Here is a 72,089-nt window from a genome sequence, read left to right as displayed (position 1 = left end):
TTGTACTTACTAATTTAATTAAAGACACGATGAATTAATCAAAATGAAAGTGGATGAAGAAACAAAAAGTGGTTTTCTCATCCACTTTAGTTTTTATTAATTTATCGTTTCTTTAATTCAGTTCGTAAGTACAAGTAATTTCCCCTGGATTGTCCTTGGTGTCTTTGCTTGTTGGCTTCTTCGACGAAGGCACGGAGGTCTTCTGGCGCTCGCCGCCGAAAGTTCGTCAGGAAAGTTCGCGCCATGTGGGTCGGCCTTTCTGACACATTATATATATATATATATATATATATTTATATATAACTTTAGTCAATGTCCTTTCTGGGGCCAAGGGAAGCGGGAGGCCGGGAGACTAGCCCCACTGCAGCCTCCCTCCCACAGGCAGCGGCCAGACCTTGAGTCTTCGCTGAGCAGCATGGCCTCCCACTGCTCGGGCGTGGTGATTCTGAATGTGGGACTGGTGCTGTGTTTGACGGTGTGTGGTGCTGCGGGGCATGCCCAGATAATGTGGTCGAGATCTGCGCGTGGCGCGTGGGATGTTTTCCCGCTCGGTGTGAAGGCATCGAGTTAGATGTGATGATAAAGGGACGGTGTAGTAAAGGTGCTCGTCCGTAAGAGCCGCCACGTCGTAGAATGACGTTTGTTGAGGGAATTGTCGGGAGGCGGGCTTTAGGGTAGTACGCGAAGATCTCGCCATAGGTGATCGTACGCTGGTGCGCGTGGCTGCGGCCTCCTGATCAGGGGCTGGCGGATCGTCAGGCCGGCCGGAAAACTGCTGGCCCGACGTGGAATGACAGGCCCGGTAGGCGCTTGCTCGGGCGGCGTCGTGCGCGGCTTCGTTTCCGGTAAGACCAGCGTGGCTCGGGGCCCAGATCAGGTGGACGCTACGGCGACGGGAGGGGTGTGCGCTTGGGACGAGATGAGTCCTCCGGTGTGGTTACGTAAGGCCGTCTTGGAATCAGTGATGATGCACGATGCAGTAGTCGATGCATAGGCGAGAGCTATACAAGCCTACTGTTTACTAGCAAAAATGAGGGTGAGATCCAAAAACATGATAGTCCTGTAAACGGGTGCTTCAGCTGTTACAACAAGAGGCCTGAGGCATTGTTCTGTTAGTTGTTAGTGTTAGGCCTGAGGCAAATTGTGTTAGTTGCCTCTCTGTCTCCTTATCAGAGAAAGAAATGTTTTTATCGCGTTAAGCGCCTGTGTCAGTTGAACTTGCTGGGTTGATTTGTTTGTGTGCCTTCCTTTTCAGAGAACGAAATGTTTTGTCGCGTTAGCCGCCTGTGTCAGTTGTACTTACTGGGTTGAATTGTTTGTGTGCCTTCCTTTTCAGAGAAAAATGTTTTTTATCACGATAGCCGCCTTTGTCAGTTGAACTTACTCGGTTGAATTGTTTGTGTGCCTTCCTTCTCCCTTCCTTTTGTGCAAAAATGTACATATTTGTTCTCATGCAATAAACAGTTGTTAGTGCTGTGTCCCGTCTGCTTCCTACGCCGTCTGTGTGCCTTTTCTGCTACTGTATAAATACAGTAACAACTAGCCCACCAGTCTCTCCTTTTGAACGCCATAACACACCTGATGAAATGGACGACCCTCTATTATTATCTGAAGCCGTGTACTGAGGGGCATGATTATGATGATGCTTGGGGTTTGAATGACGCAAGAGCCAAATAATTGACAGTCACTTAAGGATACGCCAAAGAAGGTGAAGGTAAAAGCCTGCGCGCTCAAGAGACATTCATGAAATTACTTGACATTCTCATTCGAATGCGTTGTTACTTGTAAGTTGTTTTCTCCCACCAAAGGTCGTGGGTTCGAGTGCCTTAATTAATGTTACCTTCATTAACTGCGCGCCTTAACACCAAAGGTCGACCGTGCCACTCCCACCAAAGGTCATGGGTTCGAGTGCCTTAATTAAATCCATAATAACTTTTATTTGCATGATGAGCGGCATCGGAGCCAGCTGTGGAACACGACAACGAACGCGCGAGCAGTGGCATGAGCGCGTCTCTGCGCTAGGCGAGGCGCATTTTCAAGGCCGTGCACCGTCTGACGAGGCATTTAAGATTTTCGCCTTCATATTGACCAAGGAGCGCGAGGAAATGGTATGAGGTATTCTATGGTGCGTTCAATGACAAATGTTATACAGGGTGTTTCACGTAATTGAACCAACGATTTTTAAAAAGTGGTTAGCCGCAGCTAAATGAAACCAACGAGATATGGTTTGCCATTATGTGACGCTCTTTAGAGTAATTTTTTATATTCCGCTGAATTAATTAATGAACTAAGATCAATTACGCAAACTATTTAATATTCACTTTAGGGCCAAGTGCGTTTCGTTGCGTGTAGAGGGGGTTCAGAAACGACCGATCCAATTTTTTGTAGCAACGTAGATGCTCCGTGGAGATTTTTTGGACGTTTAAAGACAGCCTGCGAAATATGAAATCAAACCACGTGACTGTGCTTGTGCGTTATCGTATTGCAGCGCTCTCAACTGTGCGTCGAGCCTATCGCTTATCAGGGACGACGGCGCTTCTATTCCGTGTGCCACCATAGAGAAATTCAACAAGAGGGGACACTCTGCGAAAACTGGCAACAGGCAATACGCCACGTTAGTAATAATGACGTCCGTTTGCTGCCGCGAGTATCGGAATAAAAAAGAATGTGAAATTAAGTTTATAGACATCGTCTTATTTTTAAAAAGAATATTTCCCGCTAAAAGTAAGAAGCTTTGCGTCTAAATGAACTTAAACTTTGCGACTTACTTTTCTTGTGTTACGTAGCAACAAGCTAACGGCACGCCAGACGCGCCAGATGCATGCATCATGGTTTCTTACGGTGTTCTGCAAATCTGGGTATCATACATGGGGTCCTCAGCCAATAATTAAAAAGCTGGGTAATGAAACTTGAGTAATTTGTGAGTTATGGGGACAACCAAAAATTGTCTGAGTTACTATAGGCTATTGCGAATAGTATGCGTTCGGTTCAATTCGCTTCCGACGCGCCTTTCATATTTAAATTCTTGGCTCAGGTTATGTGGGACACCATGTATATGGCTAGGTGCTGAAAATTCTTGCGTGCGCGTACAGAGCGTGTAGATCGAGAATTTCCCTCCATACGTTCTTTTGACGTAGTCATCGCCCTAGCGACGTTATCAGCAGTTGCACTCTGGACTTGCCATCGGCAGGACGCTGTAGGAGTCGAGGAGGACGTCGGGATGAAAACTTGGGGGGTTTATTTACATTATTTACAGTGAGAGTCAATTAACAGTCGTAGAGTCATTGCGGGCCGGCAGCAACTCGGACGCTGCGGCCCGTCGCAAGAAGCTCGAAAGATATGAATCAAGTAATGCTATAGGAATGCTCTCCTGCTGCTCCCGGTCTCTGTCTTTTAAGCCCTTCGGTGTCTCGAAGACACGTCACGTTCGGCCAATGGGAGAGCCCGCTCAGGTGACGCAATTTTCGGCCAATCGGCGAGCCCGCTCGGGTGTCGTCATTTTCGGCCAATGGTAGGTGCCCGTGCGATGGAGTCACACCCGGCGAAGAGAGTCGCTGCTCGTGTGTTTGTCCGAGGGCTTTCTTCTTCCTGCGGTCTTGCCTTGCTGACTTGCAATGCGCCGTCACAATTGATGGATGGGGGCGACGCCACCAGGTTTTCACGGCGCATTACAGCCGTCTTGCTTCGGGACCCACTTTAACCGCAACAGTGTCAGGCTCTCGCTTCAGTGTCAAGCAGTGAATAGCTCCACCGGCGGCACACGAAGTGGGGTCCGCCAACTTGTTTGCACGTGCCGTGTCTCAGGAATGTGGTATCCGTGCTTCTGCACTCCTTAATTAACTGTGGTGCGATTCGATGTGGTCTGGGGAACTCGAAGTAAGCTCAGGAAACGGTCCCGTATCTAACAACGCGCGTAGTTCGGACGAACGTGCCCTCAAAGAGCGACAACGAGAGCAAAAGCGCGAATGAGCGCGAAAGCGACAAGAAGCCGCTGTCGCCGAACGCGCAGCGGCCGAATGGTCGGGACCATCGAGTAGTTGGTCTCTAACCGACGAAGAATAACAGCGTGCCCGTCCAGAGCCCAATCACTGCACTGATCTGCTCGATGAGTTTAGGCGGCTAGACTCGCACCACCTTCGTACCATAAACAAAGTCTGCACTGACCAATTTAGCCAACCACATTCGTTCGCACTTGCCGCCTTAAACGTGCGTTCATTGAACCTGCACTTCGCCGACATAACGCACGACGCCGTGCTTCAAGACATTCACATCCTCTGTCTGTCGGAGACCTGGACGGACGTCCTCCTACAAGTGGACGGATACACCGGAGGGCAACAAGGGGTTGACTCCCGAGCCGGTGGCGTGGCGATTTACTCAAACAATGGCAACGTGGGCGTCTCGCCCTACGTTCGCAGAGCAAGCCAAGTGTGCAGGAGTATGTACCGTGCAGACGGAAGATGGGGCCGTCATCGCGACGGTCCTCGTCCCTACGGCTACGTCCAAAGGAAGCATTGAGACCTTTCTAATACAGGCTGTCGGAGCTAATGCAAGGAAAACCCAGATCCGGCAGCGTTGGGTTTTGAACTATTCTTTTTATTTTTTATGTCGCACTGCGCCCGGTGCGCGGCAGCGAGCTAACTTCCTCCTCCTTGACCGGCGCTGCACGCGGAGCGAGTTGTAGCCTGCGGCCCGGGCCTGATGCAAGGGGCGCTACAGGGCCCATCCCTCGTAGAGCGGAAGCCAGAGGAGCCGCCCAGTGAACGTGCTTAGATGTGACCGCCTGGAGCGATGAAGGAATGGAGGCTAGGTTAAGGGGAAGGGGGGGGGGGGTCGGGCTCCCTGCATATTCTTGCGTTCCTTCTGCACTTCGACCTGGCACCGCTGCACTATTAGACTACGGCAAGGTGAGAAATTTTGTTTGACAGTCTGCGACGCATTTCAAGCCATTTTAGGCTTACGGCACAGAACCGAGACTTATGACGCAGTTAGCGAAAAACAGTTAAGCTGTCCTGGCGCAGTTAATTTGAGTTAATGAATCGTACTAGGAGATGTTTGCGACGCTTTCTATCGACCCCAACATTATTGTAAATTATTTCGGCATGTTTTGGGCGCGCTCGCCGCACCGGGCTTTGTGACGCAGTTAGCGAAATGCAGCTCGGCCGTGTGGCGCAGTTTCGCGTGTACTGAATCTTACGGGGACAAATTCCTGACACTTTCTGTGACTCCCAATATTATTGGAATTAATTTCGTCACATTTTGGCATACTATTGAGGCACGCTCGCCGCGCCTGGCACTGTGACGCAGTTAGTTTCGCGTCTACTGAATATTACTACGACACGTTCGTGACGCTTTCTCTGACAGCTCCTAGGAAGCTCGGAGGCCTTTGCTCTCTGATAGAAAAAGGAAAGGAAAAAGAAAAAGAGGCTGCGGAACCAAGCATAGGCGACAGTTCATGAAATGTGCCGTAGGAATAGTCTACGAAATTCCCCTCTCCTGTGGTTGTTCCTACATAGGAAAGACTGGGCGCTGTATAAATGAGCAGATCAGGGAACATGAACGAAATGTTGAGCAAAATAAAGAGAGCCCTAATATACCCAAGCACATTAAAAACTGCCCCTCGTGCTTTTGTGAGGCATACTTTTCTGACGTGCGGATCTGGCCGGAAGCAAAACTACGAAAGCTACGGAAATATTGGAAGCATTTTATATCAGTAAGAAAGGTAGCTTGTGTGTAAGTAAAACGTCCTTATCATTGTATAAATCAGAGGGAAAGTTCGTTGAACGTTCGTTAGCTTATCGCATTTGACGCTTGAATGTGCTTCTTGCGCAGGCGCCGGCCGAGCGTATATATGTACGCGTCTTCTGTAAAAATGAGTAGCAGAGAATGGCGCTGTCCCGTTGTCCTCTTGTGTACTGTGTGTTGTTTTTTGGCGCCTTAAAAATAGGTATAATAAATCGATGCTAACTTGCCCGGCAAAATGTTCTCGCGTGTACTGAATCTTACCGGGACAAGTTCGTGATGATTTCTTTGACCGCAGTATAATTGTAATTAATTTCATTACATTTAGGGATACTTTTGCGGCACGCTCGCCGCGCGCTGCGTTGTGATGCAGTTGGAATTCAGCAGCTCGGCCGTGGTGACAAAGTGTGGCGTGTACTGAATTTCAGTGGGACAAGTTTGTGAGGCTTTTTATGGACCCGCAACAACGTATACCTTCTTTCGGTAGTCGCGTTGTGGAAAACGTGACGAGCAGTGGCCAAGAGTGATAACACGGGAGTGTGTTGCTTGCGCCGGCAGAACTCACAAAAGATAACGCCGAGGAGCTCAAATTCCAGGAACGTGTAACTCGAAAATTCTGTCTTCTGGACGACTGAAAACAGGCTTTGCACCCACGCATTTGTCTCAGTGCGGGTAGAAGGCATTCTGCGAGCGTCTAGAATGGTCTGGCTCAGGCACGTACCAAGAATTTTTTTTTTTTCGGAGGGGGGGGGGGGGGCAACCCAAGGTAACTTCTTTATGCAAATGAGGCGAGGGGGTACCTTTACTAGTACGAATGTGAATAATGCCCGTCATTCGCTATAAAGACGTGCAAACCCGCAAAAGAGATATGAAAAATTTGAAGGACGCTTAAGGCTTCGCCTTTAAAAGGAAGCTTTAGCTCGGGTGGTCCTATATAGATACATGTAAAAGGAGAATTCGTTTTGCTCGGCAAGCACACTACCAAATTTGACGAGGTTTGTTGCATTTAAAAGAAAAACTTAGAATCTAGTGAGTGTTGGTTCCGAATTGTTGATTTAGGTCGTCATTTCTTATTAAATATTAGCAAAAATCGCAAATTCTCAGACAACGAGACTCAAGTTTAAAAGTCTGTAACTCAGCAAGGAAAAATGAGAACAATTCTGTGAATTGCAGCTCATAGTACATATAAAGCGGACAAAATGTATGTGTTACACATGAATCTAAAAAAAAAAAAAATATTAGTAATGTGGAAATACAGCTTTTGCAGAACCCATGTAAAGAACGTAACAAATTCAGGTAAGATATAATATGACGTAGGGAATTTGTCCACTTTGCATGATCTAATGAATGCCGTTTACAGGATTGCGATATCTGCTCTTGACGCAGTGCTATGAATTTGTAAACTTCGCGCTTCTATTTTTTTCAAACTTTCGAATTTTTGAAATATTTTTTAACAAAATTCAGGATCTAAATCGAAATTCCGCTTCCAATAGTCCCTAGAATTTACCGTTCTCTGTCAAATGCAATAGATTTCATTAAATTTGGTCCAGGGGTTATCTCAGAAAAGCGTTTCTGCGTTTTACATGTATTTGAATAGGCCGCGTCGGAGTTGGGCCCGAGCTTCATTCAAAGACCGGTGACAGCTTTTCATGTTTCCCGGCAACTGCAGCTTACGTAACCGTAACGTTTACCGGGAAACGCTGGCGGCGAACGCTACGTATGAAGGCAAGCTTTCTGGCAGAAACTCGGCCTCTTGCGTGGGTCGATCTCCTGTTAAGAGGAAGCTTTAGCTCGGGTGCTCCTATCTAAATACATGTAAAAGGAGAATTCGTTTTTCTCGGCAACCACTGCACCAAGTTTGACGAGGTTTGTTGCATTTAAAAGAAAAACTTACAATCTAGTGAGTGTTGGTTTCGAATTCTTGAATTAGGGCGTCATTTCTTATTAAATATTGGCAAAAATCCCAGATTCTCAGAAAACGAAACTGTGAAGTTTACAACTCTGTAGCTGAACAACGAAAAATTATAATACAATTCTGTGAATTGCATCTAATAGTACATATAAAGCGGGCAAAATTCTTGTTACACATGAATCTCAAAAAGATTTGTAATATTTAAATAGCTTTTGCAGAACCCTTGTACACAACGTAACAAATTCACATAAGATATAAAATGGCATACCGAATTTGTCCGTTTTCAATGGTCTGAGAACCGCGATATCTTCTCTTGATGCAGAGCTATGAATTTGTAAACTTCGTGCTTCTATGTTTTTCAAACTTTCGAATTTTTGAAAATTCTTGTAACAATATTCAGGACATAAATCGAAATTCCGCTTCCAACGGTCACTAGAATTTAACTTTATCTCTCAAATGCAACAAATTTCATTAAGATCGTTCCAGGGGTTATCTCAGAAAAACGTTTTTGCGTGTTACATGGATTTGAATAGGCCGCGTCGGATTGGGCCCGAGCTAAAGCTACTTAATGGCTCTTGCTCACTGCCACGGCGGCGTCCGTTCGCAGATCATGTCACACTCCGCTAGGAGGCGCTCGTGACGTCATCCGAGTAAGGTCCCTCTACATCAGAGTGGCACGCGTACTGCGTATGCGCCCAGTAGATGGCGCCGCCCTCCTTCAAAACTGCGTCGGAAGACTTTGGCTAGCCGAGTCAGTCGGATGTCTCCGATGCGCGCTCCCTGTTCTCCAGCAACCAAGCGCGCTCGCGCTGCCGAACGATAGCGCAAGTCGCCGCAGGCTCAGCGACAACATTCGAGTGGAGAGGAACAGCGTCTTCCACAGTCTCCCAACACAAGACGGCTGAAAGCCAATGAACGGATGCGACTGAAGCGACTCAACCGGTCTCCTGGGACGAAGGCTAAAGAGGCCGAACGCAAGCGACAACAACGCCTTCGGAACAAGCTCCAGCAACAGCAGCAACAAGGCACTTCACATGGGGAATGCCAGCTCCCAGGTTCTCCCTACACCAGAAGATTGAAGATCAACTAGAGAAAGCGTCTAAAGCGACTCAACACGTCTCCCGGAATGAGTGCTAAAGAGGCAGAATGCAAGCGACAACAATGGTTGTCAAGAACAAGTACCAGTCGAATCAGCCAATAAATGATTTAATGAACATCACAGTGCATTTCAATCAAACAGAGCAGTTCAGACAACAGCTACAGAGGTAGTCATAGAAAGGCTTTCGCCTACCGCACTTTAGCTCAGCAAAGCGCCCATACATTCTTGTTTCGCGCTTTTAATATTACATTCTGAGAAGACCTAACATAAAAGATATGCGCTGTCGGTCTTTTTTTCTTCTTTCATTAGGTTCTTTTGTGGGCTCGCATTCTCAAAATTCCCAGGAATAACTTTGTAAAGAATGAAAGACAAGGTATGAGCAACTTTAGTGGTAGATGAGTGGTTGGGTATGCGTGGTTCGGAAATCGGCGAGACAAATTTGTTGCAAGAGCGACGCCCGACGCTGGAAGCCGACGTCAGATTTTCTGCGACACGGGGCCCTTATCGCTATCGCGCTAAAACGTCTATGTTACAGGCGTACCTGTGAGATAAACCTCTCCTTTACTTGGCAAACAAGGAACTACATCAAATGGGCTCGCGCAGAAAAGAAGCACTGCCAAGAACAAGTAAACATGCGAAAGTGTAAAATAAAGATTTCTTGTAGCATTTTTCGAACTAGATCTGAAAGAAATATAAGTATATATACATTTACGGAACAATCACAGTTCTTTTCGATCCCTCGTTTACTGCTCTACCAAGTTCAGTGCCAAAACCGACTCGTATTGTTATCTGGGAAGTTGCGAACGATGCATGGCCGCCAGTACCGTACAACCGCGTAGAGCCAAGACCACCTAGAAGACTTAGGTGGTGTTGGTAGAGCGCAGGACGCCGCGGTTCTGTAGACGTACTGCGCCCACCGCGGAAGGTTAAAGAAACACCGACATAAGCACAGCAGGGAAGTTGCTACGTCTTTCGGCTCGACTGATAACTGTAGAAGCGTCATTCAGGACACATGGAATTATTCTGCACTTCCGGCGGCGTAATCTCTACTTCCTTTTTAAATAAAAACATGTTGGTCCATAACAGATTGAAACAACCTACCTTTTTCCCAGTTATCTAATGCTGATTTTTTAGAACATATAAGTCTAACATCACTGGCATTAATGTACTGCGAATTTATAACTACACTTATCTCTTTTCTTGTGTTAGGTTGTCCTGTGTCTCGTTGGCTGCAGTAACGGCCTCTTGAAATGTTTCTTTTTTCTCTTTCTTTTGCGTGTGTATCTGCGTGTGTGACATGCTTTTGACAATTTGGTTGTGTTTCAAGTGCGTAAACAACTTTATATATCATTGTGTTGCTACGCTTCATTGATCTGCAATTGATATTGCTATTTGCTAATATTTGCACAGCTCGTGCCTTTTCCTTTTCATTTTCTGCTTTTACAATTATTACTCCTCTTTGTTGTTAAGTATATGATCTTGTTATATGCTAATATTTGTACGCATTGCTTGGATATATTTTTATGTACTTTTGCCCCTCCTGCTTGGGCCCTCTTTCGGGCCGGCAGTATTGTGTAAATAAAATAAAAACACAGAATCCCTAGCCAATGGCTAGTGTTATGGGTCAAACATTAAACGTAGTAGAACATGAAAAGAGCAATTCAAAACAACGCGGTCGAAGTTACTCAAGTAGACAAAAAAGACCGGGAAAATTTCGCTGACGTAGCATTAACATAGCATGGTCTTTTTTTTTCGTTTTTATTTTTTTAATTGGGGACGCATATATGCCTTTTTCTGTCTGCATGTTCTGGGAAGTAACGCACGACCGTTAACTGATATCGTGAGAAGTCGTCATATAGCAATAATGATGCACTATAGACCTTGTCTTCTCTCGGTGAAACGCCTAAACGCATCTGCGATAAAAGCGCAGTCTTGCAAACGCAACCTCCAACAACCTCATACGCCCCTCCTGCTTGGTCTTCGGACTGCACTATGTACCGAATAAAAATAAAACGAATAAATAAAGTCTGAAGGTGTGACGGCCCGTCCCTTCCTAAAATTAATTTATGTGGGTGCAAGATTTGATTTAAATATTTTCGCAAACTTTCGCGCCTCAAAATAGCGTTCTTTCCTTCTTTGTTTAATACTTTGCAGACTGTTACAAACCGTTGCAACAAAGCTTGATCAACAAAGGATTAAAATATCGGCAAACAAAACACACCACTATATACAGTAGTCATGAGTGCTCCTGCTTGCTCAATGTACTTGGCAATGAGGCGCCGTACTGAATGCGGTGCAAAAGTCGCTTGTGGCTGTGCGACAGCCGCGTATGCAGAACGCGCCACAGACCGCAGGTCAATAGAATCGGAATATACATTGAGGCGCTAAACACGGCAGTGACTGTGGAAGTGCTGTCAAATTCAACCACGCACATTTTGCTTTCTATGCGACAAATAATTTAGTATATGGTACAAAGGCAGTCACAACATCTCAAAAGAATGCTCGGATAATGTAAAAGAATAAATATATAGCATGAAAAAATGAAACAACGTGTTTTCAAGAAAACACCACTGACGGTTCTCGGTTGTCTCTTTTGAAAACGATAAAATCCGAAAACCTAATGTTGCATGTTTTTTCATGATGAGAATCACCTTCACACCCATCAATGAATAAAATTAACAAGAGGCGCGTGCACATTGGAGCTCAACTGTGTTGATGGTGTGCGAATTTAGGGTTAGGTTCAATTTCATAAAAATCTGCAGCTTGTCGACAAATATTCCTTCGATTGTTCGCGGAAGTTACGCAGCAGAGTGAGTCGCTGTACAGGTTTATTTGTTTATTTCTAGGCGAGTAGGCATGTATCGAGAAGAAACCAGGCCTACATCGGCATCGCGCATGTGCAATTTTCCAGCGAAGCCGGCTAAGTGAACAGATAACGATCTGTTACATCATGCACCACGCCACAACTGAATGCAAGAATAAATAAATAAGCAGGCAACTTGGCACGCGCCGTCGCTCATCGGCCGCGCCTGACCCACCGCTATCTACGCAGAAAAGGTGCACGCGCCACCTCTACGTGCATCCCGCGGAGTTTACGAACACCGTCTCTCCCATCCAGTTTCTTTGCGATACTGGAGCCAAGAAAGTGGCGAGCGCGCTCGGTTATAGGCGTCTCACTTGGCACATATTAGCATTCGCTCATCAGACACGCGAAGTGAAGGAAGCCTGGCGGGAACGATGAAGGCTGTACTCCGAAACTCGGTGAGTGCTGTCTTCTCCGTCGTGCTATTGTCCGTCTCGGCCCTGCACACGGTTCCCGAGGGCGCGCCGATCGTGCGCACGGAGTGCGGTCTCGTAGCCGGACAGACGCTGACCGTGAGCGGACAACAAGTGGACGCCTTTTACGGCGTGCCTTACGCAGAGCCACCCGTTGAAGATTTGCGCTTCCGCAAGCCCGTGCCGGCAAGGCCGTGGAACGGAACATTCCGAGCGACGGCCAAGCCCCCGCCGTGCGCCCAGACAAACCACTTCCATACGGACAACGTGACGCTGTACTACGGGTCATTCAACTCGGAAGACTGTCTCTACCTGAACGTGTGGAGGCCGACCGCGTCATGCAAGGGCACCGTTTCCTGCAAGGCGAACCTTCCCGTCGTCATTTTTATCCACGGTGGCGCATTCCAGTGGGGCGACTCTGCCATCTTCCTACACGACGGCGCCAACTTTGTGGCACTCTCCAACATCATCTTCGTGAGCTTCAACTACCGGCTCAACGTCTTCGGATTTCTCTCCGCCGAAACGGAGGATGTTCCAGGCAACTGGGGCCTCTGGGACCAGAATCTGCTCCTCAAGTGGGTCCAGAGCAACATCCGCTTCTTCGGCGGTGATCCGAAACAGGTGACGCTCCTGGGACAGAGCGCCGGCGCCATCTCGGCGGCCATACACACGGTCTCGCCTTATAGCGAAGGGTTGTTCAAGAGAATCATCATGCTCAGTGGAAGCCCGGTAAACGTCGTCTTCACCGTAGCAGCGAAGGGCGTCGACTCTGTCATGAGTCTCGCGCGTCACGTCAAATGCGTCGGCTGGAAGCCCCGCAACCTGACCGACGTCATGGACTGCCTCCGGACCGTGGACAAGCACGACTTCCTCCGGCTGCTGAACGGCGTGGATCCGCGCAAGACAATTTACGCGCCAGTCAGCGGTGACTCCTACGTACCCAAAGACTGCACGTTCCTCAGCACCTGGCGAAACAAGATACGCAGCACAGAGGTGATGATCGGGACGATGAAAGACGAGGGGTCCCTGTTCATGGACATCGCTTTCCGCTTGGCGCCCTTTGTGCGAAGCTACATTGACATCGACCACCGCACCACTGCCACAGCCATCATCAGCGCTCTGTTCAAGGTAAGCGTTCGAAAGTTGCGCTTCGTGTTCCGCAAACAAAAGCAGGTATAGAACGGAGCTGCCGGCGGTCTATTTTTCTGCTATGCAAGTTGAATCGATCGTTATCCAGTCAAATGGCATCTGGCGACGATGTATACAACATGAGGCTATTATGAAGCTTCATTTTAATCTCTTTTTGTAGGTGTATAGCAGTAAAAGAGAAAAAGAAAAAAAACCTGGGCAAAGTTCTTCATTCTTGAGGAGGGTTTTTCAGTTATGGTACAATAAGCATCTTCAATGTAGCACGCGTCCACACGTGCATCGTCCGCGTCTTTTACAGCGAAGCTGTTAGCCTTTCGTTGGTCGGGATTTTTCGTGTCCATGTCCATGAGCAAAAATGTGGGCCGATCCTGGAGGTAGTGTACTACCGGGCCGACCCGTGGCGGAGGTGAAGCATGCTTCAAGCACTCAGCAAAGTGAAGCGAAATGTGCATACTTTCTTTGTAATCTCGCATGCAACATACATAACAGCATTCGTTTCAATAAAGAACAAGCAAAAAACAATCGTGAGAACCAGATAATTGATGATAAGGGGTTCCTGATAATGCGAACCACGTAATGCTCCCCGCATACGTTTCCAGGTAAAGATTGCTGTTGAGCACGCTGCTGCGGCGTCGGCAGCTTGCGACGTAGGGAGTTACGTCACTAGCCTTTCGTATATAAAAGAACCAGCCGGGCAATTGATTTCATTGTTGCAGCACCGCTATGGGTAGGCAACGCGTAGTTAGGACGCCCGAGGAGCAGCGTGAATAAGAGGAGCGGCAAAGGGAAAAATAAACGGCACTACGACCATCGGCGGCGTGCTGTTAAAATTACCATTATTCCAATTGCAACCATTAGTTTAAATTACCATTACTAGCATCAATCTAAAGCGATAAAGCACTGCATACCATTCTCAGCAGTTGTGGTGGTTTTCAACAGCTTCGCTGGACACCCACTTTCGCAGAGCCGATTTTTTTTTTATCTCGACCTACCCTCTTATCACCTGCAGATTCCTGGCGCCTCGGCCAAGCAGGTGACCGAGGCATACTTCCCTGACGAGCATCCTGGAGACAAAGAATCCGTGCTGGGCACCCTGCAGGATGCGGCCGGCGAGGGCCTTTTCGTGTGTGCCTCGAATTTCTTCGCAGAGGTAGCTGCCGACCAGGGCCTGCCCGTTTACCGCTACGTCTTCGCGCACCGGCCCAGCTACAGCCTCTGGCCCCGCTGGTACGGCGCAACCCATGGCGACGACGTGCCCTTCGTGCTCGGGTCACTGCCATTCTATGGGGACCCAAGCCGCTACACGGAGGCCGTGCTCCCGGACCGGGCGCTCTACGACGCCGTCAAATACACGAACCAGGAGGGGCGCCTCATGGCCGACATGGTCGCCGCCATGGCCGCCTTCATCAGAACAGGGTATATAGACAAGCAGAAAGGTTGTGAATGCGGCGGGTTGACAAAGGGAGTGTTGACAATGGTGCGATTTCGAGAATTCTCTTCTCTACCACGAACACCTGGGAGAAGCCGTTATACTGCGGGTTACCTAAAATAATAACTGCCCAGTCAACTTGCATAAAGTTGATACTTATGATGAAACTTATAAATTCATGCCTGCTAAAATTGCATTGTATCACCTCATTTACATACATATGCCGGGATTACGTGATCTACATTTTGATCTTATGCAAAAAGCAGAGAAGCGATGATGAAGCAACTATTGTATACGCAGGGTCTATCGCGATAGCTGCCCAGCTTCAAAATTACCGCTTTATGTCCTCCGTTATACAGAGCAGAAGACATTCATGCCGCCCATCAGTAAATACGCACCTGCAAAGCTGTTGCAAGGTTGCAAAAGGGCCTTGGAAAGGACGCACGGCCGCGTAGTGGAATAAACTACAACTCTTGCGGCGTTATCGCGATGGCCGCGGCATCATCGGCCGCAGCTGGGCAGCGCGCGGAGCGCACGTGAGCGTTGCCTCTGCTGCGACTGCCAGTGCAAAGCACTGAAAGGGAACGTAGTGACCGCTTCAATTCGCAGCGAAGACCAGAAGATTATTTCAATGCGAAGCATTACTAAGGCGGAAGCCTTAAGTGGCTCATATCCCCAATGGTCTAGAAAACGCGGCGTTCGGTACAGAAAGTCATGTGAGCTCGCCTCGCGCAGACACGCGCTCGTGCCGCTGCTACCTTATATTATAGTACACTGTATTACTGCTTGCGCGTTCGCCGTCGTGTTTCACCGGTGGCTCCGATGCCGTTCATATGCCCCTCCCCCCCCTCCCTCCCCTAGAGAAAAAAAATCTCAGTGCCCTTCCACTCTGTGGAGAAGGATGACCAGCGAAGCTGTGTATGTGGGCCCCTCCTTAATGGCGAACGGCACCTTCGCCGCGGGTCGGCCCGGCATTGCACTATCTTCGGTATCGGCTCACGTATGTGGAGTGCTTAACGTCTGCTTCACCTCCGCCGCGCGTAGGCCCGGGATTGCATTATCTCCGGGATCGGCCCACGTATGGGGAGTCTTTTGCTTACGACACGAAAATTTCCTTGGGGGTAGAGGTATACAGCTTCGCTGTAAAGAAAAAAAGTTAAGATAGAGTTTCAGGCATTCGAACCCGCTACCTCCGGTGGGAGCCGAACCATCGACCTTCGGCAGGAGTCGAACCCACTGTATTTGGTGTTAATTATGACGAAGTTAATTAATGTAGCGTCAATTAAGGCACTCGAACCCACGACCTTCGGTGGGTTTTCAGCAACCAGATTTCAACGACTGTTGAAATCTGGTTGCTGTTCTTCGTTTGAAGTATTGCTAATTATCAGAAGAGAAACTACGACAAATGTTTGTGTTTATTTCGACTACGCCCGTTCAAAACATATGCAGCACCCATTAATTTGCATGCATGTCGTAAGCTCGCCCAGAATGGCCGGAGTGAGAAATCATGCCGTCGCCGTAATACGATCGTCGTCACCATTGTCTTGCTGCTGTCGGCACACACGCTTGCGACAGCTGTTCGTCATACAAAAACATGATGTTCCACATAGTAACGCTTTGCGTAATCCGAAACGATGCTAGGTAAACAGCTACCAGCAAGAAGCTCCGCATAACATCGATTCTCACAGTGAGTGAGATGTCCATTTTTTGTCTAGCCTAGACTGAAAAATACAAATGTGAGAAAACAGAAAGAAAGATTTATATTTTTACTACAGAAAATTTTCAACGGGAGAGACAATTTTATTTTTAGAAATGACATTTTACTGTTTATGGTCAAAGACAGACTTTTTCTTCATTTTAACAGAATCGGTTCGCAGATGGTAAAGCGAAATATTTGTCAATCAAAATTCTGAGCGAAATGATATTTATTCATTTATTTCCTACCCTCAATTAACATTTGTGTGAAGCTACACGAGCCGCGCAAATTTATACATATATAGCTCTATTGTACGCGCGAGCCAATTGGTCTTTGTTTCTGAATAAGTTACAGTTGCAATCAGGGCTAGTCATGCCGCCGAGAGCATGGCTATATAAAATGGTGGAGTGGATAGTTGTCCCCTTCTGTCCTTGTTGTTTGCTTTGAGCAACCATATCTTTGTATGGTCTACTAAGCAATATGGAACGACTAGCCCAGCAACATGTACTTCTGTCGCCTACAGCCGGGAGTCTTAACACCAAATGTCTTGTCAGTGGTCACATCTGTTATATTCTACGTAGCGTACTTATCTGTACGATGTATGATCTTTTACAACCGCATCCCAGCATTTGACTATATCGTACATGAAAGCTGTAGTCTTGAGAGGAGTATACAGGGTGACATCAAATCAAATGTGGAACGAGCAGTGCTCTTGAAACTTATGCGTAAGAAGTACCCTAGCGTACTTCTATACCATGTCCAAGGATCTTACGCATAAACAGTGCAAAAATATAAATTTTCAGGTGTTGTTCTAACCAGTGACTTAACTTGGGGCGCACATATATGTGCAATTTGTTAATCCACGGTTCAGAAACTGTGCTTTCTAAAGCTCAAGCTAGAACAGGCCAACAATTGGAGTTAAACTTCAAGCATACAATGTAATTATTACGCCGAAGTTGGACTATACTTCGGTAGTGTGTGACCTAATGGGACCCTTTTGCTAAAGGATACATCTATGCTGCTTAGAAATGGTACAGAGGTGAGCAGTACGGTACATATTTAAGAAATACAAAAGGCTAGACTATCCAACTGAACTGTTCAGAGCAACTAACCGTCCTACAATATACCGTTATGCAGAAAAATAGGTCGTGCGAAATTCTTGCGAAGTATTCTGTGTCAATCAATCTATGAGCACAAGCCTACCCCTGACTCTCAAACCCATGACAACGCGTAAGACTCGTCACTCACAAGCACTCCTGCAGCTATTTTTCTGATTTTTCGAAAGCCACGGCTCACCAACAGAGTTTACCACGTAGTTAGTCTCATACTGGAACTCTCTTCCCGAGCATGTTATTCAGGCGGCTAACTTTGATGAAGCCGTTCAATTGTATTTATCCATCGAAACATGTTTTCTATGTCATATACAGCAGAAGCTGCAGCTGTACATGATTTTGCCGAATTTTCTTGAGCCCTTTTCTTTCTTTCCTCTTCTTACTTTGGAAATGTGCGCACGTTGAGAGTATCGCATATATGTTGTTTGTTGTCCCACTCCTGCTTGGTTCACTAAGACTCACAATTGTGAAATTAATAAAACAGAAAGATTACTGCACTAGTGGAACAAATATCTAACAAGTTGTTGCTTTAAAGCAATGGAGAAATTATTTTAGCGTAATAACAAGCTAACAGAACACATGATAGAGCAGAAAATGTAATTTACGAATTTTGCCATTCTATCCCGTTTTTTTTTTCATAAACATATTTACCAGTCTACGTATATGGCGGGTTTATTTTGGTAACGTCTTCTGGGAATGTATATGAAATGAGCAATTGTTTCTTCTGAGAGAAAGTACTCCATTACGTCGACCTATCTCGCCGCTATTTTGCTGAATGACAAAAAACCAGCTTAATTATTTGCCCGTTTTCGCATAGCGATGATGGGACAGAATTGTTATTCCTAAATAGCTGCCTGCTTCCTGGTGTGCGTAAAGTGAGATCAAATGATGAATGAGTACAACTTATTGAAGCTCGACAAGGGCCTCTATCTAAAGGAGTGCGAGAACTAAGCCGGTAAAAAATGACATTTTAACTAAGCAATTTTCGAAAGCTGGTATGCCCACTGTTCCAGCCATCAGAGAGTATTCCTCAATCGAGAGGACCAGGCGAAAGATATATGAGAATGCACGTCATTCTGCATAGCTTTGGAGAATGTGGTGCACAGAGGCAAGAATGCGTTTCAGATTAAACCCTCAAACCTGAGCTGTCTGTGAGGCGCGTAGATGTCTTGATTAGAAGAGGGGGCAAATTAACGCATTCACAGAGGATAGGTAGGCAGGACAAGCGCTTGTCCTGTCGTTCGTCCTGTCTACTTATACTACATATATGTGTTAAGTTGCGCCCCTCACGTAATAGGTAAGTTTCATCATGCAGCTAGCCCAACAAGAAGTACTTCTACATTTTTTTAATTACTTTGATCACCTGGTGCATTTTGTCACCATATATATGAATGCGGTTACCGACATGATCACTCTACGAAGGACATACCATTCTGTCGTTCCCACAACCACAGTCGCGAGCGTTGTAAGAATGAGCATGCATAGTTGGAGCAGATATTTCGCACCAAGTCGCGGTGAGACCCTCATTCGTGTGTTCTCTCTGGTGCAGGACGCCCACGGTGCCGCTGTCGAACGGCAGCTGGCCGCGCTACACGTCCACCAACCCAGAGTACGTAAGCGTGGAGCTAGACGGCCCAACGAAGCGGCTGGGACCAAGCCGCGAGATCTGCAACGTCTGGAGGCGCTTCCTCATACGAAAGTACGTATATTGGGCAGTTATATAGAACGCCGCGGTTACGAGCCCATCAATATAGGATGGGGAACATTTCGCCATCATCGGAGTATGCCTCCTGCAACTAGTTGAAAGGTGGAATAATCGCGTATTTCGACGGCGGCACGATGATCACAATAGGGACCAGGATCTGTGAAGATGCTGTTCATATATTTAACGGCAACCCCTGCTTCCTGACTGAAATCATCCATACCGAAGCTGCCAAAGATTTGAGCCGCGACCAGTGGGACTCAAGCTGAAAGGTGTGTGGGTCGGATAATTTCGAGGGACACTGTTCTACTACGGCAGCAGCTAAGAATTCAGATGAGTTCGCTTTGTCCGTCCCGTCTCTTCGTCCTTCCCGTTACACTAGCTGACGATGGGGACGGCCGCCGTTTTATTTATTTATTTATTCGGTGTACCTACATCGCCTGTACGGCATTATCGTAGGGGGGTTAAAATACAGGTGGTCACAATGGAAACATATTCAGCAACATCAAAAGAATACATCAGTAAATACGACATAGTTTAAGCACTGAAATTCGCAAAAGCGGAATACAAACTAACAAAGCACAAAACAAAGTGAGTAACAAAGTAACTAACTAACAAAAAAAAGTTGCGTATGTGCAGAGATGAATAACAGAACAATCAAAGAATAAGGCTCACAATAGCATTTTCAGAACTAGAACCTGCCATCACTTCATTAGGGAGCTCATTCCAATCGTTAATCGTGTTAGGAAAAAATGAATACTTAAACACATTGGTAAGGCACTGATAAGCTCTAATTTTGTTAGCGTGGTCTCTCCTAGATGAAACGTAATGCGGCTCCTTGATGAACAGTGTTTTGTCGGTACCAAACATTTGCCATACTCTCGCCATAGGATACGTTTGCCATACTCTCGCCATAGGACGAAGGAAAAAATTGCTTCGCCCAGCTCCGCCACAGTATTGGCGGCGAGCAGTTACGGAGTCGCCATCTATCGGAAGCGCCTCGCAGGCGCAGTATGAGGGATCATGCGGCGCGCTCCTCATAGGTTTTGCTGTCAGCGTTCACTGAAAACACCACGCGCGAGCTCTCCCGGACATTTCTGTAAGTACTTTCGAAACGAGAGAAGTTTTTACTGTCTAAATAATAATCTTGGACAAACTGAAAGCACAGAATCGTTTACAGACGCTATCTCTTTACCGAATACGTACAGTGAACGCCACTGCGCGCGGTCGCCGCGACGAAGACTCCCGAATCGGCTTCTTGCGTGAAAGGTAGCCAAACGCTGAGAGTAAACTATGGCAAATATGTTGTTAGAGTGGGCTATCTGTATAACCAAATGGGGCATAACAGAATGAAGCCTCAATGCAACGATCGCACGGGTTCGCAGCGACCGACTGCGCGTCTGCATGCATGTCCGCGCACAATGTTTTGCTTTCGCTGGGAGCGCGTTTTCGCACCGTGCCATGAGCTTTAGGCCGCAGAATATGAGCATTTAACAGTATACAAGCAACCATTGTTGCGTGGGTGCTATCAGAGCTGTTCAAAATAATTTTATTGTAGAGACTTCGACGCATACGGGGACTGTGATGTGCCGTCGTGACGATTCAATCTTTTTTTTTTTCTTCTAAATTCTTGGACGTTTCCATATTATTTCTTGAGTTGCGTCGCACTGTATGTTTATCGGTGTTCTCAGCATGCGATTTCTGCTGCTTCTTTTTTGTAATCCAGTGCATTAATTCATAACACGTACAAACATGACCATATGCCATGCCTTTCTTTAATGTGCGTCTTACCGCTCCCTTTCCATTCCAGTGAACTTGCCAGTATCTATAGCATCGACAAATTCATAGACCAAACCGTCATGACATTAGTCGGGCAGCGGAGTCGGGCGAGCGTCTCAGCGCGCGTTTTCCGAACATCGCAGAACCGGCGCCGTAGCAGAAATCTTCCTCGCGTCTGTGCTTGCTGCATACCCGAGTTGTAGCCGATGACCTTTTGCCGGTTTTATGTTTCGCGTGCCAAGCTTCATGCAGCTTCTTGTCCTGCGGCTACGTGCGAATAAGGCTGACACCGAGCTCCGTTGCGTACGTCCGACACTGCGGCACCAAGCAGTAGCCTACCATGTTGCACGCCTTCAAAGGCAGCCACAACCTATTCTAGTGCTTTCAAGCGTTGTAAAGGAGACACTCGAAGCGGGAAAATCTCGCCATTAAATGAGGACCGCAGCGTACGAGGGAATTTAAACTCTTGTTTTCAGCTCGCTTCGGCGCTCTCGAAGCAGCCGACGCGGCCGCTATGTCCACGTGATCCCTAATAGCACGTCACGCCGATGGTAGCGCCAGCGTTTCCAGTGGTGGAGCTCGAGGCGAATTGCTCGCGCTACAGAAAATAGAGACGGAAGGAAGGAAGGAAAGGCAGGTAGGTTAACTAGACTTTGTCCAATTCCCGACTCTTCACGTGGGGATGTGTTTGATGAGTGAAAGAGAGAGAGCGAGAGAGAAGACATGGGTCTAAACGACACTCTCGCATGCACTAAGCCAGGTGCAGCGCATCTATAGTCTGGCACTGAAGTCTGTCGCCTGTAGGTAGCACAGAAGAGCCCGTGCAGATTTCCGGGCGCTGCGCCGCGAGGTCAGGCTTCGAAGCTCCAAGGGCTTTGCTTCTACAAAAGGGCGATCGTCCAGTCAATTCAAGGCACACTTGAGGTGCTGTCGTTTATCGAAGCGGGAACAGTGGCACAGGAGATGATTCATGGTCTCTTCACATCTCTTCGCGATATTTATTACACATGGGTGAGTCAGCCATTCCAATGTGATAGTTGTATGAGCAAGTGAAGGCTACTCCAACCCACAGTCGACACTGAGTCGACTGTGGGTTGGAGTAGCCTCCACAGTTTCTCACTGAGTCCTCGTCGGCGTATCTGGGTCCAAACACGGTCTCCGGGATAGTACTCGACGTAGCGTCGTCGGAGGTTGTAGTGTCGGCTGTCGGTACACTGCTGGTTCTTGATACGTATAGGCGGGCGAGCTGTCGGGCTTCTTCGGCGCGCTGGAGATAGGTGGCGACGTCAAGATTCTCTTCATCGGTGACGTGCGGCAGCATGGCGCCGAGAGTCGTCGTCGGGTTCTTGCCGTAAATCAGCTTGAACGGCGTCATCTGTGTTGTTTCTTGCACCGCCGTGTTGTAAGCGAACGTTACGTACGGCAATATACGGTACCCCAGGTCTTGTGTTCGACGTGGACGTACATTGCTAACATGTAGGCGAGGGTCTTATTCGGGGGCTCCGTAAGACCATTCGTCTGTGGGTGGTAGGCAGTTGTCCTCCTGTGCCTTGTATGACTGTACTGCAGAATGGCTTGGGTGAGCTCCGCTGTAAAGGCCGTTCCTCTGTCGGTGTTGAGGACTTCTGGGGCGCCATGACTTCGGGGCGCCATAAACTAATATTGATTGGGCGAACCTGTGCCCACAAAAACAGGCTACACTTAAAGAAACGGCGACAACAGCGAACACAGTCGGCGATCGTCAAAACCTGATCAGCGGGTCAAGCGCGTCGGCTTTTATACATCAGTTGTCGAATGTTCCAGACTAATCGCTAGGACCCGCGTGTCTTTCGCAAAGTTCTACACCATTCGCGTCACGCGATGAAATCAGATAACACAAGGTTCGGTAAAAACAGACAGCGAATGGAACCATCGATAACTTTCGAGAAACTTCCTATAGATGCAGGCGCATGCTTCGCCGTGCGATAACATTTGTTAGGCGTGACACGTGGTTGCCCGATAGAGATAGACAACTATACGTGTCAATATCATTGTTTTATTAACCTGTGTTCCTCAACATCGCTAAAATATTGTGCACACTGCAGGGCGCAGAGTGGCGATTTCGGAAACCGTAATTTCATGAAGTGTGAATTTTTAAACTTGATGATGATCAATCAGGATGGGATCCAGATGGGTCTGCGGAAACATAGATTCAGTTAGCGTGCGAAGTATGTAAAAGTTCCAATGTGACCTCCTTGAAAGCAGCAGTGGACAGGCTACCGTTCTTCGCAACTTCTGAAACAGCAATGCACACGGGAGGCTTTTTCAGACGCCACAAAGGAGATGTTCTAGTTGCGGGCGAGTATCTCAACAACACAGAGTGCTGGTTAAGCAAAATTTACGTGTAAAACGCTGCATTGGGTCTCTTCTATGGGGATCGTTAGTGGGAGGCTCCTGGCTATGGCGATTGTTTCTACGTTTAAAGCACACCAAGTAAGTCCCTGACATGTTAGAAGTGCTTGAAACAAAAACAACGCTCCTTTTTTTTTTCCTGGGCCACACCAACCTCAAACAGCCCTGCATGGCAGTCAGTAGAGTTATTAGACGTCTCGGCGCTCGTACAGTGACCCGAGATGACGTGCGCGCGTCTGTATAATTACGGAACACCTAAAACGTCACGTGACATTAACCCATTTCGACTTTTAATATGCTTCACCAAAATATCTTGCGCATTCTTCCTTACTTCACCGTCAAGTCCACCGCTGTACTGCGGCGAAGTTGACTGAAGGGAACTGGCCATTATGTAGCACATAATAAACCTTTGCCTCAAACGCACTCCTCAACGCATGTCTCGAGCTGAAGCGAACTTAGTCCGACTTCGGCTAGCTACCTAGCGCACAATGACAATTACTATGCGGCTGTACTGCAATTATACTACCCCGTAATGGGGTCATTAACGCAATGAAGTGAAAGGTTGAGCATGTGCTGCAGCAAGTTTTACAGCGAAGCTGTATAGCTCTACCCCCCTAATGCATTTGTCGTGTCCGTGCGCAAAAACTCAACCAAGCACAGCGGGAGGCGCGCGCTGCTGGGCACCTTGCATACATCACCTGACGGTGCTCGCCTCCACGCGTCCGCGTGGAATCACCCAACGAGACCAGTACGTAACGCACAACTTCCAGAAGCGCTTGGATTTAAAGTAGACGGAAGTATCAACCGGTCAGCAGTCGAGATGAGCAAGAAACGTTTGGAGCATTGGTGCAAAAAAAGAAGGCAAGAGACTGCTACGAACGGGTCCATTACAGGCATAGGCAGCGGTAGAAGGTAGATAGTGAAGAGTTAAGAGACGTATACAAGAATGCTAGAAGGAACAGCATAGAGAGCATATCTGATAAGCTCAATCAGGCCAGGCGACGATTTGTCCCCGCCCCGTCTCAAGGGGGATGCCAATCAGTCATCATCATCATTTTCACCGCAACAGCGGCGGCACCGGCCGTGCGGGAGAAAGAACGACAGCTCGCCTTCACGCATAGCGTTCGCAGCAATCGCTTCCCGGTGAAGATTACGCTTCCGTAAGCTGCAGTTGCCGGAAAGCGGCAACTGTAGTGTGATCTAATCTAACTAGAGTTAAAATCAATCGAATTAGATTGAAAGATTAAGCTTCTGTAATAACGAGTTCGTCATGGTGAAGCGGAAACAAGATCTCTTGAATGCGAGAAAATGACAAAAATGAAAAAAAAAAAAGCAGATCCGACGCACTGTGGGGAACGATGTAAGTGAAACTTTGTGTGCAGTTTGCTTTGATTGACGGTAATTAGCAGTGATGTTGACGGCAAATGTTTGATCTGTTCAACGTACAGTCCAACAGGAGAGTGGTGAGTTGATGTTAGACGTTACCTTGAGTGCACCACTGCTGTTCGTCTGCTAGCGCACAGAACATACAGGGAGAGGTGCTTGCTTGAGGCATTGTTGTGCGCCATATTGATAACCTCCGAGAGCGTTGATCATTGTCGTTGTCTCACATGGCACATCCCATCGTGGCAGAAATGTTAAACTTTAATTGAACTATGGGGCGGCATGTGCCAAAACCACAATGAGATTATGAGGCACACCGTAGCGGCGAACTCCGGATTAATTTCGACACCCATGGTGTTCTCTTGACGTGTCCCTAAATCTAAGTGCGTGGGCGTTTTCTATTTCGCCCCCATCGCAATGCGGCTGCCGCGGTCGGCATCAAATCCGCGACCTCGAGCAATGACATAGCGGCAAAGCTACCACGGGGGCACAGAAGGGTTGATTTAACGTGCGACCGCTTCCGTAGTGTCGCCTAGACCCTGCGGTGCGCTTTAATTATTGCGGTTCTGCTTCTGTATGTCCTGATGAGTTGTCCGCCTGACATATTTGCATGGTGTGTATTTTTTAGAAATAGCGAAAACGTACCGTACCGTACCTTAAACTGAAATTTAATCTGTTTCCGCTTAAGTCTAGTAGTAGCGTTTCCGTGCCTTTTCTTTACGCCCCCCCCCCTCCTCCGCCCCTCCCCCCTTGTATGGGAACTGCGAGCGAAGAGTGGCAAGGCTGTGATTCACTCGTTTCGCGACTGCGTCGTTTCTACCCATTCTCTGCCCTGTCAGGATTGGGGCCTCAATCCCATCGCTCGTAACCCGTTGTCAAGATTGGAGTCCGGCATGAATTCGAAGGTAGCTGGCCCATGCCGTTGTCCAACTTATCCACGCTGAGGACGTTGATGAAGGGAAGGACTGCTTCTCATCGAGAACGAGGAATAAGGGTTTATTTACAGTATTTACATGCAGTTCATCAGTCTAGCATGACTGCGAGAGAAAGTACGTCAGTCTAACATGACTGCTTGAGAAAGTCTCAGTCTAAGATGACAGCTTAAGAAAGTGTCCTGAGCATCCGCACAACAGCCGTTTATAAACACTCGGTCCTCCCCCGACCCCAAGGTGGCGGAATCGTTCGTCCAGTCATCGTAAACACACCGCCTCTCCGCGGGACGGTTTACACACACACACGCACACACAGGTGCACAGTCCGAAGCCGATGTCAGAGGGCCTTCGTAGAACTCGGAGCCGACCCGCGCAGTGCGCCCGGGTAGCCTTTGTCTTGCGTCTTGGTCGGCGCGTGGGAAGGGGTGTCCGACGACGTTCCCGCGGCAACTCTCCCACTCATAGCAGATCAGGTCGGCGTTGGGGAGTTCGGTAACAATAGTTGGCCTACCGAACTCATTCAGTCACAATGGCGACGAGGCTAGAGCGTAACGCCAAGGAAAGTTGCCGCCACTGTCGAAACTGGCCGGCAAAACTTGCACTGCAGCTTGCCGTTCTTAACAGCGCCTCCATGGCCCGGAAAATCTCGACTGTCCAGCGCTGACAACCGCTGGGCAGGAAGAGAACGGCTGGTGGCTAGGGGGTGATGTCTTGGCTCGCAGTAACCACTTGTGCAATGATGTCACCGCCCCAAAACATCCAACAAGGACAGGCAACTGCAAAATGAACCCCACAACACAGCTCTGCGTCGAGATGACGTACATTGGCTCTCACTTTAGACCCGCCAGGCTTCAAAGAAAACATAGGTGCAGAAACAAAAACTGCTGCATTTCGCTATGCCAATTTTTGAAGCACTTTCGTGCTGACAAATTCAGCAATCATGGAGGGAATCCTGCTAAATGAGAGGGGATCTTCTTTAACAAAATAAACACTAGTAACCCTAAAATTTAGGTGGGACCCTCAAACGCAGAATTCAAATTAGCCTGCTCAAACCATCCGCATTGCTATGCAACTTTCCCTTCTTATATCTAACGGAGAAGTTGTACTCTTGGAGAGTGAGACTCCATCGGAGCAAGCGATCATTTTTGTGTGACATTTGATTGAGCCACGTCAGAGGACAGTGGTCGGTCTCGAAAATGAACCTCGCTCCGTACAAGTAACACGACATCTTCTGGGCGGCCCAAACTAACCAAGCGCATTCCTTCTCTGAAACGCTGTAGGCTTCCTCTCACATTTAGTTTACGGCTGGCATAGAGGATAGGATGCTCCTCGTTATCGTCGCTGACCTGACTAAGTACCACGCCCATACCTCTGTCGCTTGCGTCGCATTGAACTATGAATTCCTTTGTGTAGTCTGGCGCGCGAAGCACAGGACGACAAACCAATAGCGTTTTCAAACTTTGGAAAGCGTTCTCTTTGTCCTTATCCCAGTGTACGCTACTCGGTGCTCCCTTTCGGAGGGCGTCCGTTAATGGACTTGCCATTAGTGAGTAATTCGGAATGAACCGTCGATAGTACCCCACAAGCTCCAAAAATGAACGAAGGTCTGTTTTCGTGCGCTGCTGAGAAAATTGTCCAATCGTAGCTATTTTCAGCTCGGCCGACCGTCTCGTGCCCTGACCGACAACACGGCCCAGATAAGTAACCTGCGAGCACCCAAACCTACACTTTTCCGCTTTCATCGTTAAGCCGGCTTCCCTCAACCGTGAGAACACCTGTTTGAGGTTTGAGGGCGAACTCCTGCAAGTCTTTTAGGACAATATCCATTAACTTAGAGAAGCTAAACGGCACGTTCTTCAGCCCGAAGCTGAGTGCGAGAGGGCGAAAAGTGCCTACAGGTGAGATGAATGCGGCATAGCGGCTGGCACTTTCTGAAAGGGGAACTTGCCAGTACCCCCGTACGAGATCTATAGTTGAAATGTATTTAGCAGCGCTAACTCTTTCCAATCGTTCCTCAATGTTGGGTATCGGGTACAGCTGATCCCTAGTGATGGCATTTAACTTCCTGTAGTCAACACACGGACGAGGGTCCTTGTTAGAGGTGTCTACCAGTATTAGCGGTGACGTGTAGTCACTCTCAGCGGGCTCAATAACTCCCAACTCTAGCATGCGCTGTATCTCTGCCTCCACAATCTCTCTGTCTTGGAGACACCCTGTAAGGCTTTGATCTTAATGGTTCGGTTGATGTCAGCTCAATTTCATGCGTTATTAGTTCGGTTCTACCCGGCCGATCGCTGAATCTGTCGAGATATTCCCCTAACATCTCTTTTAGCTCATCTAGCTGCTCGAGTCTTAGAGCGTGCGAGCTTACCGAGTGTTCTACTACTTCTTCTAGGCCGATTTCAGAGTTGGAGGTCGCCCTATACTCCTTAAACTTGGTACTAGTGCCATCCTGCTCTTTGATGGTATAGTTAACGACTCCGCTCCGCTCTACATATGGCTTCATCAAATTGCAGTGATATATCTTCACCTCCTTCCTGCGACCGGCATTCAGAGCATAGTTAGTATATGAAATTTTGTGCAACACTTTAACGGGCCCGTCCCAGTGAACTTCAAGCTTGTTCTTTCTTGAAGGTTTGAGGATCATTACCGGGTCTCCGGCGTTAAACGTACGAAGCCTCGCATTTTTGTCGTAACAGAATTTGGCGTTCTTTTGAGCTACTCCCATGTTCTTTTCGACTAGTTCTTGGGTCGCGCTTAGCTGTTCCAGCAAATTTAGCACGTATTGAACCACTGTTAGACTCTCTCCTCTTTGCTCCCACATCTCTCTTAACATTCTTAGTGGAGAACGGAGTGTCCGCCCATACACTAGTTCTGCTCGCGAGAACCCTGTCACTTCATGTGGAACCGTTCGCAAAGCAAACAAAGTTGCCGGCAGACAGTTCTCCTAGTCCTCCTTGTGCTCGTAACAGAGCGCACGCAAAACTCGCTTAAGCACCGAATGCCACCTCTTTACACTGTTTGACTGAGGGTGATATACAGAACTCTGTATTAACATTACCTCACACTTTTGCAAGAATGTGCAAGTCAGTGCGCTCGTGTATACTGACCCTTGATCTGCCTGAATTTCGGCTGGAAACCCAACTCGTGCAAACACAGTCAAAAGCGCGTCTACTACTTCGGTGAAGCTGAGCTCTTTCAGAGGGATTGCTTCTGGAAACTTTGTAGCCGGACACAGCATGGTAAACAAGTACATGTAACCTGATCTTGTTTTTGGTAGAGGCCCTACCGTGTCTATTACAAGTCGTCTGAAAGGTTCTTTTATTAAGGGCACTACCTTTAGTGGAGCTTTCCGTGTCTCTCCTGGTTTACCCGAGCGCTGGCAGGCGTAGCATGATCTAACAAAGTTTTCTACGTCTTTGATACAACCAGGCCAGTAGTATTCTATAAGCAATCTTTCCTTTGATTTGTTTATGCCTAGGTGGCCGGACCACCCATTTCCATGACAGAGACTCAAAAGGTCCTCCCTGTACTTAGTAGGTACTACTAACTGATCTAAAGTCCTACCATTTCGATCTCTGTAGTGCCGATACAACAATCCTCCTCTCTCATGTATCGTCACGTTGCGCCTAGCAATGCCTTCTTTAGCTGTGTGATGTAATTTAGCTAAGCTGTCATCATTCTTTTGTTCGGCCTTCAGTGACTCTCTGTCCACACGTAAGAGCTCATCAAAGTTCTTTGAGGCCGGTGATAATAACGACCCTGTCTCGCGTGTGATTGCGTCAGCTTGCTCTTCCTGCAGGCTTGAACTTTGACACTCTAGTGCTACGCTCTCATTGAGCTGGTCAGCTGGCAGGCTCTCCTCAACTGATTTGTTGTCCCTCAGGCCTAGCTTGGATTCGGGTATTGAAGTTATACCTTTTTCTGCTTCCGCTGGAGCAGCTTGTGCATTTTCAGCCGAAAGCGACGCGATTTTACGAGCTTGGCCGCGGGTCAATGCCTGTACTATGTCCTCTCCCAGTTTAAGCCCTTTTTCACGCAGTAACTGATTCGAACGATTCGAAAAAATGTAAGGGTACTGCAGTGACAAAAATTTGGAAACTGCAGCCTCGGTCACTAGCTCCCCCGAATGGTCCACTGATTTTGACTTTGGCCATGGGCAGACACACGCTGTGTTCTTCTACAACCTGTTTGATCCATGCTACTTCTCCGGTGAAGTCATTTACCGTCACGTAAGACGGATGTACAATGTCCAACGTGGCGGCGCTGTCTCTTAGCACTCGGCATGGTTTGCCATGAACTTGCAGGTCGTGAAGACAGGGGCTTAAAGTTCCATATTATCGTCTTTTTCCTCTACGTAGGAAAAAACTACGCTAGGCTTCCCACAGTTGACAGCTATATGTCCCAGTTTGTGGCATTTGTAACAGCGGATCGGCCTAAAAGATACCAATTTTCTTTTCTGTTCCTTTTGTGCGGTTTCCCCGTAAAGTTTCTCCTCGCTCTTTTCTGCGGGCTTTTCCTCCACGTCTACAGGCTCCGATCGTCTAGTCTGCGAACCATTTTTGAACGGAAATGGTTTCCGCGGTCCATTTCAACCGTCCCAATTTCCGCCCTCGGCGTTGAACTTTCTACGGGTTGCGTACTCTTCGGCTAATTCAGCCGCCCTTTCCACAGTGTTTACATTCCCTCTGTCTTGCACCCACAGTTTCACAGCTTGGGAGATGGTTTTGTAAAACTGCTCTAGACACATGCATTCAATGATCATGTCTCTGCAGTCGTACGCTTCCGCGCTTTTCAGCCACTCGACTAGGTTGGCCTTTAAGCCGCATGCAAACTCCGGATACCCCTCGCTATCTTTCTTGCCTGTGCTCCGAAACCTTTGCCGAAAAGCTTCGGCTGAAAGGCGGTATTTCTTCAGGAGACTAGCCTTAACTTTTGCATAATCATATGCATCCTGTGCACTCAGCCTGGCGAGTACTTCCGCCGCCTCACACGTCAACATAGACAGGAACCGCTGTGGCCATGTCCTCGGGCCCAAGTTCTTCTCGCAAGTCCCTTCAAGATTGCTTAGGAACAAGGCTATGTCGGTCCCGACCTCAAATGGTTTTAATAGCCTGTCCATGCGGTATGATTCTGCCTCACTTGATCGTCCCAGAGCCCCTTCACTTCCTTGAGACAACTCCAAACGTTTGCTTTCAAGTTCCAGTTGCATTTTTCTTAACTCGCGATCTTTATCGCGTTCCTCCCTTTCTTTTCTCTCTTGTTCTTCTCTCTTTTTCAGAAGTTCAAATCCCATTTCAATTTCTTCCTTACTGGCCTGTTCGGAAATTAGCTGCAATAATTCTGATTTTAGCATTTCCTTGCGTCCATCTAGGCCCAGTTCCTCACCAACAATCAACAACTCGTCTCTCAGCAGTGTCCTTAACTCCATGATTGCTGCTTTACTGCCTTGGTCCTGCTCACTAAATCTAGCTAGGAAAACACAACCTAGCTAACACTCAACAATCTAGCTTCTCTACTGTCCTAAACAGAACAACTACAAAATGAAGCATAGAGAGTCAAAGCAAGAACCAAGCACTCACCGCAGACACAGCACCACGTCGCAAAGTCCATCTCACCGCTGTCAGCCAGTTGTGAGGATTGGGGTCTCAATCCCATCGCTCGTAACCCGTTGTCAAGATTGCAGTCCGGCATGAATTCGAAGGTAGCTGGCCCATGCCGTCGTCCAACTTATCCACGCTGAGGACGTTGATGAAGGGAAGGACTGCTTCTCATCGAGAACGAGGAATAAGGGTTTATTTACAGTATTTACATGCGGTTCATCAGTCTAGCATGACTGCGAGCTAAAGTACGTCAGTCTAACACGACTGCTTAAGAAAGTGTCCTGAGCATCCGCACAACAACCGTTTATAAACACTCGGTCCTCCCCCGATCCCAAGGTGGCGGAAACGTTCGTCCAGTCATCGTAAGCACGCCGCCTCTCCGCGGGACAGTTTACACACACACGCACACACACGCACACACACACACACACACGCACGCACGCACGCACGCACAAAGGTGCACGGTCCGGAGCCCACGTCAGAGGGGCTTCGTAGAACTCGGAGCCGACCCGCGCAGTGTACCCGGGTAGCCTTTGTCTTGCGTCTGGGTCGGCGCGTGGGTAGGGGTGTCCGACGACGTTCCCGCGGCAACTCCCCCTCTCATAGCAGATCAGATCCGCGTTGGGGAGTTCGGTAACAATAGTTGGCCCGCCGAACTCATTCAGTCACAATGGCCACGAGGCTAGAGCGTAACGCCAAGGAAAGTTGCCGCCACTGTCGGAACTGGCCGGCAATACTTGCACTGCAGCTGGCCGTTCTTAACAGCCCTCTCTTCCCCTTCCTACCTACCATTCTACCTATATCTGGGTGCAACTTTAGAAAAAAGCCTCCACCAATGGGCGCGCACTGTAGACTGACGTCATGAGCCAGACGGCCAGAGACCACGCCGATGGAGATGGCCGCCCGCGCTTCGAACTGTGCCGAGTATAGCCGAGTCGCGTCACTTGTGTGCGTCTTCCCCTCGTCATAGTGAATTCCCAAACTGTTTGTGGTGGTCTACCATGACGGGAGTATTACTGCGAGCTTACGATGCACCATTCGTGCCGTGTGCGTTTATTCTGAGCAGCGATTCGGCGACGAAAGATTGCAGCGAGCACCGTCGGGGCGGTGCTATGCTTCGTCTGAAAACAGGATTCCGCGACCACACACCGCTACTAACAAAGACCCGCGTGTTTGTTCCATGGTGTTTTGTTTTGCTCCAAAGTTACGACGAAGAAAGCTTGCCAAAGTCTGGTGCCTACCGTTAGCGGAGGCTGTGTTCGTGTACTGTGTCGCCGTACAAAAAAGAAAGAAAGACAAACATGAAAAGGAACGAAAAAAAGAACCTATCACATTCTTGAAAATAAGCTTGTGAAAACACACACACAGACATTATATATATGTGTGTGCGTGCGTGTGCGCGTGTGTGCGTGCGTGCGTGTGTGTATATTACCAGCGCCCAGCAGCACTAGTTCTATGTTATAGCGGTAAGCTTAAACAGGTCGGTGCTATATCGAAACGGTGAAGCCAGCACTTCTCGTCGTCTTCTCTTGCACCAGCACCATGCCCTTTGCCTCCAGTACAATATATATATAAAGTAAGGGTATAAACGAACAGTAGTTATTTAAAACGATGAATCAAGCATTTTTGTACCTTTCCTGCCTCGATCACCCTCTCGCCCCAGGTTTGTAAGTTTTTTTAACAATACTGTAGGCCATTGCACAGGCCCAAACAGGAAGTGGATTGTAAAAATACACATGAGCATGGGAAAAACAGGAAAAAGAAAGAACAAAAAAAATATAGATACAAAAAGAAACTGCCATACAACAGCACTGGTATTCAACACAAGACACTTTCTTTGTTTCTCATGAATCAAGGAATAACAAAAGGTGCTCAAAACAATTGCAATATTAGTCGTATAACATTCTTGCAGTTATCGTGGATCTATAAAACACCACTATTCAGCACATTGCAATATTTACATTTCAAATCATAACGTAGTATGCAATCACACGTGCAATAGTGTCCAATCACTCAACCAACGCATTACCTTTGAACTACGCACTCAAATACTTTCATGAACAACCAAAATATGGCTCCAATTTTGCGACAAAGCCATCCACAGAATATGATTCTACAATTTCCTTTGGCAACGAATTCCAGATTTCGATTGCCCATGGGAAATATGAATATCTAAACCTGTCGCACTGTGGCCGATACTGCCTGATGTGTTTATTATGACAGGTTCTATGGGAGTGTCGGTGTAGTGGCTGCACGTAATCTCGCTTATCTATATTAATGTTGTCATTACATAGCATAAAAAGAAATTTCGTGACAGCCACACGACGCCGATAAACAAGGGTAGGCAGTGCTGCCTGGCTTCTAAGAGCACTTACGCTTTCGTGTCGAGAATACTTATGGTATATAAATCGCAACGCTTTATTTTGAATACTTTCTAATTTCTGTGAGAACTTTCTGGTGCGGGTTCCACACTACGCTACCATACTCAAGAATTGGCCTTACTAAAGTTTTATATGCTGTTAGTTTCACATAGGATGGTACTGCAGTTAATTTTCTTCGCAAGAAACCGAGTGTTCGGAAGGCCTTCGTACATGTATTATCGAAATAGGTATTCAATTTCAACGCGCTTGTAAAGGTTATGCCTAAATATTTTACTGTGTCAGTTTGTATTAAAACGTTGCCCATTAATGTATAGCTGAACCTAAAGATCGACTTTCTATGAGTTATGGTCATATACTGTGTTTCTTAAGATTAATTTCCATTCCCCACATGTCACACCAGTGGGCTATATTGCTTAGTGTAGTATTTAGTCTAACCTGGTCCTCGATTCCTTGCACGCTTGTATAAATTACCAAGTCATCGGCGAAGAGCCGCAATTTTACTCCATTTTCTGCCCAATCAGCGATGTCGTTAACGTATATGAGAAATAATAATGGCCCCAATACGGACCCCTGCGGTACCCCTCAATAAACTTCGAGTTAGTCCGAGTCATAATTATTTATGGTAACATATTGAGTTCGGTTTGACAGATAGGCTGCTATCCATTCTACTACATTGTGTTCAATTCCGATAGACTTTATTTTCTCGATTAGTTTACAGTGCACGATGCGATCATAAGCCTTCGGAAAATCAATAAAAATAGCATCAGCTTGGAATTTGGAGTTAATTATTGAGGCGAAGTCATGTGTTATCTCTAATAATTGTGTTATAGTTGACAATCCTTTTCTAAAACCGTGTTGCTTAGGATATAATATGTTATTTTCTTCTAAGTATGTCATGACGGCTTTACTTATGTTGGAAACTCAGCGCTGACGCCCGTTATTGCAAATGGGTCGCAAGCCCCAAGGGTAGCGTTGGCCTGGCGGCCTGGGGCACTGGAAGCATCCGAAGGTCCCGGCAAAGCATGAGTCGACTGGGAACAGAACAACTTGTTTATTCTAACATCGCAAAAGAGCGGGCGGTCAGGTCGACCGAAGTGGAGAGACGGGAGAGCACGTAACTCAACGGAAGAAATCGGAGCCTCTCTCCCGGCGTCCGGGGGCAGCTGCTTTTATAGTCTCGGAGTCGAGGGCAAGAGGGAACGCCTCGATAGAGGCGCACGTGACGGGGCACGGACACGCTGAGAGACATGTTGAGACGAGTGTAGTGACGCATCCGCCAATGGGGCGCCGATCAGACCTCCTCGCTTCACACTTGGGGAGCTCCTCTCCCCGGCTGCCGCGCTTTGACAAGCGTGGGCACACACACACACACACACACGCACACACGAAGACACGTGGCACTGAAACACGCCTGGACGCGCTTGGCGGGGAGACTGCGGGAGCTCCGAACGGGCCCAAATGTCCGCCGCTTTGAACGAAGCTCCGGCGTCCGTTGCATCCGCGCCGGCTATACCGCGCGTTGTAGGCGAAACGTAACAGACCGTCCGTTGCATCCGCGCCGGCTATACCGCGCGTTGTAGGCGAAACGTAACAGACCGCCCCGCCGGGGGAAGGAGATCCCGATGGTCAGGGGACTGCATCCGCTGTCCGGAGGGATGTCGCTCGATGATGCTCATAACCGAAGTCGGGCGTCCTTCGGCGTTTCTTGAGCGCAGCGCACAGAGAAGGCCTCGTTCTCTCGTTCAGGTTCACCCAGGACACTGCAAAGTGACTTCGGGAGAGTTGACATTTTTGTTCTCGTTCCCGGCAAGCGTTAGAACTACGCCGAAACTCAACCGCTCAGTCAGCAAGCACGGCACAACCCTCACTAAGCCCTGCCAGGCTCTTTCCCCTTTTATACTACTGCCTAGTTCGTTACAGTAATTTAGCAGCACTCAGAACGCGTCCACAAATCGGAAAATTGCACTAGAAAGCACATCATCACTTTGAAACACTACACAAAAGCAATAGGTTAAAAATCCTGCCTCAGGAAGAAAAACATCAGTAACAAGCAATCTTGAGGCTGATTCTTACGTTAGGGGCTTCGACTTAAGCCATCGGCGTTACCGTTGAGACTCCCCTTTTTGTAACGCACCTCAAAGGAATGTTGTAGCAAAGCTAGGCTCCAGCGCAGGAGGCGGCCATTTGTGGAAGAGATGGTCTGCAGCCATTGGAGAGGGCAGTGATCCGTCTCGAAGCATGCGAAGCGGAGATCGCAGCGAGCGACCGTACACTAGCTCAGCTGGCGAAAACCCCGTAGCCGCATGCGGCGCGGTCCTCAATGCAAACATCACCCCAGGCAGACACAGCTCCCAGTCAGTTTGTTGTGCAAAACACAATGCTCTCAACACGCGCTTCATGACGGAGTGTAGCTTCTCAACGGAATTCGACTGTGGGTGGTACACTGAGCTGTGTAACAGCTTTACCCCGCACCTTCCGAGAAAAGTCGTCGTCAAAGCGCTAGTAAACACTGTGCCCTGATCTGATTGGATTTCCGCAGGAAAACCAACTCGCGCAAATATGGACAGTAGTGCATTGACTATCTCAACTGAGCTGAGTTCTTTAAGCGGTACTGCTTCAGGGAACTTTGTCGCTGGGCAGATCACAGTCAAAATGTGTCTGTACCCCGTGGTTGTTACCGGCAGAGGTCCCACTGTATCAATAAAGAGCCGTCTAAAAGGCTCCGTAATGATAGGTACCAACTTCAACGGCGCCCTCGATTTGTCCCCTGGTTTGCCCACCCGCTGACAGGTGTCACATGACTTCACAAAGTGGTCTGCGTCCCGAAAACACCCTGGCCAATAGTACTCTTGCAAGAGACGGTCCTTAGTTTTCTTAACTCCTAGGTGTCCGGACCACGAACCCCCATGCGACAAGCGCAACAGATCCTGACGATAGCATTGAGGCACGATCAGCTGATCGAACTCCACTCCCCTGCGGTCTAGATACTTCCGGTACAGGACCCCACCTCTTTCCACAAAGCGAGCATTTTTCTTGGCGATACCTTCCTTGACAATGCAGCGTATGTTTTCTAGGCTGCCATCCTTCTTTTGCTCGGCTATCAAAGCCGACCGGCTGACTTTTAGCAACCTATTAAGTCCGTCTGACGTAGGCGCGATGAGCAAATCTGCAGATAGCTCTTCTAACTTTCCCGCATCGGGAATTTCCTCTCCAGTATCTGGTGCCTTTAACGCTACAGGCTCAATTTTATTCAGTTCGGGCGTGCTCTGAATACCAGCTTGCTGCGCTTCTGACTCTTTCTCATTGTTCGACAACGTCGGCCCCGCAACTACTGCCTTTGCAGCGAGCTCCCGAACCTTCGATCTGGTTAAGGCCTGAACGCTAGCCTCACCAAACAAAAGCCCCTTCTCGCGCAGGAGGTGATCGGACCTGTTCGAAAATAGGTACGGGTACTGGGGGGGCAGCATAGATGACACTGCGGCCTCCGTCTCAAGCGCTCCGAAAGGTCCTTCAATAAGCACTTTTGCTACGGGCAGACACACGCTATGAGCTTCCACGGCTTGCTTGATCCATGCGCACTCGCCCGTGAACATATCGGGTTCTACGTAAGAGGGGTGAACTACATCCATTGTAGCTGCGGAATCGCGAAGCACTCGGCACTCTTTCCCGTTCACGAGGAGGTCTCGCATGTAAGGCTCGAGAAGCTTCATGTTCTCGTCAGTGCTGCATAAAGACAAAAACACGACTTTTGTTTTTGTTTCTGGACACTGCGCCGAAAAGTGACCCGGCTTCTGGCACGTATAACAAACGCGCGCTTGCCTCGTCTCGAACCGCTTTCTGCGTTCGGCTTCGGTTGCCGCCGTCTCCTTACGTTCGGTCGGACTGCTTTCACTCGCATCCGCACTACGTGTGTCCCCCTTTGCTCTCATGGGCGTGAACTTTGGCCTCTCAAACTTGGAGCCAAATTCACCCTTTTGACCGTCCTTAGCTCCGCGAGCCCGACGCGTCACAAACTCCTCGGCTAGCTCAGCGGCTCGAGCCACCGTACTAACGTCTGGCCTATCCAAGACCCAGTACCGCACGTTCTCAGGTAACCGACTATAAAACTGTTCCAGCCCGAAACACTGCAGAACTTTCTCGTGGTCACCAAACGCTTTCTCTTCTTTGAGCCACTCCTGCATGTTTGACATTAGCCTGTAGGCAAACTCTGTATATGACTCACTTTTGCCTTTCTCATTTTCCCGAAACTTCCGACGGAACGCCTCCGCTGACAGCCTGTACTTTTTAGCAGACTCGATTTCACTTTGTCGAAATCCTCTGCCTCCTCTCTCTCCAAGCGAGCGACTACGTCGGCCGCCTCGCCGGGTAACAAAGTGAGCAAGCGCTGTGGCCACGTTTCCCGAGAGAACCCCTGCTTCTCGCACGTTCGCTCAAAGTTAACCAGGAACAAACCAATGTCCTCTCCAAGCTTAAACGGCCGCATCAGGTCAGTCATTTTGAACAATACTCGTTCTCCTGCACCGTGTGCCTGACTTCCATTACGAGCGCGTTCCATCTCTAACTAGAGACGCTTCATTTCCAAAGCGTGTTGACGGTCGCGCTCTCTTTCTTTCTCTTGTTGCTCTCGTTCTATCTGTTCTTTACGTTCACGCTCTTTTTCTTTCTGTTCTTTTCGTTCGCGCTCCTGTCTTTTTGCCGTCTCCCTCTCCTCAATGGTCTCAAGGCATTCCGACAGCTCGTCATCCTCAGCTTCTAACTCCAGAATAGCCCTTAGCAGTTCTGGTTTTCTGAGTTTGTCTGAGACATCCAGACCCAACTCTCTTGCAAGCTCCAGCAATTTCGGTTTGCGCAACGACTTCAAATCCATGGCTGCTCTGAATGCTGCTTTCTCTACTGCCTACTATTGTCTTGCCGCAAACTAACCCGGCAGCAACGACAACCACAATTACCAGCTCTGTTTCTGACACTAACAAAAGCCTGGCAAAACTCAGAAGAAGAAAGTCCCGCACTCACCAAACCTCGCAGCCAAGAATTCAGCGCAGTCGTTCCGCTGCAGGCAACCAGTCATCACACAGGGCTCGTTGCACTGCTCCCGGATGGTCGTTGTGCTGCTCAGCATACAGTCAACCGCATCTCTTCGCTGCTGGCCTCCGTTGTCGCGATCTCACCGCTGGCAACCAGCTGTTGGAAACTCAGCGCTGACGCCCGTTATTGCAAATGGGTCGCAAGCCCCAAGGGTAGCGTTGGCCTGGCGGCCTGGGGCACTGGAAGCATCCGAAGGTCCCGGCAAAGCATGAGCCGACTGGGAACAGAACAACTTGTTTATTCTAACATCGCAAAAGAGCGGGCGGTCAGGTCGACCGAAGTGGAGAGACGGGAGAGCACGTAACTCAACGGAAGAAATCGGAGCCTCTCTCCCGGCGTCCGGGGGCAGCTGCTTTTATAGTCTCGGAGTCGAGGGCAAGAGGGAACGCCTCGATAGAGGCGCACGTGACGGGGCACGGACACGCTGAGAGACATGTTGAGACGAGTGTAGTGACGCATCCGCCAGTGGGGCGCCGATCAGACCTCCTCGCTTCACACTTGGGGAGCTCCTCTCCCCGGCTGCCGCGCTTTGACAAGCGTGGGCACACACACACACACGCACACACGAAGACACGTGGCACTGAAACACGCCTGGACGCGCTTGGCGGGGAGACTGCGGGAGCTCCGAACGGGCCCAAATGTCCGCCGCTTTGAACGAAGCTCCGGCGTCCGTTGCATCCGCGCCGGCTATACCGCGCGTTGTAGGCGAAACGTAACAGACCGTCCGTTGCATCCGCGCCGGCTATACCGCGCGTTGTAGGCGAAACGTAACACTTACTATGTGTTCCATTAATTTACAGCAGCAACTGGTTAGGGATATTGGTCTATATGTTTCAACGTGTAATTTATTGCCTTCTGTATGAATGGGGATTACTTTGGCACATAGCCAATCCTTGGGAAGAGAGGCTGTACTCAGCGATTCAGAAAATATAATCTGCAAAAAGGGAGACAGCTGCTGCGCGTATCGTTTCAAGAATATATTTGATATATTATCGGGCCCCGGCGCCTTCTTGGTGTCTATTTCCAAAAGCAAGTTTAAAATGCCCGACTCTGTTATCACAACTCCGCCCATCCGGGTGTCAGCGGCTGTCACGGGCGCACTCGAGATTGGCCAGCGCGTGAAAACGGATCGGAAATAGGTGTTAAATGTATTTGCTACAACGCGCATGCCTTCTATGACCAAACCTGCCACTTCTATTTTACTGCTCACGCCTTCTGGCTTCGACAAGTAGCGCCAAAACTTTTGCGCTTGATTCCTTATGAAATTTGTTAACTTATTTGAAAAGAAATAGTCTTTTGCAGCTTTTATTTCTAATTTCAATTTGCATGCGAGCTCTATTATCTCCGCAGAATTTATCCTTTTTCTTCGACGTCTTTTTAGTTTTAGTTTTAGGTGAATTATGCTCCGCGTGATCCATGGTGTTTTCCGCTCAGTTCTATTGAATTTTGTATTCGATTTGTATCTTGAAAATAGTTTCGATAAATGCACTGTTCTTATTAAAGTACTTGTTAAATCGCAACTGATTCATCTTAAGCTAGGAAAACGAGCAGTAAATGTGCCGTGTAAACCAGTACAAAAGCCATGCCGAGGTGCTCTCTACTTTTGTCCCTTGCATCAAAGCTAGAAAGCAGACGACGCGCAGCGTTGTAGAAGGCACGGGATTTTTTTTTATCCTTGCCAACTAGCTTAGCTTTCTGTCTTTCTAAGGGTTATTTTTCTCTCGGGATCCGGCATGTCCTGTTGCATTCCAATCACGAGAGCTCTACCAAACCAGTCATCATAATATAAAAGTATTTATTTATTCATACCGAGAATTACGCGTTTTAGACGCACGGTTTCTTGAGCGGGACTATTTTAGTCGCGGAGGCAATCGGCTGTCACGCTTCGGCCATCTGGGCGGCACCTCCCATTTTTTTATGAAGTTCTAAAGACCCGACTGTACCTTCTATCTAGACTTGCACGTTGGTAGAAAGGTAAGCACTGCAATTTCTGCAATGCTTTTGAGGGGGTCATGGATAATTGAAGCTGTCAAGAGGCTAATGTGGCGACACCCGCGGAGCTCTAGAGGGTATTGTGCACATTCGACGCGGTGCAAAAGTCAAACAAGTTTCTCGCGTCTCCTTTTTTCTGTGCCACGTTCCTTTAATGTATATACATGCTCTGAACCATCCACGACGCGGCGTGCAAGACAGCAGCAGCAGCGGGAAGGAAGTCGAAGGAAGAGGCAAAGAAAGCTTAGTTTTAATTAAAAAATTGAAGCGGCACCACCTCTTGCGGTCTCTAGTACCTCTCGTATGACGCCAGCACTGGCTGATTCACAGAGAGTATCATAGAGTGGTCACGTGAACATTACGTAAACTCGTCCGTTTTGGCACGGGTGGTTCAAATTGAGCAGCAGCTGTGACCTTCGGCGGCAATGCTCTACCCAGAAAAGAGACATATTGGCACAGAGACACGATGGCGAATAATTGACGAATAATTATTGACGAATAATCTATTGATCTAGCTCAACTGAACAAATTATTTAGTGACCATTTAACGTTCCTGGCTCAGTTAGGAGCTTTGACAAGTAATTACCGGATAGCTGATTTTTTAACAATTTCCATACACTCCACGAAGCATCAAGTATATAGGTTACTCCGATGTCCTTTGTGAACAGAGCGAGACACCTCATTTATATAGGGTGCAAATGAGACCGCGTTACGGGTGATGTGTAGGCAAAGTGTAAAGTGCGTGGGCTCATTACAGCCTTTGTAGTAAATGCGAGCGCTTCGGGTGTTTTGTGAACGGCGCCCGCTGTTCTGGGAAACCTATAGTCTCCCAGAACAGATGAAATCTTGTGAAAACGAGGGGAACATAAAATTTGTGGCTCATGTGACTGCGAAGTGAAAATATATGCGCGGATAAATTACGGGTTTGGTAAAAAAAGAAACAGAAAGAAGTTGCGGTTTCGCGGCTGGAAGGCAATCGAAGCATCGATTGCAATAGCAAATTAGTGGACAGCTGCACGAAGTACGGATAGTAGTTCTATCGGCCGTACAAACTTGTAAACAAATGCATACTGACTAAAGTAACAAGCATGGTGCCACGCGCGCACAAGCAGACGTGAACACATTTCACTCGATGACAGCAGAAACTCGCTGTCAAAAGGTCGTAGTGAGGAAGTGCGGCAGCAGCAGCGAGCGAATTGACCTTTGTGCTGCGTCTCGCGTCAACGTGAACTAAGCCGCGAAAACACAGGCCACGGGCGAACTGTGTCCCCGTCGCAGATGGCTTTGAAGATAGAACGGCCCGACATAGGACGCCCCACCCCCACTCCATACCCTCCCCCCGGAGCCTTGCGCTCGACGGAAGACGGCGCCCTTCGTCCCCACTTTCCTCGCTTGCGTGCGCAAGATCGAGCCGCGAATGCCGGCTCACCCTCGTCCGCTTTCACTCGCACACACAAACAGCGCGCGACAATTTTATCGCCCTTGGACTTTATACGAAACTTCACGGCGACAGCAGAAATGTGCCTGGAGTACTCATATTGATATCGCAAGACAAGTGCCTTTAAACAAGTAATTTTAAACGTTAGAGGGTTATCTGCTATGTTCTCCCGGTGTACCGAGATGACTTGTGATAAGTGCTCAGTCGCGGGTCATGCCGGACAACGGGTTGAAAAGAGCACTGACCAAGCCGGGGCATGTGCAACGTACTTATTTCCTTGAAACTGTCACGCTCCTTGGGCGCCGGAACGACAGTTAGGCTTATAAGAAATTCTACGTCGCACCGAGTTTACTTTCACTGAAAGCGAGGACAATGCTAGGTATGAAATGGAGAAAGTTTTAGGCTTCTGGTTTAATTATGATCATTGCAAATATTCACTGAATGCTCATTTCTTCCCCGCGTCCTTATGCGTAATATACGGACTCGTAGTCCTGAGCGACCGAAACGAGGCGCCTTATTTATATTTTCTGAAAAAGGCAAAAATTACAGGTGATGTGTATAGGAAAAGTTCAAGGTGTGTAGGTTTATCACGGCTCTTGCAACACGTTACTGATTTGTGCTCCCCTAAGCGTAATAGAGAGTTTTAGAATATATGGGACCGAAAAGTTTGGGGCCACAAAGAGCTTTGTGGGTGTAAGCGTGGGGCACGCAGAAGTGAAGAGATTTAAGATAGGGCTTTGCGTCTGCGGATAGCGTCTTGCACTCGCAGAACCACTACGGCTTAAAAAAAGAAAGAAAGAAAGAAAGGAAGGAAAAAGGAAAGAAGGAAAGAAAGAAAGAGAAGGCTAATATACGTAACTAAATAAAATATACCATTTTATGGTAAGAGTAATCTTGCCATTCATGTATCCGCGTTTAATTACAATTTAGAGGTTACTCTATCAGCAGCAGGCAATAAGCTGCGCATAGTTTTGAGTAACCACCTTTACGTGCCTTCACCAGCCAAGTTAAGCCGTGTTAGGCGTACGAGCCATGAAATCGACAATCGAATTCGGTATCAGCGGCGTCTAATGAATCAATCTTAATAACACACGCTAGTTGAGAGAAATTCGATAACCGCAGTCACTTCTCATAGCTTCCGAACTTCCCGCGTTACCACGAATGGAGCCCAGTTTGGTGATAGGTTAGAGCCGTGGCTTCGATGGGTGCCTCTATGTTTGTTGATGCAAAGCTTTTTGGGGCAGCGTTTGGGGGCTCCCGATAAATCAGTGAAATTGCGTGCCCGACGCAGAAGCCAAACGTAGTTTGCGTCTCGCACATGCGCAGTGGGTTTGACGCTATTTATTTGGGGCCCCAAAACGTTTAAGTCCCCTGTTCTAAAAATCTCTAATAAGTGTTTTACAAGTGGCGCAAAATTTTGCCCCTTGTGGTGAAAGAACTCTACCAACCACCAACCAAATGTGGAGAGAATTGGGGGAAGATTATGTCCAATGGGCATTCGAAGTTAAATGTATGAGGATGAATATATAGTCTTGTATTTAGAAGGTGCACTGCCGTTATCCACTACGTTTCCCTGTGTCCGGGGGGAGCTCTAGGTGACATCGAGTTTACATTTTATGAAAATGGGCATTTTAAGCGTAAGGAGTGACAAAAGTAACGTTTCTGGTTTAATTATGAGCTTTGCAATTAATTACCGGACCCTCGTTTTCTCCTGATTATTATCCCTTATTATGAGACGCCCTAGGTGTCCTCGATTAAATAATATTTTGTGGAAATAGGAAGCAGTGTGATGTGTAGGGAATGCAAAATTTCTTGTTTAGTTGTTTTCAATAAAAGAACATATGCAAGCGCGCCATGCAGTTTTATCAGTATGTTTTAAGAACTGTAGAATTAGGCTGTATACTGAAAGAACTGTAACAGCCACCGACACCAAATTTGGTGGAAACTGGGCGAACATAATCACTACTGTGCATACAGTTCTGAATGTTTGCTGGTGAGGTGTCTTGGTGAAAACACTCGAAAGTGTTATATGCTGGCAACGTTTTAAAGTGTGTGGTTTAATTACAGGTACCTGAAATTGGTATTGCCACTTCTCTAAAGAAACAGCTTTTCTGGAAACTAGGCTGTGATTCTGCAAGGTCGTACAACTCTGTCTTTAGTCAATAGGTTAAGGACAACAAGATTTAAACAATACCTTTAGTTAACGTCATAGTCGTATCTTGGGCAGCCAGCAACATTCTCGTCCGAGGAGCTATAATCAATGAAGAATGGCGCAAACGAACAGGGACTAGATAGAAAACCTTGAGTATGGATTACCAACACGCCACACATTAACAACTATAATGTTCAGAAAAATTATGATCGGCGTTCCCCGTAAGACAGCAACCATTGTCTAACAACGGCGAGGACGGTCTGAGATTGCGCGTACATGTAGTGACCATTGGTCGCCGGTACGAGCCAGTTCAGATTTTCTCTGTAGAGAATATCTGGTAATAAATCTTCGGCAGTGCTTCAGCAGTTCTAGGCCACCATGGGCCCAAAAACCCAGTTTCACTTCAATGGTGCTATGTACGTCATTCCTGCAGGTAGCACTACTTGAGGAAGTAACAGTAAGTCTTGATATGCGCGCACTCGTGTTGGGGACAAAGTCTATAGGCGGTGTGTTGATGCGTGATGTCTTCTTCTTAGCAGCCGAGGCGGCCAGCAGCAGGCGTATCCAGGGAGAGAGAAGAGCAGGACGATGTTGACCACCCTATGCGTGCTAGTGTCGCTCAAAATTCGAATATCTGTCATGCCTTCCGAGGGGCGGGCTGACGAAGACATCTACGACTTCGACTAAACGGAGTATGTAGGCCCTTTCAATCAGGAGTGTTCCATATCAGTCACATTTCATGGCCACATCCTGTTCAGTAAAGTGTTCGACTCGCTCGGCCCTTCTCAATTCCTCGCAGGCCGAAGCTCGACACTGCACGCAGGTCGCTTCGTGTTGCCCTGTTCGTGGGGGCACGCTCTGTACTGCAGGCACAGGGGCCCGCAGTAACGGACGCAGAAGCAGGTACGCAAAATGACTTGCGCATGCAATGCGTCAGCGTGTCTGATGTGAGCGAGCAAAGACTCTCTGCACATATGGTACGAGCAGCGCATAACGATTTGACTGGCTAAAAGGAGAGCTGTTGGCAGGCACACTTATAAGCCTGCGATATAACCCGTCTCTACTGCGTGTGCCATTGCGCTGAATGATACGGGGAGCGCAATTCTTACGCTGAAAACGGTGGCTACAACCGAGAATGCGGCCGCAGAGTGGTGCCTTCTCCACCCCTGTTTGTGCAGTACGCTAGAGAACCTGCGGCACTTACACTACTCTTAGACCAGCAGCGCACGCCGGCTAGGCGCACTTAAACACTCGTATATGACTGCCTAGGCAGTACGGAGGAGGAGGTTTGTTTGCGCGCGTTATATGCATTTGTCCCTAGGCATGCAGGCATTGCGGAGTATGGTCGAATTTGTTTACGCTGGGGTGCTGGCTGCCGGCGCGGTGAAGTAGGTGCAGCAGAGGGCACTGACGCCCCATTGGGCGACCGTCTCGACTGTGTCTCGCACCTGCGGCGCTCGTGCTGTCAGTCGTGCCGGACCATAGCTTTCTCGCGCCTTACGGCGATGTACCTTCGAAATAACTTCACAGGTGTTTCCGTGGGAGCAGTAGGGACCGTAGTAGCGGCCGGGCCGCATGCATTGAATATCTAGAAGTCAGAGCGCCTTAGCAACCGCGTTTGAACGCAAGTGACTAATAGGCCGCCGGTGACGCTTGACGCCCCTGCAACCGCTATGAGAATACGTCGCACCACCCTAACGCCTCCTACGTTAACCTAACTAACCTAACGTTAACCTAAGGCAACGTTAACATAAGCGAATGTGGCCGCGACGAAAAGACAATAATCCTCACGGCGTAACCGCTGTGAGAATGCGCCGCGCGACCCTAACGCCTTTTACGGTAAGTAACCTATAGTCTGGCGATATGGCTCATAAGACCCTCTTCCGTTCAGTCCGCGCTGTACCTCGAGAGCGACGGTGCAAAGTTCACAGGTGCGGCCCTCGACAGATGCGAACGGACTTCAGTACTTTGGCACTGCGGGCCCAGTATGGCAGTACCCAAACAAATATGAAAAGGTGCATCAGTGACGTCGTTCTCTCTATCCTCTCCATTACGAGTGCAGACCAACAGTGGCGCAAGCTTTCGCTGGCACGGGCCATATCGCGACCTTCTCGTCTCTCTCTTTTTTTTTTCCTTGCATGGTGACGCCAGGAATCGAGATGTAAAGCGTGCACTACTCCGTTCCGAACCTTGTCGCGTTGCCGCAGCTCGGATAATCACGTTTGCCAATAGCAGGAGGAGAATGAGGAGGAAATAAAGAAAGAAGGCAGGGTTGTTAACCAGAAATGCGTCTGGTTGGCTGCCCTACTCTGGGGGACGTTAAAGAGGGAATAGAAAGGTGAGATGGCGAGAGGTAGGAGAGGAGGAGGAAAGCCGCGGTGAGCTCGCGCACGCAAGCGGAGGGCCTGAGCAAGTCAAAGGCGTTCAGATAGGCCAGTCGCTCTCAAGAAAGCCAAAAGTGCCTTTACAGCTTAGTGGGCCGGTGAGCGATAGGGACGGTATTCAAGTAGCCCCTGAACGGATAACGGCCGCTCGTCCAGTTGTCGCAATGGGATAGATAATGTTGCTCTTTCCGACTGAAATCGATGACAGTGGCACAATAAATGTTTGATGTTCTCTTCGCCAACGCAGACTTCGCACGCAGCACTGTCGGTCATTCCAATGAAAGTAGTGTACGCCTTCGTGAAATCCATTCGCAACCACAGCCGGTATAGAAGCGATGCGTCACGTCTGTGCAGCCTCGGTGGAGGTCGAACCTGGTGCGCCTTCTATTTGGCGTGTTCCACTCTGTTAAAGGGAGCTTGCGTGCCAGGTGACGAAGCTGCCTTGCAGCGTGTCCTGGAAAGAGGAATGGGTACGCTGTGTTGTTCTTGATGTGCCTGTCGGGCAGCTTTGCTTGATCATTTCCACTGACCCCTCAATGTCCAGGTATCCGTTGGAAAATAATTTCGTGACCTTTCTATTTCAAGTCTTGATGAAGTTTGACAATTTCGTATCTTAGCTGTTCGTGAGCTCCATGTCGGAGAACTGATTGCATGCTGTGTAAAGCCGGTCTCGAGGCCCATGTACCAGGACTCTGTCAATAAATTGAAGCACATTGCGCATAGCCGTGAGTTCTGCAGCCTTGGACGTCGTGACATGTGACGTCTTGAATCGCAGTGTTATTCCTCCTGTAGGCATCAACGTAGCACCGCCAGAACTGGCCGATGTAGTCGATTTGTCAGTATAGATGTGTATGTGGTTACTATATATCTCTCGTACAACAGGAGTAAGCTCAATCGCTTTAGTGGAGACGGTGGTAGATCTGACTTTATGATGTCCTGGAATTCTGAGATGTACTTCAGGATGGCACAAACACCCTGGAGGCGACACCGGCCTGGCTGCAGGTGTGTACCCCGATGTAAGCGAGGCACGATATGCACTGAGAGTTGTGCTAAATGACGTGCGGGGTCTTTCCATGGTCATTGCGGTGATGTAGGGGCAAGGAGTCCGGGCAATGTGCCTGGCATGTGCACGGCATGTGCACGCATTGTCTCGACGGCGATGTGCATCGCAGTTGAATAATTTGAGCAATCACAATGGTTTCAGTCGTTGACGTACTTCGTGGTAATTCAAGGCATATCCTCAGAGCTTGGGCTTGAATGCTCTCAATTGTATGCAAATTGGTTTTGCAGGTGTGTGATATAACAGGTAGGCTGCACCGGAGAAACACAACAAACAACACCCTGTACAGCTGTATCATGGATTGTGTGGACGCACCCCAGTTCCCTCCTGCCAGGAACCTGAACAGATGGAAAATAGCAAGCAGTCGCTTTTTCACGTGCTTCACGTGAGGAGTCCAGGACAGGTCTATGTCAATCACAACCCCCAAGAACCTGTGAATTCTGCTGGACGATATCACTTGTCCGTTGATTGATATGCCGCATGCAGACAGTGGATTCCGGGTAAATTCCACCACTGCGCACTTTTCTCGCGTCACCTCCAGTTCCTCGTTTACAAAGGTAGCATGATGTCGATGAGGCCACCTTCTGAAGCCGAGCGCGAAGCCGAAGCCATGTCACCCCTGAAGTCCAGATACTGATGTTGTAGGCGTACATAGCGTAGAACGGTGCTCGATAGGTCCTCTAGTAGTCCAGTCAATGCTAGATTAAAATGCGTTGGGCCATCCCCGGTAAGCACGTAGAATGATCGCAACCCCAAAAAAACAAGAAACATTATATATATATATATATATATATATATATATATATATATATATATATGTATATTGCCACCAAGTCCTATTGCTTCTAACGCTTTAAGGATGGCTTCATGGGTGACATTCTCATAAACGCCTTTAACTACTAGAAACGGCAGCAGACAAGCGTTTACAGGCCTTCTGGAATTCGATGTACGTTACCAAGTCGACAACATTGTCTATAGGTGAACGGCCGCGCCTGAATCCTGTCAACGGGTCCCGATAATTTTCATAGTGCTCTAGGTATCACTCTAGATGGGTTAGAACCACCTTTTCCATTACTTTTCTTACACAAATAGCAAGTGCGATCTGACGGTATAGCGCAATGTTCAAAGACGACTTGCTAGCTTTGAGAAGCGGAATCAGGCGACTTGACTTCCATTCTTGGGGAACCATGCCAGTTTGCCACGAATTGTTGCACAGGAGTAGGAGTGCTTTTTGAGCTCGTTCACCAAGGTTGCACAGAGCGCGGTATGTAATGTCATCTGGTCCTGGCGCTGAGGAACGCCTGCATAAAGCAAGCGCAGCCTCCAGTTCCTCCGAAGAAATAGGGCACTGGGTCCGAAGATGTGGAATGTACTTTGCTCGTGGAGGAGTAAGGTAACATGCGGCTGGGCCCGATATCCAGGACGTTTTACAAATACGTTTATATTTACATATTTACAAGAAAATTCAAAGTAGTACAGAAAAAGTTCATCAAGTTGTAGCAGTCGATTACTCCCGCCGTCCGTTGCTCTTTTTATGCCCTGCGTCACTGTTCAGTCACTTCCCCCCGTCCGGCGTCAGTAGACCGATGACATCAGGTCCCGCCTATCCGGAGATCTGTTGCCCTTTCCCTCCGAAGGGAGCTTTGTCGGAAATACACGCCGATTACTGGGCAGGGCGAACGGCCGGTTACAACAGCACTCCATACGGGGATCACGTCAGACTGGTGAGTGCTCGTGAGCCTGCAGTTCCCGTTGAACTTGCTTCACCGGCAATCCTCCTACAGAGGGATTCTGTGCCTTCAATCTCTTTGCATTGAAAGAGCCAGGGAATTAAATGGGTGGCGCTGTCCAGGGGTTGCACGGAGGCCATGAACAGTTCTCCATATAACAGACAAAGGCTTCCGGGGATCCAGACTCGCAGAAAGACATCCATGGTTATGAAAACCAGCTTATTAATACGACGCTGTATTTTCTTTTGTGTGCGTCTGACAAATTTAAATCATGAATGGACTTTGTGCGCCTATATCTTCGTTCCGCAAATACCACGCCCCCCTGTACTTACTATCAATTGTAAAGTCGCGTCCCGGTAAACGCAGGCGCACTGGGCGTTGGGTGGGAAGCGTAAACGTGAGCGGCTTGATAGGTGCTGTCACCTCGTGGAGCAGAGCCGCAAACACAGAGCTAACATTTCATCAGGCAAGTATATTCTACTTTGCTGCTGATGCGAAATTTTCGACAGCGGCGAATAAAAAAAATTAAATTATGGGGTTTTTCGTGCCGAAACCACTTTCTGATTATGGGGCAAGCCGTAGTGGGGGACTCCGGAAATTTAGACCACCTGGGGTTCTTTAACGTGCACCTAAATATAAAGGCACGGGTATTTTCGCATTTCGCCCCATCGAAATGCGGCCGCCGTTGCCGGCATTCGATCCCGCGACCTCGTGCTCAGCAGCCTAACACCATAGCCACTGAGCAACCACGGCGGGTAGCGGCGAATCGTGACACAATTACGCCTATACAAACATTTAGACCAGCAGCGAAAAAGAGTAAACTTTGTTACTGCAATACTAGCTCTGTGTTTGCACGGTTGAGCTTTGTCCCACCAGGTGACTGCACCGCTCCAGCCGCTGACGTTTACGCCTATGCCCATGCGGTAAAACGCCCAGTCCACCTGCGCTAACTGGAGTATCGGAGAAGCTAAAACTCCCGCGCGGTATTGTGATAGCAATTATATGGACACTCCAGGCCCATTTCTGCCACCGCCGTGAAATTCTGTATAAAGCCCCAGCACGATAAGATCGTCTCCGAGCGCCGTATGCGAGTGAAAGCTTGCGAGGTTTAGCCGGCGGATCGCGTCTCAATCTTGCGCGCGCAAGGGAGGAAAGCCGCGCGTAAGCGCACAGTCTTCCGTCGCGCGCAAGGCACGGGGGGGGGTGAGCGAAGTGTGGGGGGGGTCTTCTACTTCGGCGGTTGCGGCGTGCGGCGCGGTTGCGCTGGCGCCCATATTTTGAATGCGATCTGCGATGTGTACTCGGTGGGCGGTCGCAAAAACTGTTATCCCTATTTCGTACAGATGTATGCTAATTCGCTATCGCAATCGATGCTTCGCCTTTTGGGCGAAACTGGACGTTTATATCTATCTGCCACGTCGTTTATCCTGGCTACCGCTATTTTAATGCGAAAACATTATATGCCTCATGAAGCGATAAATGCGGCGTCCGGCGTTATTATCCGATGGTACCAAAACACACGTGACCAAGTGATGACGTCACGTTATCGGCGCTAGACCTGCTGCGGCTCGCAATGCAAAATGACACAGTGAACAACCGTGGCCCACACCCAAAAAACTGACCTGGCTCATCCCAAAATTGCATTAACGTGGATTTAAGTGGATTGAAGTTACGGTGGATTAAGGTTGGTACAAACCAGAGCAATGTGGAATAAGGTGGAGCTTTAATTTAAGGCCATAGGTTAGACCAGTCCTCATACTTCCACATTCAAATCACAGAAGGATACGGTCAACTGCAACGAAATTTCACTTGGGCTCCTTTGGCTATAAATGCTTAGCATATACTATAAGTATAACCTTGGCAAATCTGCGGGGCTAGTAATCGTATAATTTTCTTATTAGCAGCATTTAAATAACGCCTACGCAGACGATGCGTGCACCTGGCGGTAAGCGGTAGCGATCCGAATATGGCGAAGGTTGGAGAACCGTACAGGACTGCCCATCTGTCATTTGGGCCTAGACGTCCAGGTGTGTCGCTTGTGCAACATGCGCAAGTTGATGGGTGTCTTTCTTGGCGTGCTTTCTGTTGCGCAGGCAATTTGAGCTGTTGGAAGAACTTCCAACATGTTGTGTGGCTGTCGGCTGCTCGAACACGTACTCAGACACGAGCGATGGCTGTACAGCATACAGTGTTGAGTAGAGGAAGCCCGAACACATCTTTCCTGTCCCAGCTTTCAGAGCGCAAGAGTGCACCGCGGCACAGCAGGCAAGAGCGACGCGGACCAGCCAACGCGCACAAATCACGTAAACTGCAGTTGACGAAGTAGCATAAACTACATTTCAACAGCACAATCAACTACCTATGCAAAATCTGCTTGGAAAACGTTTTCTCTATATGACTATAAGTGCTACATATATATAAGCCACAATGACGCACGAAAACCATAGGTATAGGTTGTATTCCGGCACGATATTCACCAACGATCATTTCATGTAGTGCACCACCTTCGAGACATTTCGCGCGTGCGACACGTTGAACTAGACGAATGAAACACTTTCTGACATAGCGCCAGAAACGCTGTCAGCAGGAACCGCATGGTGCATTTGCCACCAAGGAGAACGCGGCGCGGCGGCCATCGTGTAGATGCAGCGGCAAGCCATGCAGGAATGCGATGTCGCAGAGCGAAATGAGCAAAATTTATCACGGCTCCGGCCTGTCCGGCCGTGAGTTTAGCGCACCGAGCCTACGGCCGGGCTAGAAGGTAGACCGGGTAGACCCCTCTAGCCCGGCCCAACGTTAACAGAAGAAGAAGTAGTTTAATGACTGGAAAATGTAGAGAGGTCGGACGTTAACAGATACACTTATAAACGTTGGCCCGGCCGTGCCGAGCCTCAGCTACTTACCACAGATGTATACTTACTGTCATCCTTTACTACAGATTTCACATGGTCACGAAGGCGCGGTTGAAGTGTGGTTCCGTGCGATTGAAGCGCGACTACATCTTGCGGGGCAAAACACTAGTTGATGAAAATTATGCATCAAATACGTTACCAATGGAAGCATTTGAAAAAGTACAGGCAATGTCATTACAGTAGGAGAATGTGAAGTCAGGCTGTTTGCTTCCATCCACGAATAATTATGAGTACGAAGCTTTACAGGGGTGGAATCTTAAAGGGAAGCTGAAACACTTTTCGAAAAAAATGAGTTCTCTGTGGCATTCTACAGTTTTGAGTCCCCTGAACACGAATATCTGGTTCAAAAAGGGCGGCAACAAACGCAACCGGCTGTTCTTTCAAGAAAACGCGCACCAGCGCCTCAGGGCATCGCGCGAACGCCGCTGTTGCCCGTGATTGGTCGGGGCCGTTGTGACGTCATTCGCGGCAGTCGCCGGTCGGCGCCGCCGTTTCAGAGCGTAGCCGCGTAGCACGCTGTTCTGTTCTGGCTTCATAGCTGAGTTGTAAGCATTATGGAAAGTTCTCGCTGTCTCGGACAGCTTGTATTTTCGCCGTACAGTCGCGGTCAAAAATACGCGGCCCTCGGCTCCAGTCGGCGGAGCGGCCGCGAGCCGCACCGCGGCGCTCGCGTCGGCGCTGCGAGAGTTTGCGCTCTGACGACAGGTATCTCCCTCGCTCTCGGGCGGATACGTAACGGACGATACGTAACGGGCGGATACGTAACGGATACGGACGATACGTAGGGAGATACCTGTCGTCAGAGCGCAAACTCTCGCAGCGCCGACGCGAGCGCCGCGGTGCGGCTCGCGGCCGCTCCGCCGACTGGAGCCGTGGGCCGCGTATTTTTGACCGCGACTGTACATGTTCGAACCGACAGCCGATACGGAAAACGATGGCCGCAACGGCGGCAACGACGATGTTGAGTGTGCCATCAGCGAGAGCGATGTGTGCACCTTCTCGCGCGTTGGAAATCTTAGCTGGTACGTGTTTTTTTTCTATGTAGCTGCACGTTCCAATGAAGAGAGAAAAAATGCGCTAAAGTGTCACTGGGAACTTGCTGCTGGAAGAATGCCGAAGCACTAACTTCTCGTTAGATTGTAAACACCGGTACAATTCCGCGATGTCACGCACCTTGCCGCTGCTTGTCTAAAGTCCCGTGGTTTTTTGAGTGTTGATACACGATCGCGAACATAAGTGCCGCGTTTCAAAGCGCGCACTTGCAGTGCTGCGAGGTACAGTCATGGACGTTTCTTATACACATCCAGAGATGGCCAGAGGTATTATATGTGCAATATTCATACTATGGTTCGACGACTTTGCGATTGTGGCTCGATCAAGAATCGGTATGCGTGCTCCATGCTAGTGTTGACATAAAGATATTAGGCAGTTTTAGCACCGCCGTGTGGTAAACACGATAACTGCAACCGTACGTCGAATGTCGCTAGGCAAGCCTATACTCCATTTCATACCTCAGGTGCAACGCTGTGGAAGGTACGCACGAAGTCCGGTCACCAAAATTGATTACTGCGCGCGTTTCCGTCTATGCTTCGCAGCGTGCCAGCGGCGTTCGCTCGCGCGAGCATGCACGTGAAGCTGCCGCGATGGGCTGCAATTAAAAAATACCGAAAAGAAAATTTATTTAAAACAACGTGTTAGCAGCCGTATAAGTACAGGGATTGTTTCTATGGGTAAATTCTTCTTTTTCCTTCAGAACTGAGCTTATATATGGAAAATTTTCTCAAAAATCGGGTCAAGAAACACCGAACTTTTCCTAAGTGCGAACGCAGCCACTGCAAGAGGTATCTCAAGCCTCCACAGCGTTGCACCTGATGAGCTTCTTGTCCTTCGGGAACCTGTGAAACACCACATCGTCTCGCCCGCCTGTGTTCGCGCAGCCGAATGCTGCACAGAACGAGGGCATGTTGGGCGCCCTTGGCTGTAGGCACTCACGCAGCACAGAAGGAAAGAACAGTTTACGAAAATCGCTAAAGAAAACAAACGTGAGCGGCGGCGGCGGCGGCAGATCTCTCGTAGCGTCGTTCAGTAAAGCGCAGGACGGAAAGAGGCATGTCAGCACATGCCAGCACGCCGGTCCGGCAGCTCGGTCCCCGCGACTGACGTCACTCTCGCCGGTTCTCTCCTCTGGCAACCATCTCACCCGGCGCTCCGGGAAGCGATGGGGGCGTGTCCGCGGGGGTGATTTAGAAAGCGATTTCCGCGCCTTATATTAACAAAACGAAGAAAAAAATTTCGCAACCGTAAATTATTAGGTCTGTTCTTCCCAATCCCAGCAATTCATGGAAATTGAAAACCGTTTCAGCTTCCCTTTAAGAGGAAGCTTTAGCTAGGGTCCAACTCCGACGCGGCTATTAGATTCGTCGGACGATCCCACAGCTGTTACCAGTTGTAGGAGTTCTCGGGCGATCTCGCCGCTGCCACCATTTGAAGGAATTGAAGGTCGTAGAGAGGAACTTGGGAGGAACTAGGCGTACAAGAGATAGATCGACAGTCCAGCGTGGCTCCCAAATGGAGCACGCAAGATGAAGCATAGAGCAAACGAGCACACAGCTCAGAAGTACATTGACGAGCACGAGCACTCGAGCACACTGTAGCAGCGACAAACAGCTGCTTATAAACACTCCGCTCGACGTCATAGTTCGACGTCATCGTAGATGACCCGCCTTTTTGGAGGAGGCGGGCTCTCGACTTGGAGGAGGAGGGCTATCGCACTTTGGATAACCCCAGCCGGCGCCTCTGAATTCCAGAGCGGACCTCGCACAGTGGCCTCCGCCGCTGTCCATTGTCTGGCGTCTTCAAATGCCCGTGAAAAGGCACCGCGGCGCGTATTGAAGAGAGAGAGAGAGAGAGAAAGGCAAAGGAAAGACAGGGAGGTTAACCAGAGATTATCTCCGGTTGGCTACCCTGTACTGGGGGAGGGGAAAGGGAATGCAATAGGTGAGAAAGAAAGAAGGATAAAAAAAAGGAAGAAAAGGCTTCCATGGTATCTTCGGGGAAGCTCGCCACGCTCGCAGCTGCAGCTGGCTGCGAAAACTTGCATGTTGCCACCTATCACCACCTATGCCACCTAACACCGCCTATTCAAATACATAGAAAAACGTTTTCGCGTTTTACGAGATAACCCCTGGACCGATCTTAATGAAATTTGTTGCATCTGAGAGAGAAAGCTAAATCCTAGTGACTGTTTGCAAGCGGAATTTCGATTTAGGTCCTGAATCTTGTTAAATAGATTTTCAAAAATTCGAAAGTTTGAAGAAAATAGAAGCACGAAGTTTACAAATCCATAGCACTGCGTCAAGAGCAGATATCGCGGTTCTGTAAACGGCATCCATTAGATCATTCAAAGCGGACAAATTCCATACGCCATTTAATATCTTACGTGAATTTGTTACGTTGTTTACAAGGGTTCTTCAAAAGGTGTATTTCCATATTACTTAATTTTTCGAGATTCATGTGTAACACATAAATTTTGTCCGCTTTAGATGTACTATAAGATGCAATTCACGGAATCGTATTATCATATTTAGTTGCTGAGTTACAGAGTTGTGAACTTTACACTTTAGTTTTCTGAAAATTTTCAATTTTTGCCAATTTTTTTATAAAAATTGAGGACCTAAATCGAAAATTCGGAACCAACAGTCAGTTTTTCTTTTAAATGCAGCAAGCATCATCAAATTTGGTGCAGTGGTTGCTGAGAAAAACGTTAACATGTATTTAGTAGGAGCACCAGAGCTAAAGCATCCTCTTAAATCGGTTCAGAAAACGAACCGTTCACTTCGCCGTTTACTTCACTAAATGGGTCACTCCCAAGCCGGAGGTGGAAGAAGGGGAGGACGCGACCAATAGACGAGAGGGTGCCTCCTCTGAAGTGTACGTCATCATATGACGAGCTAATCGAAGAACTGCAGAATGTTCCTGCTTGCTAATTAAATATAAAATATAAATAAAATATTATACGGCAACTTCTAAAGTATAAACGTGCGGTCCCGGGCGTTTACGCAATGCTTGAAGTAATTTATCAACGTCATCCTTTTTAATTCTCAGCCGACAGGCGGTATCGCAAGCGTAAATGAGTTGGCAGAGCCCAGCGCTATGTCGTTTGTTACCAGGAGCTTGCACTATGCACGCACAAGGAATGCACTGTCAGCACTTCCTAAGTAGCCAGCGCAACAAAACCGTAAACTGGTTCTTTACTAGCCGACTACATCAGTTTTCCTCTTTTTACACTTCGTCATCGGCTCGGACATCACTCGTTCGCCGTCGCGCTGCCGCTGTCGCTGCGACCTGCCTCACGGCGCGGAGCGTGATAGAAGAAATGGAACTTGAAATCGAACATTACGATATACGGGCCCTGCATTGCCTGTGCGAAGCAAAATCAAAGAGCGTGGTGCTGGCGGTGCGCGCTATGCCGTGAAATTGAGGATGAAATGCGGCACTCCCGAACTAGAGCAAAAAGGGCAGCCAAATAAGAGATCTCCACAACTTCCCGTCCTGACTGCATAGTTTTGTCAGCCGAATGAAGGAAACGCTCGACCAGCCTAGGTTGAACGCTTCTGATTGCTGAATGGCGATCTGCGAGCTATTCCCGCTGGCGATAGCACTGGGAATTCCATCTTACCCTGCAAATATCTCCTTGGCACAGACTTTGAAGCAGAACGGAGGTAACGGGAAAGCTGACCCGGCCCTTCTACCGGCCAACACAGTAACTGCGAGAGAAACTTCGTGGACAGTGTCGGTGGCAGAGATCTAGGCCACTCCGATGGATGCTTCGCTTCCGACCGACCTCTGGGAGCTGCAGGTCGGTGGCAATGAACCGCAGCGCGCAATTCCTTCCTCTACGTGGAATTACCACTGGTACGCTTGCACGAGAGCCTCCTCCAGTTGGTAGCGTAGCCTGCAAGATGTCTACTTAGAAAGCCGGCAGGAGGAGTGCAAATAATTATCCGTCATCTCTTCGAACGCGTATCGCACTTCTAACCGTGATCCACACTGTAAGAGCAACGTCAAGCAGACCAGAAGGGCAAGTGATAGCCTCCGAAGCAACCAACGCACGCGCGCGTGACGCCCACATGTATCTTGGGTCGTAAGCCAACAGCCAGGGTCGCAAGCCAACAGCCAAGCCACAGCAACGGAACCCAAAGCGGACTACCCCTTCGCCGTTTCCGCTCTTAGCCAACGACGGGTTCGCTGTGAAAATGATTGACAGATGCGTGACGTGATCAAAATTTGCGGTGGCGCCCCGCTATCTCTGACGACCTATGACGCAAGCAAAATGTTGACCAATGAGGTGAGGCCAAGTGAACGGTTCCCTTTCCGAACCATTTACAAGTTTCGGCCCCGGGCTTTCTATATTTTGCTCGTGGCGATGCACGCCGAGTTTGCGAAGGTTGCATTACACTATTTAACACTGTAATGTCGTCAGAACTCTTATGCGTAGCCTGAAAGGTAATGACAATATCTATAGCACTAACCTTATAATATTAGATCAGTAACTTTATTTTTTAACCGCCTTTTCACAAAATAATAAGCTTTAGCTATGACGTCAGTGCCACACACACAAAAAAAAGTACAGGTGGCAGCGTGCTGTGTTAGTGAAGGTTAAAGTGTGTTTTTTGTGAATTATTTCAACGTAATGTTGATTTCATCTTAACGAAATAACAGACGTGTGTTGGTAGTAACAACACATGCATGTGGTACTTAGTTCAATATCTATATGAACCCATTGCTCTGAATTCATGCAAAACTATCAAGGTTCACCGGTGTAATGCCTGCTGTTATAGAATGACGTCTATAAATACAAATGGGTGTACTTGTAACCGACCGTGACGCGGTGCTGTGGCGAATGTTCTCACTTACGCTTCATTTATACTGTTGTTTCCTCTTTGCATGCGATGTGACGTGAGCTGGCGCAGTAGACGACTTGGCACAATACTTCTCGAGCGGCAAACGCTGACTTTTTTGCTCCGAGAAGTTGGCCCCGCGAAATGTAGATAGCGCTGTCATGTTTCCTAAGTCGTCATTGCAGGGCGTATGGGTTTCTGTGGGAGCTTCGCTACCTTAGTACTTGTCTGCATAGAGTTTCCTGCAATAGATTATACGGAACTCTGGCACTGCAGTCGTTGACCTACCATGGGAATGATGGGAAGTACATGGATTTCTGTGATATTCGTGCTTGTGGATTCAGACGTTCTTGTGGCTTTGATTATTACGCTTTTTGTGTCTTCATTGTCGTAAATTTCAGAGCAATCTATACTCTTCGAAGTGCAGAGGACGTTGTGAACATGCGCAATCGCTACTAATTGCAACGAATGAGCTCTTTGAGATGGCCAAATCGAAGCACGCCAAGCGTCTCAAGGCACTGGCATGCCGCGATAAATGTATAAGGGCGTTTCACATCGCTCGTCGATGCATAGCTCCGTGGCTTAATGGCTTCAATGACAAGTCTTTGTGCTAGAGGTCCTGTGTTCGAATCCGGCCCTTGGACAATTTTAATGATGTTTATGGGATTATTTATTACGCAGTAAATTGTCGAAAATTACGAGCTTACAAAGTCACAAGGTCGTTTGAAGCCAGAAGGACGAAGTTTAGGCAAATCCACGTACTTCCCATAATTCCCATGCTGGAATGCACAATCACTCCCATTGCAGTTCCCGCAGACACTAGCGCCAGAGTTCCATCTAGTAATTATTGTATGAAACCCTATGGTTGTCTGGTCGGTCGACGAGTCCGACGCTTCCAGCGTGTCAGGCAGCGGCCTGCGAAGTCGAACGAGTCATGCCGGAGACGCTGAGATCACCTTAAAGGGGCCTTGAACCACTTTTTGTCGAAGTGGAGAAAGGCATTTGAAGTGAAAATAGACTATTTCGGAAATACTTGCCGCAGAAAGTACTTCACTGCGTTCATCAGAAGCGGAGTTCTTGGCACTCAAACATGGCCTCCGCTGTGCGGCCGTGTCTTCTTCAATGCCTTGCACTGCAAAAGCTACGGCGAAGTGGGGCGTGCCTGCAACGCTCCGCCTTCTAATTGTCACCGTGGCGGGCAGTTAAATTTTCATTTTGGATGTTAATGCACACGCCACGACTTCCGACTTTGGTGCCTACGACGCGCTAAGCAGAAGGCAAACGCGACTGTCCTCAGCGAGCCGCAGTGCGCTTAGCCAGTGGACTAGTAGCGGCAAGCACCTCGCGGCGGCCCTGTATCGACGCTTTGTAGCCGATCACAGCTACTAATAGCAGTCACGTATGGGAATCCGCTTTATTACGAAATAAATCGTAAGCTTGCCTCTTTAAGAAAGTAAGGAGGCTGGCTTCTGTTGAAAAGAGCGTTTGAGAGAAAGGTGATTTCACGACCCGCTTTTAAGCTCCGCGTACGATAGCAAAACTTGGCTGAGATGTTCACAGCAGCGTACACTTTAAAAGAAAGTTAACACTCTTTGGCGCTTATCTTGTCCCCAAACAACAATCGTCATCTGCCTTGCTTGCGTTTCCTCTCTTAAAAACTCGGCGCTCGCTAATTTCCTGTCGAGAATGCTGTGTCAAGCTGATAACGCTCAAGCCGTTCGTGACTAGGAAGTACCAGGCTCGCAGCGTTAAAGCAAGGAAATGCAGGCAAGACAGATGACGATTATCGTTTAGTGACAAAATACAACCCAAAGGGTGTAAACATTTTTTTAGTGTATGCTAAGTGCGGACTAAGTTATTTCACCAAGCCCGAGGGTTGGTTCAGGGCCCCTTTAACCCTGCACTTTTAAAGGGGCCTTGAACCACTTTTCATCGAAGTGGAGAAAGACATTTGAAGTGAAGATTTCAGAACCACTTTGCCGCAAAAAGTACTTCAGTGCGTTCAGCAGAAGCAGAGTTATCGGCAATCAAACACGGCCTCAGCTGTGCTCCCCTTCGTTCTTCAATGCCTTGCACTGCGAAGGCTACGGCGGAGACGTCAACACTGCGCGCAGTTCAAATTTCCGATTTGGTGCCTATGCCGCGCTAAACGCAAGCCAAACACGGCTGTCCTCAGAGAGCCGCAGTGCGCTTAGCCACTGGACTCGTAGCGGCACCTCGCGGCGACCGCGGTGTAGCCGAGCGCAGCGACCAACAGCAGCGAAATAGAGCGCTGCTAACGAAATAGAGCACACAGAAAAGAGCGAGGAGCATGGGGTTTTTGAAACGAGAACGTTTGAGAAAAAGGTGGATTCGTGCTCCGCTTGCGAGCTCCACGGACCGCGTACGACAGCAGAACTTCGCTGAGATGTTCACAACAACGTATGATACCCGCGGACTATGTTATTTCACGAAGTACGAAGGGTGGTTCAGGGCCCCTTTAAACGTGACCCACAGTAGCGCGGCGAACAGTTGTTGCCGCAGCGCAAGCCCACAAGTGCGCGCCGGGCGAGCACTTTGTTGTTTGTTATAGGCGCAAACTCAACACGCTCGCATCAGTGAAACCGAATTGTATACATTCTGCTGGTCAGCCAAGCTAGCACGCGATGCACCCTGTTCCAGCGACTCCAGCGTGCGAAAGGACAGTTCTATTCCCGCGCCAGCCACACTAGACTGTAGTGCGTCGCATTTTCGTCGACGTGGCGTAACTGCGTGGATAGCCGGACTAGATTCGAACCTTTACCTTGGCCACCCCAATGCACTCTTCTTCGAGCGGAGGCAGAACGCATGCAGGCTCTACTTGTTGAACGCAGACAACCACATAGAGAAAGCCGGCTTGACCCGGAGAATAATTCGCATTGAAAGAACATCGCGGGCGCGCAACGGCGTCGGCACAGCGCACGAAGCAGCTAGCAAAGTATACTAACTCTGTGGTAAGCAGACATGCGGGAACTGTTCGCTGATACACGGGAACGGTATACGGAAGCAGACAAGCCGGTCGCTGGTTCTCTACAGTCTCCAAATTACGTCACTTCCGGCGACTGGTAATGGCGGCGATATTTGAGTTTCGGTATGAGAAACATTGATTTTTGCGAGCGTTTTGTGAAGCGCTCACTCGCATTTCAAGCATAACATATTCCACAGAGGCTACTGTATGTCTTATCTGAAACGGGACTTTTACGCGGTTCAAAATTTTGGTTACAGTTGGCCTTTAAGTTACTTTTTTTTATAGTACAGCCGGCGCTACAGATTCTTTAAGGTAGCATCTTGCCTTTTCTTTTTTTAATTGTGCCACTGCGTGCTTTGAGCAAGCAGACAGTTACACGCACGGAAATATATGAGCGTCAATGCACACACCGTGCCACTTTTTATAGACATGCTTGTTGCTTGTTCGCCGCTCAGCGCTTCTGCTTTGCTCGTTTAACTCTTCGCACTTGCACCTGACACTGGCACATGCAGGGATCCTGAGGAGGAAGATATAATGGAAGTCAAAAAGGAAGAAGAGGAGGAAGAGGAAGAAGAGGAGGAAGAAGAAGAAGATGAAACAGAAGACAGTCATTCTGGAAACACAATACAGCAAGCGAGTCCAGTGACAACACCAAGGACCTCCCTGTCCTCCTTCTCTGCCGCTCTTCAGCCAGAGAGGACTTTAAGTCGAGCAGGCAACGGAGTATCAGCATCAGGTTGTTTACAGTCACTGTTGCTGGTCGCTTCTGCAATTGCAGCGTCAATAGTCGGCAGTTTGACAGTCTAGTGCTGTTCTATTACACTAAGATAGACTGATACACTGTACGGACCATGCTGAGCAGCAGTATTATGACGCATCCATAATTTCAGTGTCCCGCCAGAACAGTGTCTCTTAACCGACCAGCTTTACCGCACACACTTTCGTCATAGACATGGTTCTCAAAGGCTGCGCTCGTGTGTCTTAGCCTCTTCTCTGTCCTCGTCTTGTGCGCAAAAAGCTGCATTCGTAGTTGTCAACATAGCCTAAGCTACCAGGCGAACCCTAGTCGTACTCAGAGGCTAGACAGACATTGCTGGCAAATTTTGCAATGCTCTCGTCGCACGCCTTTGAGTAACTCTTACGAAGAGTGATTTCTTCCGTGTCGCATTTGAATATTGAAAAGTTGACGCTATATGAAATCCGCAACTAAACAGCGTGCGTCGAACGACAGTTGACGTCGATTTTGCTAAACATAATTGAATGTGAACCTTCATGGGGTGTACGGCAGCGCGATTAAAAGACGGGACAAAAGAAGACACACAGGGACACACACAGCGCTAACTTCCAACAATGTTTATTATCGAAAACCAGGTCGCACTTATACACTCAGCCAACATGAGTCACAGCCACGTGAACAGATAAACAATCAGAGCGAAACATCTTCGTGAGTGATACTTAAGCCCTGCGCAAAAATTTCAGCTCTTTTTCAGAGAGAGCCAATGACGGTTTGCTGATACATGAATCCCCTAGGGCATCAATCTGCTCGGCTTCTATTATAAGTCTAGTGAGTTCGCACTTATTTCTACCAGTAATGATTGTTGATTCGAAGAGAGGGGGAGCACTTATGTTGCTTACAATGAAGGGAGAGAAAGCCATCTGATACAAGTTTGTCCACTTTATTTTTGTGTTCGCGCAGTCTATCATTAATGCACCTATCTGCCCGACTGTCCGACGTAATACTTCCCACATGATAAGGGTATACGATATATAATTTATGTCTTACAATCTCTAAACTTCTTCCTGTGTTTAACTTGGCAGCTAGGAGCACTTTCTTTCTTTTCTAGTCTTGTTTTCCTGCACAGGCTGATTAGTTTGATAGGTGCACAAAAAACATCAGTGTTGCCTCGAGGGGCAATTTTCTTTAGTTTGTGCGACAACCGGTGGGTATAAGGTATCCCTGTTGGCCTTTTTTTCTCTCGGTTACTATTTCCTTCCGCACATTCATAAGTCCCTGACTGCTGCAGTTGCCTAAGTATTCCCTCTGTAACTGATGCCAGAACACGATTGGGATAGCCTGCTTCATGTAGCCGCATGGCCTGTTGTGTGAATGCTTCGTCAGTGCAATGATGGCATGATTGAGTAAGTTTGTTAGTAAAACACATTTTCGCAATTCCTCTTTTTACCAGTTTAGAATGGGCTGAATGATATGACAACAACGGTTTATTTGTCCTGGGACTGTAACACCAGCAAGTTAGATCATCACCGAAGGTAAATTTAACATCAAGCAACTTCATCTTCTATTTTATGGGCACATCGAACGTAACTTCCAGTGGACAAATACACTCGCGTATAATATTACTAACAGCCGAACACTATGTGTCAAAGTTGCCTAGCTTAACATTGACAAACACTAAAAAATCATCAACAAATCTAAATATTTTAACAACTTTCGTATCATTGATGCGTGAGCATAGGTCTCTGTCTAGCTTGGCTAAGTACGACCTGGTTTTCGATAATAAACATTGTTGGAAGTTAGCGCTGTGTGTGTCCCTGTGTGTCTTCCTTTGTCCCGTCTTTTAATCGCGCTACCGTACACCCTTTCAAGATGCATTCCCAACAAGCCCACATTGCAACTCTCGTGAATGGGAGCGTTTTGACAACAACGTCGCCATAGTGACATCTCCTTCCATAAAAACATGTCTATTTGCCCATATACAGTCCCGCCGCGTGTTAATAGGGGTTTTATACAGGAAGCCCTGTCATCACATCAAATTATTAGAGATACAGGATATAGGGCATATGTGCTTCTTAAAATATAAATTTACAATGAAATATAGCTGCAAGAGCCTAACATACATCTTAGAAAACTGTATTTCCTTGGGTGGCACTGTGTTTTAGGTAATTATTTGAGCGGTTGTACGAACATGCATATATCATATTGAGCAGCGTGGGGGCCCATGCTGTCGACAGGTTCACATCGACTTATAAGCGCATGGTTCAGCAAAGTATTCTGTCCGTACTAACAAAGCAGAGCTAGTTTTTAAAGGTACTTTTACTGCTCCCTGCAGTCTTTGATGCCCTAGTGCACGCATGAAAGGGACCATCTACTTGCCACTAATTTACGCTTTTTGTTTAGCTGAGCTGGACACCGCGGTAACTTGATTCAGCAGTACAGCACACATATTTCTTACATCTATATGTACACATATAGCATACATGGTGCGCATATAGCATACACCCATATGCGCACACATCGCATGTTGGTGTTACATGGCCTATGTAATACGTCATACACCATTACAATAATAATACTACTACGTCAAGAAAAGTGAGAAAGAAAGTCGCAGTTTCGCCCGAAAGGCCAAGCACCGATTGCGGTAGCAAATTAGAAGACAGCTATACGAAGGATTGACTTTAATAGTTATGTTAACGATTTAGTGCACATTGATAGAGACTCACATTTTATAATGTATGCTGATGATACCACGTTATTTCTTTCATCTAAAAAGCCAATTGAGTTAGTCTCAAAGGCAAATATCGTTCAGGAAAAATTATAGAAGTGGTCAGTCGAGAATGGCCTAAGTATGAACTCCTCAAAAACTAAAGGAGCGCTATTTCGGGCTGAAAATATGCAGGTCAATTTACAAGAAGGCCTCAGGATTAATTTCTCTACGATTGGAAGTGCTGAATCTGTAAAATCTATAGGTGTACACTTTGACCAACACATGAGCTGGAATAAACATGCAGATTTCGTTGTAAGCAAACTGTCCCAAATTTCTGGTTTCATCTGCTCACTGAACTCTCTCTCCTGTTCCATTAAACAGTTGATATATAATTCCTGTTTCATGAGCCACTTAAACTACTGTTGCCTTGTGTGGGGTATGCCTTCTGCAACAAACATTAAGAAATTGTGCGCACTACAAAAGAAAGCAGTTTGTGCTATATGTAACAAGCCGTACGATTTCCCATCTGCCTCCTTACTTCAAGAGCTTAAAATTTCGAAAATTGCAAATGGTATGGAATGCCGTCTGGCAATAGCCTGTAGAAAGGAGCACAAAATCAATATAAGCCTTATATAGTCAACAGCCCAACTCAACAAGCGTGAAGCTCTTTACACAACCCGATTTCCGGAATACTGGTACACGCCCCACTCACGTACCCATTATGGCATTCCCATTCCCAGTACCCATTCTAGACTGCCTAGGCTACTCAATGAACTGAAGAGTAATGAAATTGATGTACTGTCGTATTCTCCAGTTGATCTTTTTAACTTTTTCACGCCTCTAAATGATTGAGTTGTCTTTCTTCATGTCTAAACTATGTCTGATTCAATTATGATTCAAATATGTCTGTATTTCTTTACTGACTAGATATCAATGTCCTTGTATTTACATAATCGCAAATTTTTTAGTCATTACAAAATAAGTTGCTCCAACCTGCTACTCAGATGTTTCTCGGTTCTTGGGACCAGTCAAGCTGCCATGAGCAGCTTTTTTTCCCACTTTCCCACCACAACACTGTATTGTACTTGTTTTATGGAAATAAACATTCATCCATTCAAGTAAGGATAATAGTTTTAGCGGCCGTATAAAGTTGCAAACATTTGCTTACTAACTAAATTAACAATGATAGAATATGTAAGCTCGACTGAATGAGGACGTAGAAAGAAACAGATACACAAAGACAGCGCTGTCTCTGTGTTTCTTTCTACGTCCTCGTTGAGTCGCGCTTACAGATTCTATCATGGATTCATACCAACTATACAGCCCGGCAACGTGTTTTAAGTAAATTAACAAGCACGGTGTCACGCGCGCACTGGTAAACATGAACATATCTCGCTCGATGAGCGCGGAAACTCGCTGTGAATATGCTGGAGTGAGGGATCGCAGCAGCAGCTGTGAGCGAGTTGACCTTGGTGCATCTCTCGCTTCAACGCGAGCGAAACATCGAAACACAGCGCATATGAAGCTACTGGTACTACGCGCACTCCGCAAACATCGCACACCGCTTTAAAGATGAGACCCGCGCGGGTGCGCACTTTGGCCACGTCGCACATCGCTTTCAAGATACGGCGCCCGTACGGCCGCGCCGTAAGCAGCCGCCGCTGGATAAGAACGCCCGTCGAGCGACCAGCCTCCCTCGGTATCCCTCGGCTGACCCCCATGCCTCGGCGCGACAGGAGAGGGCACGCTTGCGGCTTGCCTTCTAAAGCCCCTTTACAGCCTTCTTCGCTCGGGCACCCGAGATTGAGCGGATTGAGACGTGTTCGCCGCTTCTCACGCTTTCACTCACACATACAGCGTACTGCGCGCAGCGACGATATTATCGCCCTTGGACTTTATACGGAACCTCACGGCGACGACAACGGCGACGGCAACGCCGCCCGCAAAATGGGCTTGAAGTGTGCATATAATTGCTATGGCAATAAAAGAAACTATTTGACCACAGATTTTTCATGAAAGCAACACTAATACACCTCAGTCACTGCACACACGCCAAAACGAATCACAACTTCATTGCACTGCTCACTATATCAACGTAACAGTCTGATAAGCAGCAAATGAACTGAGTGAGTGGAATATGACGATACAAAAACTACAGGAACTACAGTAGGCAACTTAGTACCATGAGTTACCAACTAATGCGAACTCACTTATGAGTCGGATGGCGGACAGACAAGTAAGCCCCAGCATGTGCAAGTGGCCCCAATTTGAACAAAACGGTGCCAGGACTTGTTTGAGAGAAGTTAAAGCATATCAGAACACGTAGCAGTTGCGAACATGAAGACAGACACACAGACAGACAGACATAGACGTATTAAGACAGACAGACAGACAGACTAGACGTATGGGGAACCAGCGCTGGAGTTTTCACGACGCCTGCAGCGCCACCCTGGCCGTCAGAACGTGCACAATGCAGCCGCTCCCGCGGACGAAAATTGCTGCTGGTAGAGGCGTTGCGTGCGCTGAAAGTCGCAGGAAAACAAAAGGACGCCAACGGTACTGTTGCGTATACAAGTGCCACAACTACGTCGGAATGAGCTAGGATGTATCCTTCTGCGTCTTTCCATTTAAACCCTACGAACAAGAACGGAGGCGGCGTTGGATCCAAACAGTCAGGCGAGCGGAGTAAGTTCGCGTCTTGTCGCCCTGTCAAGCGGTGTCGGGCTGGTTTCTAAATCGAATTTCGCGTGTGTGCTTGGTTTATTCGATAGTGAAGACGGTCAGCCGTGGCAGCCAGTACCACACAGCAGAATCTGCAGTCGGTATTTCGTCGGAAACAAAATGAGCAATAGCATGCACCATCCGGCATATGTACCAACCATTTTTCCTTCGCAATACCACCGCCAAGCTCCTTCCAATGCCACCACACCAAGCGAACGATACGAAAGGTAAATAGTTTCCATTCATTGCCAAGAATTATGTGGCAGGGAAGCTGCCTTGTAATACGACTTGTGTGCGCACATACTGCCGGCGCACGCGCGACTAAGCCGCCTATGTGTTTTTAAATATGCGCATGCGGATGAGGACTCGGCGCTGAGATGCATCCGATAAATTTATGTAATTAGTGCTAAATGTAGCCAGGGTTGTTACGGATCAAGCAGCGGAGCACTCAAACCTTTGCTTGCCCGAGTCAGCTGATGCGATAAAGCTTTCTTCTCTATTGACTGATGTGGCAAAGTAACATCAGAATTTCTTATGTCTAACCAGAGAAGTATGGAATGTCTTCAGACCAACTAACACTTCCACAACCATAGCGCAGCAAGACCGGCGCCGTAGCTGCTGGATTTGCTAGGCAGGCTGCCACACAAGCATGGGAACGGCACACGGCGCAACCGTTAAATAAACGCACGTGCTCGCCGCGACACACTGAAAAATATATAAAGCTTAAAAAGCTTATTTCGTCATTTCTTCACTTGATGGCGCCAGCTTCTTTACGAAAACTGTCCACTTGAAGCGGCGCGAAAACGGAAACATGCGAACTATGAGATGGCCGCGGGCGTGTCGTCTGGTCGAGCGGCTGGAGTAAGCCGCGTTTCTTCGCCAGGGCGGCGTGCAACGCACTCTTTACTTAAAGCCCCTCAATCTCCCAAAGTAGCGCCATTCACTTCCCTCCTCCTCCGCTCGGCGCTGCCTCGACGGTGGCGCCACCGGTGGTGGGCCTGCCGTAGCAGACGACGGCTAACACGCTACGGGAGGAAATCCGCAGAAAAGTTCGTTCGAACCCTGCGGAGCAGTTTTTTCAATCGAGATCTTTCTTCGTCAGTCGGTAACTGGCCTTTAGAATTTCGTGTTGGAATTGCGGAAGGAATAGAGAAAAGGACCATTATTCAAGGCGTATTTAAGGCGTAAAGCGCGCGACGTTGAGAGTTCGTGTTGCTGAAACACGACGCAAGCACGCGGTGTACTTAAACACGCGCGTAATTACCAAAGTTTCAGGTGTTGACAGCATGAAAGTATGTGTAAGTGGTTTCGTAGGTTCATTTATGTACCTGCAGGATTTGTTTTTTTTTTACAAGTACTGTTCGAGGAGGGCACATGTAATGGCTAACGGAGGCCTCTGAAGAGCACGTGACAGTAAAATAATGCAGGCGTCGCAGGGAATGTTCGCATACAAAATTGGCTGTCCGCGATCTTATACCCCCTTGGCACACACAGGCTTCGGCGAGCCCCATCCAACCCTGGTTCTACCTTTGGCGTTCCTGTTGCCGCTTTGGTTCCCTGGAGGCGCCGTCAATAATACGAAATAATGACAAGGTGTTACAGCTAGTAAACAAAATTTATTGAAGAAATATAATCGCGCCGAGGCGCCAACTTCTAAAGCAGCGCTAGCGCGCCCACGCGAGTATTATGAAACGCCAACGAGGAAATTACCGGCCCACGTACGACTCTACGATCAAAGTGCACGTTAAACATCCCCAGGCGAGCTATCCGGAGTTATCCGGAGCCGTCCACTACGACCTGCATCCTAGCTTTAGTCGCTTCGGAACGTTAAATACGTTAATCACCACAAACCAAATCAATACACGCGGGCGTACATTCGAAGCTGAAAGACTGCATCGTAAGTCATATTGAGCCTTGCAAAAGCGTCGAGAATGTGCTAACTTCTGGTGGAGCTCAAAACACACTCTGAATAAAGTCGCTTTTATGTCACAGGCCATCTGCAGATGCGTGCATTTCACCGCAAGACGAAACTACATGAAACAGAGAGCACATTCGAAAAAAAAAAGAAGTCAAACAACGCGCTTTTTAAAAACCACGCAGAGCATGAACACACACTTTTTCGAAGCGGAAGGCGTGAACTAGGCTCGAAATAAGAGGTTGTGAGTGGCCGTGGCCCTTACTTCACTACGCCGTGCGTTCTTTGCCACTTCCTCGAAGTCAGCCCACCCGATGCTGCGAATCGGGTGGACTTTTTGCGTTGCGCCTGCCGGACGGCAAAGCAAAAAGCTTTTTGCCCTCGCTGTGTCTGTTGCGGCAACCGAAGGCGCAGCAGCATGGCATCGCAATTAAGTTCTCGGCCCTACACATTCTATTATGCTAACGGACTCCGTCAGCCCGCCTGCCGTACTTTCGTCGCGCAGGCCCAACAATGGAGGTCGGCGCGCGCTGGAAAGAAAAAAATGTACAAAAGCGCGGCGCCTGCTCCACGCTAGAAAGAAAAAATATACAAAAGCGCGGCGCCTGTTTCCACGTGACACAGATTGGCCAATGGGGGAGCGGAGGAGACTGGGGCGACAGGAGGCGTGGAGGAGGACGCGCCAGGGTGAGCGCGGTGGCGGAAAGATCTAAGAATGGCGCTACTTTTGAAAAATTGAGGGGCTTTATCTTTACTTAGTGTTCCTGTATATGCTCCCGCAGGGAGCAGAGTTGCGCATAGTTCCGCCGCCGTGCTCCAGCTCTGCAGCGAAGCCACTCCTCGCGCGCCCAGGAGCGAAATGCCGCGCGGTGTTCCGCCTTTTTCTCTGGTGGTCGCGAGCTACAAGCGCCAATTGTTCGCAGGCGCTTAGCAAAGGGCACTTGTTAATACAGGCTACGCTCGAACGAGTCATTCGTGCAGCCGGAGGGGGTGGGCTTCCAACCAACCGAAACTTCGTATGTACCTATGTAAACACGCATATACAAACACACACACGAACGTACAAATATGGGGTGGGACCGCCTTCGATTCCCCAAAATAATATACTCCCGTGGCTCGAACAGCTCCAAAGTTCGCTCGCAAACGCGCAGTACGTTGCCACAAACAGCGGTGCAATGATTTTCAGCATGCATATGAAGTTGTCTTATCATGGCCAGAAAGCAAGAAATGTTTTAAAGAGTGTTTAAAACTTCACACACGTAAGGTGGACACTTAGCGCATTTTGGCTGCCGAAACCAGCCGATTAATGACCGTCGCCAAGAGAGCTATCGTGCCTGCTGTTGTGTCAGTGACCGTTAACAGAGCGCCATTTATCACTAACCATCGTTCACAACAGCTGCACGTTTTCGATACATGCGGTGCAGACACAGATTTAAGCGCATTTCAAATGTTGACATGTGCGTGGACATTTTAAGCAAAGCTTACTTTTATTTACTATTACTATTTAGTAGTACTTACTATTTAGTAGTGCTTACTATTTAGTAGCAGCAAATCTGCAAATAGAAAAAGGTTCAAGATGCAAGAGCTTCTAGCTGCTCCTCTGAACGCACGATCGACGGTCCACTGATTGCAATGGCGATGCTACTGACGGAAACGACGAGTTCGCATGAGTCGGCGATGCGCCTGTAAAGTTGGCTTCGCAGCGGCGCGGATCGTTTGACGTCATTTTTCGCGCTCGGCCAATAGCGGTGCGAGCGGCGCCGGAAAAGGTATGCGCAACTCTGCTCCCTGCGGGAGCATATACAGGAACACTATCTTTACTCTTTTCGAGGCGCCGCCTATCCAGCGCTGCTTCCCCATTAAGACTAGTGTTCCTGTATATTGTCACGTGGTCGTGACTTCAAAGAACACAGCAATACTGTGAACGACAAAACTAACTTTTATTGGGCGAACCTGTGCCCACAAAACAGGCTACACTTAAGCACAACGATAGCGGCGAACACGGTCGGCGATCGTCGAAAATCTGATCAGCGGGTCCAGCGCGTCAGCTTTTATACAGCAGTCATCGAATGTTCCAGACTAATCGTTGGCACCCGCGTGCCTTCCACAAAGTTCTACACCATTCGCGTCACGCGATGAAATCAGATAACATAAGGTTCGGCGACAACATACAGCGGATAGAAGCATCGATAACTTTCCAGAAACTTCGGATACATGCAGGCGCGTCCCGCGCTGTGCGATAAGATTTGTTAGGCGGCGAAACGTGGTCGCCCGATAAATATAAGTACACGTGTCAATACCCCCCTCTTAAAAAGCATCGACCCGATGCTGCAAACAAACGAAAGTAATAAGGAAAAGCACTCGTAGCAAAGAAGACAACAAAATAAGGAAGTTCGTCAGCGTCCGTAAAAGGGTTTAAGGCGCACCACGTGGACCACTTCAGATCGTGCGCGGCGCCGCTGTGAATGCGAAATGCCGTCTGGCACGACCTCATAGTCCAGTGCGCCAATACGTCGGATAACCTTGTAGGGTCCGAAATAGCGTCGCAGTAGCTTCTCACTTAGTCCTCGTCGGCGTATCGGGGTCCATACCCAAACACGGTCGCCGGGCTGGTACTCGACGAAGCGTCGTCGCAGGTTGTACTGTCGGCTGTCGGTACGCTGCTGGTTCTTGATCCGTAAGCGGGCGAGCTGTCGAGCTTCTTCGGCGCGCTGGAGATAGGAAGCGACGTCAAGATTTTCCTCGTCAGTGACGTGCGGCAGCATAGCGTCGAGCGTCGTCGTCGGGT

At 48.3% G+C, this 72,089-nt stretch overlaps 1 protein-coding gene across 1 annotated transcript; it reads left to right on the top strand.

Annotated features, from left to right (window-relative positions):
- The first annotated feature begins 11,980 nt into the window (after nucleotides 1-11,980).
- LOC126531855 (acetylcholinesterase-1-like) lies at nucleotides 11,981-63,757 on the top strand. The gene is made up of 4 exons (XM_050179595.3): nucleotides 11,981-13,154; nucleotides 14,185-14,591; nucleotides 18,962-19,111; nucleotides 61,735-63,757. Exons 1-4 carry the CDS (start codon nucleotides 11,988-11,990, stop codon nucleotides 62,027-62,029), a joined length of 2,019 nt encoding a protein of 672 aa, XP_050035552.2. The 5' UTR covers nucleotides 11,981-11,987; the 3' UTR covers nucleotides 62,030-63,757.
- Nucleotides 63,758-72,089: the final 8,332 nt, after the last annotated feature.

Source organism: Dermacentor andersoni, chromosome 5, assembly GCF_023375885.2.
Source record: "Dermacentor andersoni chromosome 5, qqDerAnde1_hic_scaffold, whole genome shotgun sequence".
NCBI lineage: Eukaryota > Metazoa > Arthropoda > Arachnida > Ixodida > Ixodidae > Dermacentor > Dermacentor andersoni.
This window is presented reverse-complemented; position numbering and strand designations above follow the sequence as displayed.

What these genes read in the sequence shown, in the direction of transcription:
- LOC126531855 (XM_050179595.3), top strand. Translation starts at nt 11,988, where the DNA reads ATGAAGGCTGTACTCCGAAACTCGGTGAGTGCTGTCTTCTCCGTCGTG. An exon ending in TCATCAGCGCTCTGTTCAAG is followed by an intron (nt 13,155 to 14,184) that starts GTAAGCGTTCGA and finishes TATCACCTGCAG; the next exon opens with ATTCCTGGCGCCTCGGCCAA. An exon ending in GCCGCCTTCATCAGAACAGG is followed by an intron (nt 14,592 to 18,961) that starts GTATATAGACAA and finishes TCTCTGGTGCAG; the next exon opens with GACGCCCACGGTGCCGCTGT.